Source organism: Arachis hypogaea, chromosome 1 (assembly GCF_003086295.3).
Source record: "Arachis hypogaea cultivar Tifrunner chromosome 1, arahy.Tifrunner.gnm2.J5K5, whole genome shotgun sequence".
NCBI classification, from domain to species: domain Eukaryota; kingdom Viridiplantae; phylum Streptophyta; class Magnoliopsida; order Fabales; family Fabaceae; genus Arachis; species Arachis hypogaea.
The window spans coordinates 29,786,083-29,858,171 of NC_092036.1; the positions used below are offsets into that span (position 1 = coordinate 29,786,083).

Below are 72,089 nucleotides of genomic sequence, written 5' to 3' on the forward strand. Positions count from 1 at the left end.
AGTCAATTTTTTGAGAAAGCAAGCTACTTTTAGTCAAATTAACAATTGGTTGTATTTGGTTTAACCTTGAAAAGAAGAAAAGTACGACTAACATGTAAAAATATATGTTATTTTTAATTTAATAATTAAATATTAATTTTTATTATACAATTGATTCATAAAATTTATTTAAATATTTAAACTAAATAATAAAATAATTATTTAAATTAATATTTTTTTTGTGAATTCTTACTTAAAAATGAATTTGAAAAATATAATTCAAATAATATTTATTTTATTACAATTTATTTTAATATAAAATTGTCAAATATAAATCACGTTAACACCAATTCACTTTTAATCAAAATTAATTTTATGAAAATTCTCATTTACAAATATTAATCCAAACACACACTTAGAATCACAAATATCAAAATCGGCAATATAACAATACATAGACAAACCAAATTGACGATTCAGATGAAAAGAATAAATTACAGGATCATATACTTTAGTCAAACTAGTGTATCCCCATGCGATGCGCAGATGGTGCTACGCAGTATATTTTATCTTTTTCTACATATATACACTTATGTTTAATAAAATTAATACTGAATTATAGTGCAAAACTTAATAAATTTTTTGGGATATAATAATATTAAATAAATTTTATGATTTGCTTATTGTGTAAAATAATGTGTGACGTGATATTACACATAATAATCTAATTAAACATAAAAATTTATTAATGATTAATTATTCCTACTTACAATTTTATATACATGTTTATTATTACTAAAGATTTAGTTACATTTTAATGACTATTTATTTATTAATTTTGTATGCGATTTGTTTTATAAGAATCTTGTTTGAATAATAATATGCTTAAATGAATACTCATTTTAAGATCTTAGTTCCTAAAATGTTGTTGGAAGGATTTAATTAATGGATATAGATATTATAATATTAATGTTTGTTTAGTTGTGCAAGATGGATGTAAATTTTGTATAGAAGGTATAAAATGCTTTCTTATAAAGAAGTTCAACTTTTTGGCTAGCCCAAAAAGAGTAACACTAGGCCATTAAATTTGAATTTATGAAGATAGTATTATATATTAATTATGAATTGGTTGAACCCACCTACTTCACTTATTCAAAAACCGTTGGCTCATAAAAAGGTTCATCTTCATCTAAGTGGTAAGGAAAACACCAAAAAAATGGAAAAGTTTTTTCATAACCATTTTTCAACTACTTCTTAATAGCTTCATATATGCGCAGGTAAGGTAATCTGATGAATATTTATACATGTTTATATTTGTTTCCATTCAAAGTTTGAAACAATAAAATATGTAATTGACAATTGTTGGTTGGTTTGTGAAATGAGCAGGTGATGAAGTGAAATCATGTTGTAATGGAATAATCAACTGGATGAAAATGACAATAATTTCTTCATTACTTGACTGGCTCCTTGTACAGAGTAGTATGTACAAACCTCTCACTAAATCTATTTATTGAGCACAATAACAGTTGAGTTCCTGGAAGTAGAACTTGGTTTTGATTTGTTTTTTTTATTGTAATTAGGAAACAAAAACTGTGAAAACTGTACATTTTCTCCATGGAGATTATTTTGGTAACCACCAAGTTTGGGTAATAACATAATCATCGCATATCTTTTCCTTTCTACCAATGTTAATTTTATATTTTGTTAAAACAGAGTTAGATAATTGATTTAAGTTGTTGTTTTGTCTTGTAGTTGTTACAAATTGGCGCTTGGTTGTGATTCGGATTTAGAAAATTCCATTAATACTGAAATTGTTGATGATGGGTGTGATATAATATTTTTAATTATAAGTGGTCTATTCAATGGTAACGAGACTTCTTCCATACTTTAGTTACTTGCTTACTCATTCATGTTTAACCAAAAATATCATGATATCTAACTATGTTGTATGCAAAATGTTAAATGAAGATTAATACATATGAAATGGAAATGAATTTGGGTGGATATAATGCTGCTTAGAGATGTTAATTATGTTTATATATAATTGGTTTACATGAAGAATTAGTAGAATCTTTTATAGTTTGTAGTTGTTCCATTAGATGAAATATCACATAGAAGATTTATGTTACAAATGAATTCTATGTTGGGAAAGGGTTGCTCAAGTAAAACTAAATATATCATAATAATTAAATTATGCTAATTAAATGCATATTTAATCTGGTCTAAAAATAAGCTGAAAAAAATTGTCATGTAATATGTAGTGGTTTCTATTCTTCTATAGTCTTCTTATTTTTTATTGTAAGTGTGATTTACCATTTTTGAAGAAATATGACTGAAAAAAATGTGTATTTTTTTACTGGTGTATGAAAAATATTTTTTCGTATAAAAGAAAAGGCATAAATAATAGAAACTTGTAATAAAAATATAAATCTCTTTGCGAAATTGAAAACAAAACACTGAATTGGCACCAAAAGTGTGAATGCTATAAATTTTGTTGATAGAAAATGTGGGCTATAATAGGAGAAAATCCTAACACGTGTTGTAGCTTTTGGCTAGCAAATCCGTTTCAGAAAAAAATATTAAACTGAGTTTAAAAGAAATCAGAATGTTCCATTGAGAATTAGATATTTTGAAAGTTAATCTTGACTTTAAAATTAATGGGATTGTCTTATCTGGTAGTAATACATGAAGAGCATATTTTGTAAATAAGTTTTGTTCCCCCGATTGGCTTATAATAAAAATTTAGCCGCTTTTTGAAATGATAGCTTTTTCTTACTGTATGGCCAAACATTAAAACAAATGTGCTATCATAGATTCTTCAAAAATAATTAAGCAATATAATCCGCAAGACACATGTTATAAATTAAAAAAAGCTAAACGTTGTAAATTTCCTATTGCATATAAACTTGAATGAGTAGATAAGAACATGTGCCTAACACATTGTGCATCATCTATAAATTACCTTGTATGTGTAATCATTGCTGGAGCACTTTGATGATTCAGACTGAATTTCTATTTTGAAATAAAGTTGTACAACTGTCTGTCTGAAAAAATAAATTGACTTCAATGAGTGTTTAAATGAAGCATTTATAATCTTAAAAAGCTAGAGTTAATTTATGAGAGTTAGGGTTAAAATTTTCAATCTTCTAAGCAATAAGTTGTTGCGTAAAAGTAATTTACAAAATAAACAAAAAATTTCACTATAGTTTGTATTAACCACGAAACATAAAAAATGGCATTAAAACATGAAAAAGTTGTAAATATACATGTATACTGGGTTAGTCTTACCTCTGTGTCTTATGTGAAATAACTTTAGCTTAAATTCCTAAACACCTCCTTGTATACCACATTGTCTATTTTCCTCCTCATGTTCATCATGACAAATCAGAATCTTGAGACCTCTCCTATGAATGACCCTTGAAAGTGCAACATAAAGTTGGCCATGCGTAAACACAGATTTTTTTAGAATCAACCCTACATTTGACAATAATTGACTTTGGCTCTTGTTGACTGACATTGCATAAGATACCATTATTGGAAACTGTCTGCGTTGAAATCTGAATGGTATTCTATGATCGAATGGAGTGAGGGTCATCCGTGGTATGAATACCTTATCACCATTCCCACTGCCTAAAAAGCTTCTTGCTTCAACAATGTGTCTTCCAAGTTTAGAAACTACCAACTGTGTGCCATTACATAGTCCAGCTAAGTGGTCTATGTTAATTCATGGTTGGAAACACCTGAACATCTAATGCTATTTAGAAACTCGGGTATATGAACTGATGCTAATAAGTCATTGTGCGCTTCTAATTGACATGCGGTGTCTGAACTATAATAAGTTTTAGAATCTTCACTGTTCAAACTCATCATGAAGCTAATGATTTCATCAACCATATGTAGAGTTGGTGCAAGTATAGCTCTTTCCTTCAAATGTGATACACAATTTACCCCTAGAAATATTTCCGGGTATGTTGCCTTGCAGATGGATACTATAAGGTCATCCCATTAATCAATGAGAATATCATCAGGAATTCTTATCTTGTCTATCCCATCAATAAGATCACCACACTGACCATCTCCAATTGACAAAATCTGATCAATAAATTGTTTTACCTCATTATTCCTTTCATCAAAAGTGTCCACCCGCAGCTGCATGTTCTGTGTTAGTGACAACAACTTGCAACTATCCCAAATATATGAAGAATTGATTGTTGCATTGACAATATCTTGCTTGCTGTTCTTGGGTATGACAGGTAGTATTGTGGAAAATCCTCGCCAAATACAACAGTCTTGCCTCCAAAAGGTTGTTGAAGACTATTAGCATTTTTGAATCTTAAGATCTCTCTCATTGTTCTATTAAGTGTTTCGATGCAAAATCTGTTGACCATTGGAGCTTCATCCCATATAATAAGCTTACATCGAATTATCAACTCTACCAAAGGGCTGTTCTGATTAATGCTACATGTTGAAAAATATTCAAAGTTAATAGAGATTGCAAAACGCGAGTATGCTGTCCTTCCACCAGGGAGCAAGAGAGATGCAACCATCAAGACAATTCGATCTTTAGATCTAATTGTAGCAGCTAATATTTTCCAAACAAATGTCTTTCCTGTACCGCCATATCCATATAGTAAAAACACACCACCATCACCACTATTGGCAGCTGCTAATATTTGTTTATACACTCGCTTCTGCTCATTTGTTAGCTTTTGTAACAAATCTGCATGCTCTACTACCAATTGTCGCCTATCATAACGAAACTCGTCACAAATAAGCCTATTGACACTATTGGACATCAATTGTTGATAACACATGTCAATGTTAGGGAATGGCATAGAAGGGATGTCTCTTAGGCTCTTATTGTATCCCTTTAATAAGTTCTCAATTTCAATAAGAGTCAAGTCTCTTATTTCTGTCTCTGTCATATGTAAATCTGAGGTATTAAAACAAAATTTCATTAGTCACACATATAAATGTTAGAGCACAACTACAATATTCAAATTTTAATTTTTGATAAATAACAAATATGAAAAGGCAATTGATAAGAATGTAAAATTACTTATTACATATATGGCCATGTAAAAACTAAAGATTTGAATACCTGTGCTCCCATGATAATTCTAATTGGCTTAATGTGGGTTTAAAATCTACATATCTGAGATATAAAAAATTAAACATATAACAATCTTATACTAAAAATCATACCTTATATATAAGTCTAATTCAAATATATGGAATTGCTGTGAATATATGTATTAGTTATGAATCATTTGAAATTATGAGGCTAATTATATTTATATTCATACTATTATATTAGTGAACCATCCCACTCTAGTTCCAAAGCAATACTTCATATATCAGTGTAACCAATCAACGACTATTTTATATAGATGTATATAATAATAGTTTTTTTCCATGTGATTCTAATTGGATAGTAGTGTTCTCATCCACACTTATATATCAATATAACCTTTTGAAAATATATATCAATTGCAAACTTGGACACATAATAAAGAGTCGTAGAATGAAAATTGGTTTACTCCATGCTAATTAGATTGTATTTGACCAACATGCTATTACCTCAATTCAGTGTATCATGTGCCTATAATCTGTGTTCTATAGCTGATATTTTGCTAAATCTATTTTATACAGCAAATCTGATCACAACATTGGAAATGATACAATTTTCTTACTAAAGTGATGCAATTAATGATGGTTATTGAAAAGAAAGTGACATCATATAATTCTACAGTTATACTAACAAAAGGTATGAAAAAAAAACCCATGTTTATTTATAAAACTACATGACATGTTTGAATGCTATAATGAATTTGACATGCTTTTAAAGGAGACACCTGTTAATGGGAATAATGTCACTTTCTATTCATTTTAGTACAGATATGGTCATAAACAAAATTTCACCCTAAATAATAAACCTATATTTGAATCTTACGAAATTTAGTTTAGAACATCACCTAGATTGAGTCATTATACTAATCCTTTATATGGTGTTAATTACAAATCTCATTAGATGCGAAAAGTTATATTAAACCATTATACTAAAAATACTAAATTTTTTCATAATATCAAAGAAAACAAACCAATAAACTAATAAAGTTTGTGGTAGTCAGTAATTACCTTGATTGTCAAGTAACCTCCTTTGTTTAATTAAGATATTATCCAAAAGTAATTTTCATGTGTTTTCCCACATGTTCCAGTCTAGTTATGGTGTTTGAAAACAACAGTGTTGCAAACAGTTTCCTGAGATATTGACCCGACCCCCAGATACTTGCTTCCTCAACAGCATCGATATATTCCTTGTCATCATCTAGAATACCTTGTAAATAACATGCATCTCTAAATGTAGGGTATAGAATACCGTCAATAGTTCTAATATCCTCAGAGCTGGTTGGGCTTCTCACAAAATTTAGGAGTAATTGAACATAGTATATTTTTCCTGATCCTAGAGGCACAAAGAATATCCGTCCAATAACTGAATGAGACTTGCGTGGGAACCATTTCCTTGGCAGTGGCTTCCACACAAAATGGATGGGAATTCTGATTATGTCAAACTCTGAGCCTCACTGTACTTCTTGTTTGTCTTGAACCATCCAAGAAACATAGATTCCTTCACAGAAGCCTTCTTAACAACATCTTTTAGATTTTCATGATCTTGAAAAATAACAGGTTGCTCACCTGGCAAGTGGAACCCCAAACGTACCATAGAAGGGTCTCTAAAGTGGATTCTGTACCCAAATATTCTCCAAGGTGCTTCACATAGAGATATATATCTACAGTCATAATACATGCTAACTTCATCACACTCATCATTCTCTACATCGGTTGTGCTACTGTTGTAAAACGAAGCAGTTGCTCGATCGTTTCCTTTATTAACATACTTGAATAAGTATTTGATTGATCTTGATTAGTTGCACCATTCAACGTTAATGTGTGCCCCATATCTCAAAAGAAGTTTTTTATTGTGTGGGACAACATAACGATTGTCAAGTTCAACCCCACATTTGCTAATTGTCTTTCCATCATCTCTTCGCCTGTAAATAGGATATCCATCATCGTCAATAGTAGTGTTGTTGACAAATTTTTTAGGAAAGTGTCTAATGCACTTTCCATTCTCCATGCACGGTGAGTCTTTCTTGATGCTCCTACATGAACCGTACATCATGTTTTTTTCTACAACTTCATAGTATAGTGGATCTCTATCCTTATCTGTTATTTCAGCACTTATGATTTGATCAATATCATCTGCAGCTGGATACTTGTCATCTCTATGTAAGAAGACCAAGATGTATGCTTGGGGTAGACCATGCTTCTGGTATTCGATAGTATAGACAACTGAAACAATTAAACAAATTTAGTTCACAGAATAACCTTGAAAGTATGAAGTAATTTGATAAAATGAAGGAGCATGTGGTTTTTAGATTATTCATCGGTCCCCGGTCCAAATTTTGTGCGTAATATAATTCTTATACAATGTTCTCAAGGTGAGTAGTTGAGTTGACCATAAATAATTAAAATTAAAAACCATATCACATTGTACCGGGGGAAATAAGACAATACAATCCTTAAGTAAACATCAAAATATATTTCAGATTACAAATAATTTTACCTGCAACGACCCTTCTAAATATATTGTTCTCTCTGATGTCTTGGATTAGACGATCCAATTTGACCTTAAAGGTTTGACATACCATATCAGGACGGTCTTCAGCATTTAGATCCCTATTCTTTAGAAAATTAAACTCAGGCCACTTAGGATTGCAAGTAAAGGTTAAGAAAAGCTCTGGGTATCCAACAACCCTACAAATTGTCATAGTATCTTGATAGTTTAGTATGATATATCATGGCCCTCCAGTGAAACATGACGAAAGTATGATACGTTTACCCCTTGATGAAGGTGTTGTTTCACCCATCAATACAACTTCACTTATTCCATTGTACATCTCACACCTAAATTTATCCTTGTCTAATCAAATGTATGTTAGTCTAGCAGACTCAACCACAGAATATCCATCCACCAAAAATTATTGGAATAATCTTTTTGAATACAGTAATGGAGAACCATCAGCTAACCTTTCCTGTATCCTAAATGCAAAAAAGTCCTTCATCGTTACATCTTCGTGGCCCTTGGTCGAGTTAGTACGTCTTTTGATAAGAGGTATATGCTCCTTGAAACTGTTCTTCCCATAAGAAAACAACAAAGGATACTGCAATCTAAGTAGGAAGGATTAAGCTGATTTATTCTCTGAAGTCTTCCACTTCGAGTCTCGACAACAATATCTCTATCTGTTTCTTCGAGATCAAAGTCACCCACAATCAATGCTGCCACCTCGTTTGTTGATGGTAGGTTATACCTTCTACCATCGTTTCCTCACTTTCCCAACGATCTAAGCTTCACTGCCGATGTGGCATCACCTCGTTTGTGAAGTGTATATTTTATACTGTTAATTTGAAAATATATATAATATTGTTATAGGTTATTGGCATTTTTAAATTGGTTTTTACATTTTTTTATCCAAACAATTTGCATATACGGACATTGAAAGAATGATACATAAATATACCCTAATGCAAGTAGGATACATCATATACATATTTATTATATAATTCACTTATTTTTATACGTCACATTCTTTCTTTTTAAAGATCACCTAAAATTGAAAGTCAGATACATGAGGTTGATGTTTATTTTAAGATGAAACTACCATGTGTAACTTTGAACCTCTATTATTTCTACTACCAATTTTTGCAGAATATGTTAAAATTAGTTGTGGAATAATAGTTTAAATATGAGTGGATAATCTTTAATTAAATATTACTTGTTAAACTTTGTAATAGATAGATCGATCCACACATGAGATCTGAATGATGACTTGATTTAAAAATGAGAAATAACAATAACATAAAACAAAGTAGCTTAGTACTAATAAACTTACACACATTTGAATGAACTATACAACAAATTAGAAAGGAACATACAACTCTAACACTTAAACAACATAAGACAACTAAAGACACACTCCATACAATGGGGATACCCATCTGGCTTTACTAACAACTAATGCCTAATGACTCTAAAGACGTTAATGTAAACCATGATTCTATGCACTAAACCATAAACTAACAACTTAAGATCTAGATACTACAACACAATCAGCATACTATTTAACTACTCCAGCCTTGACAAATCATCACACCATATAAAGACTGTTTGCGTGAAGCGTGGCTGAGTTTACGGACACATGATCCTCCCAGCTCTGGTGCAATAAATGCTTCCTCCTTACAAAGTGGTTCCTCATTTTTGAAAACAAGATGTCTGTCTTTTTAGCATCATTTGCAAACATTGTCCTAAATTCCATAACCAAAATAATGTCCTTCTCAAGGAACATGGTGGGATTGTAAGGAATGCCAAGACCTGAAATCCTAAGCTTCCTTTCCCACCAAAGCTGATTCTGGGAATCTCTCTTAATAGGCCATACTAACACGGTTTTATTATATTCAACTTTTTCAGTTTATATAAATCCAACATCGTCGTAAAAGTGCGTGAGTGCATGGTCTATGGACTTCGCCTCAATTGTGACTTCGGTTTGATAGAACATCCGTTGTTGTAGTGAGAACACTACTATCACTGAAGAATCAGTGAAGTTAAGACCATTCCATCCAATCCAATATACAAATTCATTGACCACAATTGATTTGGGGCCTAGTTTCTGAACCTAGGTCTAAGCAATCCCAGAATGAGTCCAATCATTGTCATTTGAACTATAGAGACTCCATGATATATTAGTATCTGAGTAGTGTTTCTTGTATATATGAACAATGCAATATTCTATTGAATGGTTCAGGAATCCAAATGCATAAAGAGAAACTACATGGCAACAGTGCTGTCTTACCTCATTAGAAACATTATGAAATTGTTGAATTAATGGATTACAAATTAGGAGACTAGAATCCAATCCTTCTTGAGAGAACCGTATACAGAGCACACCGTGGCGAGAACTAATAATCGAGTGCCAACCAAATTAATTTATCACAATCGAAATGTTTAGAGGGATCTGCTGAGGACAATCGATATTGGTTCTTGTAAACCATATGAAATTTTCTTCCATAGATGGAAGACCAACTTCAATAATTACATTCCTATTCTTGTCTTTGTTCTCGAACCAATTCTGCTTGGCAAACATTAGGATAGAAAGCCTACCATTCCACGTCTTATTTAAGCATCTATATTTTTCTACCGTCTTTAGATCACTCTTGGTAAATATCTTCAAAAGTATGTCCTGACCGAGATAAGGTAGTTGTGCTTTCTTCGTTGTTGCACCTTCCATTGTAGACAAACAGCTTAAAATTCTGGTTGACATGTTATTAGGTAATGGTTGGGTTGTTGGTACTTTGATAATATCCATGTTTGCGATGTGTTATCGGTGGTGATTAATCAAGGAATAGCCGATGTGTATGTTCACATTTGAAAGGGGTGAGTTAACGAGCAATAGTTTGTAAAGTACTCATTTTTTATATTACTACTATATAATAAAATATTCTTGTTAACACATTCCTTGGGTCACACATGATATAGTTTTGACAAAGAATTTGTTTTTCAATACATAATTTATTTGATTTTTTTCATAATACTTTTTCTCTCACCTACCTGTCTTTCATTACAGTTTCCAAATTTTCCTGAATTGTATATCTTCTTGGTCAGTTTTTTCACTTTGTTAAAATAAGCTTTATAAACAATACATCTATTATTTTTTAGATATATATATATATATATATATATATTCAGATAACTTAATTTATTGAATCTTACTAAAAGTAATAAATGTGTGTTCCCTTTTATTTAGTTCGAAATCGATGACACTTCTTTTTAACTTATTTAGTATAATTCCCATGTGCTGACAAAAACTATTGTTGTAATAGAAAAATGTGTATTCTTATACTTTATTAGCATTCATTAGTCAAAATATCCACTTTCATAACTATAGTAATTCCAAAGGCATTAATTCTCTGCTTTTAAATTTCACCGTCTGGGATCGAAAAAAATAATAAATAATTCTATTGTTTAGCACCAATATGATAACCTTGATAACTACATCTCTTTTTGTAGACTCTTTTAGTATAGATTTTGTTTGTAAGAAAACAAAGGCTATCATTCCAACTTCACTTAAGAAATACTTGAGACTCTCACCCTAATGATATTTTTTTAGGGAGGCTCATTGTATTTTTCTAGTATAAATATGTTGTATATATTTTATAAACTATTCATAAAAGGTTGTTATCTTTCTAACTTTCTTTGACTTGCTGAAAAACTTCCCTTATTCTAATTTTTTATTCAACTAAAGTTATTTCCTCTAATGCTTTACCAAAGCTACAAAAAATATGTCAACATGAATCATAAAACATCCTATCAATATTTGTGATTTAATAACTACATTCAACTATACACCTCAACATAATAAATTATTTAGTACTTTACTTGGTTTGTGCCACTACACCTGCTTAGTTTAGGCCTACTAAAAAATTTATATTCAACAATCGAGATGATATTTTTGACAAAATTTTGAAACAATTTTGTTAGTAATTTTTCTTAGTTTATATTTAAGAATCATGAATCAGCAAGTTACTCTATTCATTTATATTTATTAGTGAGGTCATACCCAAACTATACGAAAATTAGGTTCAGTATTCACCAACTTGACTTTATCGTAATTTCTTAAAAATTACTTGTAGATTAAGTTCTGCAGCATCAGACATCACCTATATTGAACAGTCCTTACGCAGCCTGCTCTACTTTCTGATTTATTAATCTCTCTATCTTTATATGTTATCCCTTAGTTGATTCTAAATTCATGGGAGCATTGAGTGATGGATGTTTTGAAGAACTTTCTTCTATCAGGCAGAACACCATACAAATAGAGCCTCGTTTAGTCTTTCGCCTATAGTATAAATTTCTTAATTATCATCATATGTGTCCCTCCAATATTGACAATGTGATCAGAGCACTTTATTCCCATATTAGTAAGCTCTAACCCAAACTTCTTAAAAAATGGTTTAGTATCCACAATGTTATCTTTATCCTAGTTTCTTGAAAACTGGTTTAATATCACCTTCTGCAACATTGAGCCACACAATTCTGACAACTTCTTATGCAGTCTGGTCTAAATTTTGAATTATTACTGGTAATATGATATGTCTGGCATCCCTTAAAATCTCAAACCTTGTGAAAGCATTGATTGATAGCCAGTTTGGAGAAATTTCTTTTGTCAGTCTGAACACCATACAGATAGAATTTAAATTGGTGTTGTACCTATACTCTTAATCCCTTCTTATTATGATATATGTTCTATGAATATTTACCATTTGATTAGAGTGTTTATTTGTGAAGTTAATTTGATATCTTTGTTGGAAACATAGAAATTTTTCTCCATTCTTTTAAAGAAGTAATATCAAATAATGCTTTTTCATGAAATGTTTTACCATGAATAAGAACCTGACTGAACACTCATTATAGAACTTGTTTCATTTGTCAAAATATTTTGATATCTTTGTTGAAAACATGAAAATCTTCTTCAATTTATAATCTTTTCTCTTTAAAAATATATTTTTCATAAAGTGCTTTACCAAAACTATGTTAAATTTTGTTGAATCATTGTTCTTGATTTTTTTCATTATATCTTTTTTATATGTTTGTATTTTAGTTTGAAACTATTTATTTGGGGACACTCATTAATAAAAAGAAACCAAGTAAATTTGGGTAAGAAGAGCACAATAATTTTGCACGTTGAGTGTTTAACATAATACTTGCTGACCAATATAACTACATCGACCAAAATTATCTTGGTTATAATCACCTAGTTTTGATAAAATCCTCCACCAGATATTAAAAATCATAAATGTCCATTGTTAACACTATTTCTTGCTTTCTATATTGGTCAACTCTAACCCAAACTTCATAAACAAATGGTTTTAGTATCCACAATATTATCTTTATCCTAGTTTCTTGAAAACTGGTTTAATATCACCTTTTACATCACTGAGTCACACAATTCTGACCACTCATTATGCAGTATGATCTAAATTCTGACTTATTACTGATAATATGATATGTATGGCATTCCTTAAAAACCTTAAAACCTGTGAAAGCATTGACTGATTGCTAGTTTGGAAAAAATTTTTCTGTGAGTCTGAACAGCATACAAATAGAGCTTGGATTGGTGTTGTACCTAGACTCTGAATGTAGGGTATAGAATAAGACTTCATGATTTGTTTACTTCAGACACCAATGATTTTCTTAATTCATTACTTGTAATGAGTTAGAACCTTTAGCATGGTAAGTGTGTAGCATAAGACTTCATGACCAATAAAACTACAAATTTATATAATGGTAGGACCTTAAATGCCTACTTTTGATAAAATCTCCTATTAAGCTCGTTTCTTGATAGATGTATTAGTGAGATGTAGCCCAAACTGGATGGAAAATCAAATTTAGTACACATGAGCTTATTTGTATCCTAATTTCTTTAAATCTGTTTTAAGATTACCTTATGCAGCATAGATCTATACATTAGCAGCCTGTTCTAAATTTTGAATTATTACTCATAGTATCATTAGTATGACATGGTTAAATTACTTTTTATTTCATCAAGGCTTTGATAATGTAACCTCCATTATAATAACACGCTAATAACTTTCTTCACTATTTAGGCATACTTATCTCCAACATTGATAATCTGAGCAGGTTACTTTATTTCTTATGTCCCGAATAATTAGACTTGACACACTTTTTGCTAAGTTGTTCAGATTTGGCACTACATCCAATATTGACAATGTGATCATGTGTACTTTATTTCCTCTCTCAACAAAAATTGGACTTGACACTCTTCATGCAAAGTATTTCAACTTTTTCCAACTTACTGTATTCATTCACTGTCATTAAGTTTTGGAATACCACATGAGACTTAAACAATTAATAATAAAAAGCATTTGTGAGTTTTTCCATGATTTTCTTTGTTGTTGTCAACAGTTAATAATCAAATCCAACTCCATGAGTTTTAGCTATCTAGTTTTAATTAGATAAAAAAAAACTTAAAACAATTAGCTCATGGTTGAAATTTGGAAGTGCTATTATGTATTTTTTCTGATATATCGAATTTATGAAGGATTTTTCTAAATGTCACCATCTAATTTATTCTCTTATCCTATTTATTCTTCTCCAATTACATCTTTATCTTATTAAAAATATAAATTTTAAGATTTGGGACTAAATATCAACTCATAGCGAACTCATAACTAAAGTGCATATTATTTAACTGTCAAATAATAGATCAAATCAATAACTTAAATACATATTCATTAAATTTAACTCAATGTGCATTATTCAATTGTGGCATTTGATTTTTAGTTCACGCCTTTTTCTAATTGTTTAAGTATATATATTGGAGGATGTTTTATTATAGTTCACAAAACACTGATTATAATATATAGTATCATACTCTGCTCATCACCGAACTGCATATAGTTTACAAAACACATATTCTAATATATAGTATTATACTCTGCTCATCACGAAACTTCTACTCTAGACAGAAATTTCAGTTCTATAAAGAGGGTTTAAGATATATGTCATAACAACAAGGCAAATTAGCTACTACTAACAAAGTTGTCTAATTTTATTAAACATCAGAATCACTAAGCTGAGATTTCAGCTTCTTCGTCCCCTTGCTCCTGAGCCTATTAGTAGAGTTTTGTCCTTCCTCCTCAATCAGGTTAATATTGATGTTGCCAATTTTTACACCGCTGGTAGTTCTCTTAGCTGGTGTTTTGAACTTGAGGTTGGAAACACTTTCCTCAGTAAAATCCTTCACCTAGAAAAAATTATATAAAGACCCACCACACTAAAAAATATGCGTACAGAAGATAATGCACATTTTCTTTATCATATGCAGATATAATCACATTATCAAGTGTTTAGATAACTGACCATAGTAAGATGAGTATCAGTATCACTCGTAAGATTGACCACAATGTCCAAAATGTCAACCAAGTTGCTGTAGTCATGGTCCTAAGAATAGACAAATCCTATTAAAAATTAGATAACATATTAAAGATTTACCAAAGTAAGAACAACAATGTGTGTGGGAACATGTAATTTGAGATAATTACATCTTCATTAGCAACCAATTTATTGGGAAAGCTCTTTGATGTTTTTCATGATAATATCCTCATCGTCACAAATTTTCATCACTGTGTACATTGGATCATACTGCTTTATATTGCTAGACTTCACATTTAGTTTAAATAACACTCGTTTATCCATCATATTGTCCAGTAATTGTGGGTAATCATCTTCTCCAACTCCCTGACCAAGTACATAGATCAAAACAACTATTTCAGTGTTCTGGTTCCTAAATACGCAACATAATTAAGTGTAATTTTAAAGGAATGTGAGTTTATGAACTCAAATTTTACTTATATTGTCACAAATAATCTTATTCACTGTCTTTTCACACAACTGTATGGTCTCTCTATCCCACAGGAGTAGTGACGTGCTCCCTATTCCATCGTGCACTGTTATCTCTAATTTGTACCTAAGAGCCGTTGTTTCGTGTGTGTCCCCACTTGTCACATTCATATCTGTTTTCAATGGGTGTTTCAACTTTTTTAAAGCACCTTTTGCAAGATTTGTTAAACCAATCATCCTTTCCCGCATTGATGGATACAATTGTCCCTAATATCCATATGGGACCTTCCTACAATGATGTGAAAATAATATAGGATATGAGTCATCAATGATTTTGAATAGGAATGGTTTTTATCAATTTACAACAGTGTTATGCATCAGTATCAAAATTTATTGTGTAAAATTTAGCCACATTAGACCTCCATAGAATTGAGAGCTTCCTCTATTGTCTTGATAGCCACACTTCCATGTTTTAACTCATCTAAGGCAGACCAAGCATTAGGAGATGACACCTGGCTGATCCTGGTTGGATTTGATGCAGCAGGACTACTTAACCTACAATCATTAATGGTCACAAAATGTTAGATAAAATTAAAGTGTTTACCTTTTTCCTAAATCAAAACATATAGAAGATCTACAACACTAATTTGCTCTTGAATTGGATGACTTCTATTAATTCGGGATTAATATGGACCTTCGAAATTTCAAAGTTGTTTTGCACCGATGTTTTCCCATTCCACCTTGTTGCCTTAAAATATTACAGCACAACAATAAGTGGTTCAGCTCTCTCCTCTTCAAGGTGCAGTAGGAGATGGTCAATCAACTCATCAAACAAACTGCAATTGATCCTGTTGTTTCTGAGTATCAAGGATAAGGTTCTATTACCATAACTTGTCAAGAAAACAATTTTAACTTAAACCTTTAAATATGTATATAATACATACTCGAGGTCTTGAAGGATGATAACCAATCGCTTAGTCTCCTTTCCTTTGCTAGTGATCAAGTCCCTAGGATCTTCCTTACCAACAACCTCTCCGATCAAATCTACACTTGTTAATAATGGTATTAGCTTTTGTGGAACATAAACCCAAACTTTTTTAAATGCATAATCTACCCTATAAGTATATATGATACTCACCAAATATTTCAGAATCTGGTAATTTGTCAGCAGTTAGAAAATTCACATAGGACTTAAGACAGAAAGTCTTAAGGGGAAAGCTTGGCTTCTTAACATGATTGACCAAAGTCCTCTGGGAGAATGTCAATACTATCCTACTCACACCATTCTTCTCCTTATACTTGTGGTTGAACACAATAAAATTAGTCATTGTGTACATCTGAAACTCAAGAATGGCACCATGCCATTTTTTACCAACCCCCAAGAAATAGTGCAATAGATTCTACCACCCTGTTTTAGCATTACAAACAGATTTGGAAATAAGTAATGTATTTTTTCTATTTCATGTATCACACTACTATAAAAATATCAACAATAAATAGAAAAAATACATATTTCAGTGTGAGAATGATACCTTTGCATCTTGGAGAATCATTTCAATTGACCCAATTTCTTTCTCATTGTATTTGCTTGGAACCTCCCATATCTTAACAATATACACTTTGAAATGCCATTGAAGCTTTTTTGGAGTCACATTAGTTAGTAAATCAAATTTCTCTTCCCATTTTTTAGGTTCTGCATGAAGTTGATGGGAAGAAAGTGATAAGGAGATATAACTTTTATAAAATGCTTATTACCTAGGGCGTAGGACTAGCTATTTAAATAGTATCCTAAAAAATTTGATGTGCCATTTTTTTTATAAAATATTTACTTTGAATAATTTAAATAGATTATACTCATTTTGCTTGTAAAATATTTATTGTCCAAACACATGACTTTATTACTTGTTTTCTCTTGCTGTCATTTGGCAACTAAAGAAATATGCACTTATCAAACAAAGAAACATGCACTAGTTGCTTATTATATATTAATAGATGAGAGGGAACATGTACAAAAGTTATACACTTATCAAACGAAGAAATATGCACTAGTTGCTTATTATATATTAATAGATGAGAGAAAACATGATTGGATACCCAAAAAGGGGTTTCATTTTATGAAGTGAAGAATTACTATTAAATTAAATTAATAGTTTTACTAAATTTTTATTTAGGTTTAACTAAATATTTTTTCGCATATCAAAAATATCTATAATTAAGAACCTAATTAGATATTTGATCACATGTTTTTTGAAAAAAATATTTTATTAATTTTAATATTTTTAATATGAAAAAGACTTAATTACAAAATTAAAAGCAGTATATGGATCCAATTTAAAAAAATATAGAGACCTAATTATAAATTTGATAAAATTATAGGAATCAATAGAATAATTAAAATTATAATTAACAAAAGAAGATGCAACAAAAAGAAAAAATAATCATAAATTAAAGAAAGTCATGAAATTTTAATAAGTTACAAATTTAAAAAATAAAACGAAACAGATGATGCTATTAAAAATAAGGAAAACATGAAAAAAAGGAAAGAAAGAAAAAAAAGTTTCCCTTTCCAATAAATTATAATCACAAAAAGTTCTTAATATTTAATAAAAAATAACATTTTCAAATATAAGAATTACATAGATAAAATACAGAACATCATTAATCAAGTAGTCGAGATAAATAATAAGTTAACGGTTTTCAATTTATAAGCATAATACATAACATTATGTAAAAAAAATTAATAAAACTAATGTGATAAAAATTCGATCTAAGTATACACAAAAATATTGATTGTAGAAAAATCCTTTATGGAACCAAAAATACTTTACTTCTCAAATAAAACAATTATATTCACATAAAATAAATCAACAAAGTTGTCTGTTAGAAAAAAAAATTATAATAACCTGTTACAATATAAATTAAGCACCTAGATATTCTAACGGACAAAAAATAAGTGTAACAACAATGACTAAAATACTGAGATTTATACTACCATTAGTGTAAAGTAAGACAAAATACCCTAAACTATAAAGAGAGGAAATAAACGAAAGAGAAAAACATAATTCACCTAAATAAAGAGAAAAACTAATTTTTTATTTTATATTGGTATTAATAATTTATGTATTAATTAAATATTCTCCTTATCTTTCATGAGTATTGTTCAAGTCTGATAAAATAAAATTTTGCTTTCATTGTAGTACTTCCTTTTATTCAATACCAAAATCTCAATACAACCCTTAGCATAATTTAGATAATTACAAATCTTATTATAATGAAATTACATAACATAATTAGCAAAAATATAAATGTCAAAAACACTAATTAATAAAACAAAAATTCTTTGTTGAAGAATTATAAAAAAACTACATGATAATAAAAAAAACTTAAAATTGATAAATAATATCTCAATAAATTTTGTCTCAATATATAAAATTCATGCAGTTCTATAAATTGAATAAAAGAAAAAAATTTTGAAACTCTTCCCTAATTTTTAGTGCAACTTTTGTGCAACCAGAAGTAATAACAATAACTTTTAGAATCACACCCTATATTTATAAAAAAAAATCACTCGTAAATCACAATTTAATAAATATTAATAACATGTCAAAATTTCTTCTAAACTAATAGTAATCATTGATGCCAATAACATTAGCAATGACAGTTAAAGCAAATAAATCTGTCAAATGAAAAAATAAAAATAAGAATATAAATTCCATAATCACCAAAATTTCAAAGCCCAAATCTCAATTGTTGAATTCTAAACTTTACGTCGCTAAACTAATCACCGCTAACACTAATAAGACTTGCTTCTTAGTATATTTAATTAATTATATACTTTAATAGTAAAAAAATTAACATTATAAAAGAAATAAGAGGAAGAACAGTCTAATAAAAAGAAAAAATTGTTAAGATGCAAAGTGTCCAACAATTTATAATAAATATAGATTAAGATCCACGAGACAAATATTTGGAAGTTGTAGGCAAAACAATTATTACAGGAGAACCAAGAATTGTAAATTAACGATAGATTCAAACACGCTTTTCAACTACTGCTAAAAAATGAAGTATTGAAAATTAAAGATAGATTGAAACATAATTTTCCACTACTACTTAAAAATAGAACTTTCGAATCTCTGAAGAGAGTAACATCATACTACAGGGTTAGAACTCAAAACACACACAACAATAGTTAAATTTCGGTAGAACTCTAACTATTTTCTTTTCCAATGCATCCTTCGTCTAGAAAAAAAAAAGATGATCCGATAAATATTTCAGATAAATATGAAAATCTATAAAGAAAAAAGAAAAAAATTAAAAGATTCGAATCAATCAGTCACCATATTGCAAAATATAAATATTCTAAGTGCATAATAATCAAGTCCAAAATTGAACAAAGAAATTTATCATCTGTCAACAATAATACTCATCTTACAGTAACAGCAACAACAATACCACACTCAGAACATATTAAAAAAACTTTCAGTAAAGAATGAATAAATCAAGAACAAAGAACTCAACCAATACTAATTATATACATAGTTTATTCTTAAAAAAATTTGTTAAAAGATATCATTAAATCTCCGATGCCCCAACTATCTTCTCAGTGGTTATTTACACATACTATACTATTAAAACTCATAATTAAGCATAATAATCATATTTAATTTTCATTATTTACACGGTAGCTTAAAGGTATTGATCTATTGTAATATTATTAGCCTATTTAAAAAAATCAAGAAAAACCAAGAACATCCCAAAAAAATTGATAAATAGCGAAATAACTCACCAACAGTATCCCAAAAACGAAAACTCATGTGATCACATAATATGCAATCTTACTTGTGATATGCAACATTATATCATATGGGGACTTATCGCAACAGCTGCAACATACATATCAAGCTTCCTAATGGCAATGCCAGTTCCATGAACTCCAAGACCTCCAAGTCCCGGAAATATGCTCCCATCAGTAACAACAATCATAAAAACCTGAAAAGAACATAAAAAGAGATGTCTGAATTTCATAATCAAATGGTTTTGTTTGTTGTCCCGGGACATTGCTCATATTTAAGAAATTTGAAATGTTCCAATGAAAGAAGAAAATTGAGCAAACGTATTCAGTTCAACATGATAAGCAAGGGATAGAAATTTTACCATACAATTTAAAAAATCTTAAAACATGTGTACCATCATTAATCGGTTATCATTAATCTATCTTACTTCTTAACGTATCACAGCACATAGCAGAAACCAAAGAAAACAGACCAAATAATTTCAACCAACAATCCCCTGATTTCTATGAAACATGCTAACATTTGGTTCTTTCATGATAAATTTTTTTTTGAAGGAAAATGAGCTCAACACATTAAGTGAAGCATACAGGAAACATAAAATACAATTTTGTAACTCCTATGTTATCTGACATAGCCATCAACAACACGAGTTACCTTTTGCACCACTCTCTAAAGCAATAAAACGTCTTAGCAACACAATTTACCACTTCCGCTATCTTGTTTTGAAAAATAACCTCATTTCTACACAACTAGATGTTCCTTATAACTTCCACTAACCATATTTTTTGCACATCTTTTATCAAATTCATCGTCCTCCAGCTCTCAAAATTCAAGTTACTTAACTGAAAGAAAGTATCAGTTAAAGTATTTTTTTCATTCAGACGCTGGGCCTTCTTCTACGAAAAAGTTATGTCTTGCAGAAAAGTCACTGTTAATTACAAACTGCACAAAGAATTTAATTTGTAGCAAATACTGCTATTTTTTAAGTAATGGTCGAGTACCTTACTGGATTTGATATATCATTATGTGCCTTCTATAATCACCAAGCATTTGTTTTGGGTAGCATAAATAGAATCTCCAGCAATTTCTGCATATGAATCTTTCTAAAACGCAAAATGGAGAAAACTCCATCATAAAAAAGCAAAAAGAATATCACAACCACATGCACAAATCCAGGTACAAATCGATGCACAAAATTTTCGTGGTTCAACCAACAAAGCAAAAAATATTGGAAAATCACGAATGTTTCATGGCAAATATATTTAAATCCAATTTAAAAGGAGTTTCCAGAAAAAATAAAAACCCAAAACTATAAAGTCATAAACTCATACCCCTAAAACCTAGACCTAAACCATACATTTTAAATACCTAAATACTAAAGTCATAAGTTTATATAAATTTAAAAAGACGAACTTTAATTCCAATAAAATAATTAAAAAGAAAAACTAAAAGAAAATTTTAACGAATTAATTCACGACTTATAAATTATACAAATGAGTAAAGTATTGTTTTTGTCCCCCAACGTTTAGGGTAAGTCCTATAATTATTCCTAATGTTTTATTAGTCCTATTTTTGTCCCCAACGTTCCAAAATTGATTCAATGTTAGCCTTCCGTTAACTCCACTGACGGAACACTAACGTGGCTGCCTACGTGGATGCGAGACGTTAGTAACCCCAAACGTGTGTATTGACACGAGATTTTCTTCACGCGTAATGTTTTCTTTTACCATACGAAATGCTTGCATTTAGAGGAGAGGAAGAAAAACGAAACACTTCACACTCCACCCACACTTCCTGAACCCTATCAATTATTTCTCCTTTGTTCTTCGCGCTCGATTACAAAGGAAGAAGACGGATTGAAGCGAGTTCGTGCTTTGGTGTTCCCTACACACGAGAGCTTTGCCCCGTCTTGGTGGTACTGAAAACTTTGAAACAGCACAGAGTGAAAATGTATGTGCAATCTATGTTTTATTTTTGTTTGAAGGGAATAGTTCATTCAAGTAAAGATGTTAATGCATAGGATTTTTGCGATTGTAATATTGTTGCTGTTAGGGTTTGGGGTTGTTGATGTAAGTAGAATCTTTTGATTTACACTTTCTGCTCTGCACATTGATTACCGTTGTTTTATGGTGTTTGAAATTTGTAATAGGAAAAGTAGCGGAAGAGATGAGTTATTTTAGTGTTAAAATTTATCACCAAGGGAGGTTTCGGCTTGAAGGAGGTTGTGTTAGGTATTTGGGTGGGGAGACGTCCATTGTAGACTATTGTGATGAGGATGAATGGCGTTTGATTGAGGTGTATGAAATAGTGAGTAGACGGGGATATTTGAAAAAGGATATCGCTGCGATGTGGTATAAAGCTGTGAATGCTGGGTTAGATGAAGGATTGACCATGCTTAAAATCAACAAAGATGCAATGAATATGGCAAGAATTGGGGTAAAGGATGATATAGTTGAAGACAAGTGAAGTGGGAGAAGTTGTGCAACCTGGGCAAATTACTGCTCCTGTTGAAAAAGGTGATCAAGCTGGGCCTAGCCCAATTATTGTGTATGAAGGCCCTGGTGTTGGGCTTGGGCCAAAGACAGCTACTGATGGGCCTACTGAAGTGGAAGAGGTTGGGTTTATGAGTGAGGGATCATGTGAGGTTGTTAGGAGTTCTGATGCTGTTAAAGAAGAGGAGGAGGGGAGTGAGACATCTGAAGATAATGACTATGAACCCAGGGGAGTGAAAGTTCATGGACTTCTGACTCAATTGCTGGGAATGCATCAATTTACAGTCTTGGTAGTCTTGATTTAGGTAACAGTGATGATGAGAGGGAAGGAGCTGAAGGTTTAGTTGATGTGAACATCACAGAAGAAAGGGAAAAAGAGTCTACACCCAATCAGTCTCATGGTCAATCTTCACAACCAGCTGCACGAAATCTTGGAAAAGAAAAAATTGTAGGGGGATTTGGTGATGAGGATGCAGGTCATAATAGTGAGGATTTCCTAGATATTCCATTTAGTGATGATGAGAATGACACGGAAAAGAGGTATCCGATTCATAGGCCGTTGAAGAACATGAGTGAATACACTTGGGAGGTGGAAACTTTGTATGTGTCAAGAGAGGAGTTCAAAGACTGTGCCACTGCATATGCTGTCAGTAGTGGCAAGGGTCTGAGATTCACAAAGGTGGATCTCAAGAGGGTTAAAGTGGAATGTGTGGAGGGTTGTGAGTGGTACGCATATTGTGGAAAGATGAAGCATGAGCGAAGTTGGCAGTTGAAGAGTTGCAACAACAAGCACAATTGCTCTAGGGAATTGAAGATTGGAATCATGCATGCAAAGTGGATGAGTAAAGTTTTTTTGAACAAAATTATTGAGAACCCGAAGATTAAGTTAACCACACTAATGAGGAAAGCATACACAAAGTGAAATGTGGAGTTGACCAAATCTAAAGCCTCCAGGGTCAGACAGTTTGCTCTGGATGAGTTGCAGGGGACATATGTAGAGCAGTATAGAAAGTTGTATGACTACTGTCATGAGTTGCTGAAAACCAACCCTGGGTCATCAGTACATTTGAAAGTCCAGAGACCACCTGAGTTTGCTTCTGAACGACCAGTGTCAGGGGTAGATTTAAGACCCAGGTTTGAGAGGATCTATGTGATGTTGGATGCTTGTAGGAGGAGTTTTATGGCTTGTAGGCCAATGATTGGGTTGGACGGCTATTTTCTGAAAACACCTTTTGGAGGTTGGCTCCTGACTGCAATGGGTTGGGACCCAAACGATCAAATCCTGCCGATAGCATATGCAGATGTGGAAGCTGAAACCAAGGACTTATGGACATGGTTTCTCCAGCATCTATGTGATGACTTGGGAGTTGACAAAATCAGGACCTGCACCTTCATGTCTGACCAACAGAAGGTACATGTCTTTTTCTTTGAACCTTAATGTACAAGTGTTGTAGTTAGCATTTAACAACCTATGCTCATCCTTTTTGTATTCAAAACAGGGTTTGGTGCCAACTTTTGAAGAGCTTCTGCCTGGGGTTGACCACAGGTTTTGTGTTAGACATCTGTATGCAAATTTCAAGAAGAGATATCCAGGAATCCAGTTGAAGCTAATGATGTGGAATGCTTGATAAACCGCTATTTTATGGTTTATCTTGTGCTTAATTCAATAGATTTTACCCATTATTCTCATACTTATTCATATAAATCGCATGTTTTACATTCTCCTTCCTAATTTTGTGCTATGATTGAAAACATGCTTCTTTGGCCTTAAATTTGCTATTTTTAACCCTCTCTTATTACCATTCGATGCCGTGATATGTTTGTTGAGTGTTTTCAGGGTTTATAGGGCAGGAATGGCTTAGAGGATGGAAAGGAAGCATGCAAAAGTTGAAAGAATACAAGAAATTGAAGGAATTGCAAAGCTGTCAAACCTGACCTCTTTGTATTAAATCGATCATAACTTGAGCTACAGAGGTCCGAATGAGGAGGTTCCAGTTGCGTTGGAACGCTAACATCTGAGGCTTCGAAATGATATACAATTTGCCATAGTTTCCTTGCTGTTAGGCGACGTGTACGCGTGACAGTGCCACGTGCTGCACGTATCAGAAATCGCTGGGGGCGATTTCTTGGCTGTTTTTGGCCCAGTTTCAAGCGCGAAAAGACAGATTAGAGGCTGTAGAGTGGAGCAGAATAGGAGGCATTCAATCATTCATTCGCTTCTCATTTTCACACATTAGGGTTTGAGATGTAGTTTTCTACAGAGATACGCTCTCTCCTCTCTCTAGGTTTTAGGTTTTTAGGTTTAGTCTTTCTCAATTTCAGATTTCTATTATGCTTTAATTTAGTTCTTCTTCTACTTTTATTTATTATAGTATTTTAGTTCATCTATTCCTCTTGTTGATTTCTCTATTTTTCCAATTTAGTTTATGAATTCTCCATGTTAGATTCAATTTTCTTATTAATGCAAGTTGAGGTATTTTATATTTATCGCTTCTTCCTTCATTTTTTTTTCATTGATGTTTGCAATTGGTTGTTTAGATTTAATATTCTCTTATTAATTTTCTATGCTTTGTATTTTATACCTTCCAAGTGTTTGATAAAATGCTTGGGAGGATTTTAAATGAGCTTTTTATATTCTTGACTTGGATTGATTAGTTAAGACTATAGAGTCATCAAATTCTCTTGTTGAAGGGTAATTGAAAATAGCTGATTGGCTTAGGCTTCACTAAATCTAGTCTTTGATTAGGACTTGTGAAGCTAAGTTGATTTTTCTCACTTGACTTACCTTCATTGTAGAGGTTAACTAAGTGAAAGCAAAATACAATTACCATCACAATTGATGATGATAACGAGGACATGACTTCTAATTCTCAATCCTAGTTAAGAGTTTTCTTAGTTATTAATTAATTTTCTTGCCATATTACTTTCTTGTTTCTTATTACAAAACCCAAAAAAAATACTTTTCTATAACCAATAATAACCATACTTCCCTGCAATTCCTTGAGAGACGACCCGAGGTTTAATACTTCGGTTAATTTTATTGGGTTTGCTTAAGTGACAAACAAATTAAATTTGATTGAGGTTTAATTGTCGGTTTAGAACTATACTTGCAACGTAATTTTATTGAGAAAATCTTTACCGACATTTTTCCCCCATCAATTTTTGGCGCCGTTGACGGGAAATTGCAAACGTGTACCTTATTATTGGTTATTGTAAATATTTGTTTTTTGCTTGTTTGTTAGTTTTTGCTAGTTTTAGGACTTTGTTACTTATTTTTATTAGTTCTTATTTTTATTTGCTACTATGAATTCTCACCCCTTTGGCTACGAGTGTGGTTACAATTATGTTGTAGCGGATAGAGGCTACAATGAGAATATGCATCAAGGATGGGAGAATCAAATATGGGAGGAGCCACAAGAATTTGATCAACCCTCTTGGCAAAAACCTCCACCAACATACTATGACCAAGAGTCATTCCAAGAGGCATACCAAGATAATGGCTATGGTGAGCATCCTTTTGATTACCAACAAGCCCTACCATATGCCTATGAACCCCCTCCTCAACATAATTTTGAACCACCATACTCACAAGTCTCTTACCACCAAACACCCCCATATGACCCTAATCCTTACCCACCATACCAAGAACCTTACGAGCCATACTTAGAACCATTCCAAAATTATACAAGAGGGAAGCTCCATCATTGAAGACAACTCTACACTAAGTGACATCAAGGAGGAGTTTGATTTTGTATTAGAGCAAGTGGAGAAAGCCGAAATTATCAAAGAAGAGGAAGTGGTTGAAGACTTAGGAGATGCAGAACCTCCATGGGAAACTCGAGTCATAGAGCCTCCTTCAAGACGTTTGAATTTGATGTTGAGGAGGGTGTACAAATTCCAAGGCATATCATGGTTGAAGACTTTGAAGAGGTTGATCAAGAGATGGAGATTAAAGAAGAAGAGGCACAACCTCCTATGCCCTTGGTAAGCAATGAAGAAGAGATTGAATTGGAAGAAAGCTACCAAAAGGAAGAGGTTGAAATTGAAGAAGCTTGCAAAGAGGTGGAAGTTATCAAGAAAGAACTCAAGGGAGTGGAGGTTAAAATCACCCTGCCAAAGTTGTTGGAGACCCCTCCCCCTAAGTCACCATCATCCTTCACAACATTCAAGTGGATAAAATTCATATCACTTAGCTTTTTCATTCCACTTGAATATGATTTGCTTGAGACAGATGGCCAACTTATGAATATTTGTGGTTGGAAGCAACAACTGAAGCTCATTATGGTTGGACCATCAAGGTTGAATTGTAAAGGTTGGATTCATGCTACATTGAATGGGTCTAGGATGTCGTTTGAAGGCTTCATTGGGAATTCATCTTGCTTACCACCTAAGTGGAGAAATGATTATCAACAAGAAGACGGGTGTAAAAGCAAGGTTTTGGACTCTGGAATTCATTCTAACAATCAACACTCTTGGGGCTTTGTCACTTGCTTTAACTTGCTTGAAGGATTTATGCGCTTAGTTTGGGATTCCTGAGGCTATTGGAATTGCAAACATTGGTGGAGATTCCTGGACGAGTTCAACAACAAGCCACCATGACAAGGAGCTGCCTAAATGTCCAACTTAACGACTTTAACTAAAAGTGCTAGGTAGGAGACAACGCACCAGAGTATACTGTTCCTTTTCTATAGTTATTTATTTATTTATTTATTTATTTATTTGCTTATCCTTGTTTCATTACATGTGTGTGATCCTTTTTCAATTCTGCATATTTTCCTAAAATAAAAAAATTATTTTTGCACTTGACACGTAAGCGTCAATGACGCGCACGCATCGCATGGGGGTTTGCTCTTAATTAAAAATGGACAGAGAGTTACGCTGGAACCGCGCGAGAGGGGTGCCTGGCGCACAAGCCACCCCACGCGTACGCGTCACCTGCATTTTTTTAACATCCACGCGTAAGCTTCGATGACGCGTACGCGTGGTATGAAAAACGGCGTTTTTGGTAAATTGAACAGAGAGTTCGGCTGCCACTGTGCTGAAATCGCGCGTTTAGCACGCGAGTAGTCACGCGTACGCATGACCGACGCTCATGCGTCATTGTTCACTTTTGGCCATCCACACGTACGCGTGGACAACACTTACACGTCGCATGGCTGTTTTTGTTTTCACGCGCACGCGTGACCTGCGCGCGCTCGCCGCATCCTATTTTTCATTCTTCTCCCTTTATATCTCCTTTTTTATTCTTTCTTCTCCCTTTCTTACTTCCTTCTTCTTCATTTCTTTAACTTCTCATCCTTATTCTCTCTCATTCTCTTTTACTTAATTCATTTGCATATTTTCATTCATTACATTTTAACTTTGTGCATGTCTATATTTTCTTTTCTAAGTTTATTATTTTTCCATTGGTGTTAAATGCTCTTATTCAATTGTTGCATCTTCCTGGCATTATTTTGGTGCTTAGTGACTTGTTTTACACTGTTGGGTGATATTATTTAGATGTCAATGTTAATATTTTATGACCCACTCTCTTTCCCTCATTGTTGCAATTCTTGCACTATTAATATGCCCTTTACTTCTATTGCTTTCTCACTTGCATGTTGTAGCTACCATGTAGTTGAGAACCTCGTATTTTTTGGCCTTAACCCACCCATATTTTATTTATTTTCATATCTTTGTTTGTTTGTTATTCTTCTTCTTTTTCCTCTTCTTTCAGGATGGCCACCAAGAAGGGAAACGGAACACTTCTAAATGGGTGACAAACAAGTCCCGCCGAACACTCTTTGAGGAAAGCTCATCATATGTAGCAACCCGTCTACTTGCACATCTTTGCATACACCGAGGACGGTACAATCTTTAAGTGTGGGGAGGTCAATACCAATCTCCGTGATTTAGTTACTTTCCTGTCTCAACACCAATGTTTAATTTTCTTTGTTAAATTAGTTGTTGCATTGGCATGTTTGATTGCATGCTTGTTAGATTTCGTGCATACTTTACCACTACTTGGTTGAAGTGATATCTTCTTTTTCAAGAAACTTTTTAGAGTATTTCACTAATTTAAATCAAATTTTTGTTAAACTTGTTTGAAGATTCTTAATTTGGAACATGGTTTTAGAGCTCGAACACACACAACCAGTGAGATTTTGAGCCTATTTGATTGGTTACATTTTATCAACCAATATTTTGTTTTGGTGTGTGTTGTTCTCTCTAAAATTGTGATCTTTGTCTTGCTTGAGTCTATATTTCCATTGTTTGATGTATGCATGCACTTATATGATTGAGGCCTTTGTTCACTATAGCTCACATACCTATATAGCCTTAACCTTTTTATTATCCTTTACAAACTAAAGTTGAGCCTATTTTACCATCTTTATTCTCTACTTTAGCTCATCATTAACTCTAAGTGTAAAACAATAATGTCCTTAATTTGAATCCTTGTTTAGCTTAGACTAGTGAGAATGCTCATGATTTAAGTGTGGGGAAGTTGGATTTGAAAACATTTGGTTTGAGAATTGGGTGTTGTGTATTCTTAAGAAAATATGAACAAGAATGTTAAGCACATCTTTATGCATGCAATACCTTAATCATATGCATTGAGAAAGACAAAGGAAAAAAATAAAAAAAAAAAGAAAAATAAAAGAAAGAGAAAAAGAAAAGAAAAAAGAGCAAATAATAAAAGGGGACAAAATTTCCCAAAGTAAATGGTGATAGCAATGCATATGCACTGTACTCAAAATTGGAATGCATGAATATGTGGTAAACACAGTTAATGGGTAGTTAGATGAAGAGCAAGCCTTAGAAAGCAAGATTAGTAGAGAATTGAGAGAATCGAACATTAAACACCTGAGCGATTAGAGTGTATACACTTTCGGTGAGGGTTCAATGCTCGATTCTTTGTTCCCGGCTTTCATGAGCTATCTTTTTCTTGCAAGTCTATTTGTACTTCATTTTTTTTATTTGAATTAGTGAAATCCAGTTCATATTTGTTCTTGAAAGGTTTATCTATTTTTAACTAAGTAGGTAAAAGCATTTTGTATTTAGTTGCAATCATATAGATAGTTTGTATTTCATAAATTCTACCATTCCTCTTCACTCTTTTGGTTCTCTTGAGCTTAGCATGAGGACATGCTAATGTTTAAGTGTGGGGAGATTGATAAACCACATTTTTAGGGTTTATCTTGTGCTTAATTTAGTGGATTTTACCCTTTATTCTCACACTTATTCATATAATTCGCATGTTTTACATTTTCCTTCCCAAAGTTGTGCTATAATTGAAAACATGCTTCTTTGGCCTTAAATTTGCTAATTTTAATTCTCTCTTATTACCATTCGATGCCGTGATATGTGTGTTAAGTGAGGTTTTCTAGGGCATGAATGGCTTAGAGAATGGAAAGGAAGCATGTAAAAGTGGAAGGAACACAAGAAATTGAAGAAATTGCTAAGCTGTCAATCCTGACCTTTCCATACTAAATCGACCATAACTTGAGCTACAGAGGTCCGAATGAGCCGGTTTCAGTTGCGTTGGAAAGCTAACATCCATGGCTTCAAAATGATATATAATTTGCTATAGTTGCCATGCATTTAGGTGACGCGCACGCGTGGATTACGTGTACGCGTGACCTCGCAAAAGTTTAGCGACGCATACGCGTGACAGAGCCACGTGCTGCACGTATCAGAAAACGCTAGGGGAGATTTCTGGGCTGCTTTGGACCCAATTTTACGCCCAAAAATACAGATTAGAGGCTGCAGAGTGGGGAAATCATTCATTCAATTCTCATTATTCACTTTACACATTAGTTAGGTTTTAGATGTAGTTCTCTAGAGAGAGAGTCTTAGGTCTTAGTTTTAGGTTTTAGGTCTTAGTTTTATTCCTTTTCAATTTCTGAATTCTATCTTATTTCAATTTAGTTTCTCTTCTACTTTTAATTGTTCTAGCATTCTAGTTTATTTATTTTCCTTGTTGATGACTTTATGTTGCCAATTTAGTTTATGAATTCTCATGTTAGATTTGATTTTCCTTTTAATGCAATTTGAGGTATTTCACGTTTATTGCTTCTTCTATTATTTGTTATCATTGATTTCGCAATTGTTGGTTTTAGTATTTATATTCTCTTGTTGCTTTTCCATGATTTTATTTTGTACCTTCCAATTGTTTGATAGAATGCTTGGTTGGATTTTAAATTAGCTTTTTATGTTCTTAGTTTAGATTGAGTAATCAGAGACTCTTGAATTGTCAAAGTCTCTTGTTGGTTGGTGATTGAAACTAGCTAGTTGGCTTGAGCTTCACTAACTCTAGTATTTGATTAGGACTTATGAACTCAAGTTGATTTTCTCACTTGACTTACCTTCAATTGTTAGAGGTTAACTAAGTGATAGCAAAGGGTAATTACCATCACAAGTGACTATGATAATAGGGTTAGGAATTCTAATTATCAATCCTTGCTAGGACTTTTCTTAATTGTTAGTTTACATAAAAAACCAAAAAAAGATACTTTTCCATAACCAATAGTAACATACCTCCCTGCAATTCCTTGAGAGACGACCCGAGGTTTAATACTTCGGTTATTTTTATTGGGTTTGCTTTAGTGACAAACAAATTAAATTTGATTGAGGTTTAATTATCGGTTTAGATCTATACTTACAACGCGATTATTTTTGTGAAATTCTTTACCGATGACTTTTCCCCCATCAATGCTGCCAAGGCAACTTATCTTCAAGAATGGGAAAGGAGAATGAGTGAGATACAGAAGGTGGATCAAGGAGCATACAACTATCTAATGGAGATTCCAACAAAGTACTGGTGTCGTCACAGGTTTGAGTGTAGACCTAGGTATGACACTTTAGTGAACAATATGTGTGAAGTTTTTAATTCTGTTCTGGTTGAGGCTAGGGAGAAGCCAATAGTAACTATGTTAGAGGATATCTGGGTTTACATAATGAAACGTTGTGCTAACAATAGGGACAGAATAGTGCTTTACAACAGAGATGTGTTACCCCGAATTAGAATTAAGGTAGAAAAACAGGCAAAACTAAGTGGGAATTGGGTGAGTGTGTATGCTGGACGTGATAGATATGGAGTGGTTAGCATCCAGAGGGGGAAGGAAAAAATTGTGGTTGATCTTAGGCATCACGAGTGTTCATGTAGGAAGTTTCAACTGTCTGGAATTCATTGTGCACATGCAATGACTTGTATAAGAAAAATGTGCTTCAACGTGGATACCTATGTTACTGACTACTACAAAAAGGCTGCATACATCTCCTGCTACCAACATGTTGTCTTCCCTGTTAATGGACCCAACCTTTGGAACAGAACTCAATTCGAGGATGTGTTGCCTCCCATTTATAGAAAACCCATTGGGAGGCCAAAGAAGAAGAGGGCACGAGGTGCTGATGAGCAAGCTACTAGGACTGGACTATCTCGTGAAGGACAACAACAAAAGTGTTCTTATTGTTTGTGCTCTGGTCATAACAAAAGGAGTTATCCAAAGAAGCGCAAAGTAACTCGAAACCCTATTGTAACAATATGTTATTAATTATTTATTCTTGTACTTACTTGTGTCTTTAGTTGTTTTGGTCATTGAATTATCTCCCCATCTGTTTTGTGTGCAGGTTAACAATGTTGCTACTTCTACTTCAAAGGGGAGGTCATGGAAAGGGGTCAGAAAAAGTTTCAGACTCTCTACCAAGACAGCTTCCGGTAAGGCTACTGAGAGTGAAAGTAGGAAGCAAAAGGGCAACAACAACAAACCACCCTCACACCCAAAGAGAAAGCCAGCTGTCAGCTCCCAACAATCACAAGCTGCTTCGAAAAAGACCAAAGTGGATCATTTACAGACTGCTTCTGCACCAGCCCCAACAACTCCAACGGTTCTGCCGAGCCCAATGAAAAGGGTGAGCCAGTCCCAGCTCATGTTCATGGCCAGGACTCCACCAAGAGCATGGAAGAATGTGGAATGACTTTCTGTGACTTGTTACAACTTTTGTATTTTGCATTTTGTATCGGCCTAAAAACTATGGTTGTTGGTTTCACTTTTTCTATTTGGTTTTGTTGCTGCTACTTCAAAAATACTGTTTAGCATCTAGGTTGATTTATATTTCCAGTTCTTAGACATCTACATGAAATATATGTTGGTTAAGTTCTGAACTATTGCCTATCTATGCCATATGGTTGAGGTTAATTCTTTATGTTTGCTCTGGGTCACTGTTTTATTTAATCATTTCTGCTGATAGTTACCTCACTGTTTGTACCATGAGAATGTAAATTGAACACATAAAATTGGGTAACAATGAATTTTCATTCAAAATCATTCAATCAACAGGTTACATTACACCCTAAAATACAGACAACATATTGCTAACACATTACACTAGCCACTATGTTGTGCAGCCTTATTGCAAAAAAAAATCTCCCATTTCTTGTCAATGAAGACTAAGCCAAATCAAGAACTTATACTTTTCAGGAATATGCAGTCGTCATACCCACAACCAATTATCATGCTCATTCCAGTTAAACTTTCTTTTGGCTAGCCAACTGTACCCACTCCTAGCTTAGTAGAGTCTAGAAGATGCCACACCCCCCCCCCCACGACCAACCCGAACTCTCTCCAGCATTCAAATCCGGATTATAAGCATTCAAACGCTGTTTGACATCTTCTGGAATGATAGAGAAAATATCATGGAGATTCCATTGAACATCTTTCCAAACGTCTCTAATAGTTAAATCAGAGTCAGATATATGTACAAAAGGGACATCTTGAGCAATTGGGCCCTCAATACTCCAATTGTCAAACCAAAAAGATTGATTAAGTGACTCAATGCACCAAGAGAAGGCATCCTTAAGAGCACCAAAAGCCTTTGAGATACTCTTCCAAACATGAGAAGCGTTGCAAATGATAGGACCATCTAAAACTCCCTCATTCTTCAGATACTTCGCCCTCAATAGAGCAACCCAAGGCTTGTCCTGACAATGGAAAAGTTGCCAAACCAATTTACCAAGTAAAGATATATTAACACACGCAGGATCTCTAACACCCAGGCCACCAAATTTCTTTGGAGTGATCACGGTCCTCCAATTAACAAGAGAAAGACCTCTACCATCAACTTGACCCTTCCAAAAGAACTGTCTCTCATCATAGAAGACAATTTATCGCAAACCCAATTTGGAAAAAAAGATACCTGCATATGATAGACAGGAATGGATGCTGCAACAGAATTGATCAGGCAAAGTCTCCCTGCTGAATTTAAAAGCCTTCCTTTCCAGTTAGCTAATCTTCCCTTCACCTTTTCAATAACCGAATGAAAAGAAGCTCTACTGGTACGAAAATGATTAAGGTTAACTCCAAGATATCTTCCTAAGTCCAAAGCAAAACATATTGAAGAAACACTAGTAAAAATATCTCTTATACGAGCAGTCACATTTTTAGAACAAAAAGCTTTAGACTTTTCAAGATTCACTTTCATGCCAGATGCCTTGCAAAAAATGTTAAGAGAATGCATGACCATTTGGACCTGACTCTTTGTAGCCTGACAAAAAAGTAAGAGATCATCTGCAAACATCAAACGAGAAAATTTTGGGCCACCCCTAGTGACAAAAACTGGTTTCCACACACCCTCGACCACCTTATGAGATATATAGCAAGCAAGTATTTCCATACAAAGCACAAATAAGTAAGGAGACATTGGATCGCCCTGTCTAAGCCCCTTCTAGGAGCAAAACTATCCAATCTATTCCCTATCTACATAATAGAAAGAGATGATGCACGGACACAATTCATAATCAAATTAACAATGATGATAGGAAAACCAAAAGCAATGAGAGTACTCTTCAAAAACCTACAATCCACCCTATCATAAGCTTTTTCAAGATCAATTTTAAAAGCAAGAGTACCTTTCTTGAATTTTGTGTGCTTCATGAAATTCAAAATTTCTTGGGCCATAATAATATTATCAGGAGCACCACTACCCGGAATAAAACCTCCATGCAAAGGACTAACAATATCTGGAAGAAAAGGCCGAAGTCGGTTAGTCAATACTTTGGTGATAATTTTATAAATAACATTACACAAGCTAATAGGCCTGAAATCCTTCATAAAGGTAGGGTTATCAATTTTAGGAATAAGCACAATCAAAGTTTCCATGATGCTAGGATTTAAGTACTCTCCCAAGAAAGTGCTCTGGACAATATTCCAAATCTCAGTGCCTACTATATCCTAGTATTCTTTAGAAAAATAAGCTTGAAAGCCATCTGGACCAGGAGCCTTAAAAGGGCTCATACTGAATACTGCTGACTTGACTTCCGCAAAAGAGACATGGTCAATTAACCTAGCACAAGCCTCGATGCTTAGAGTGGGCATCGGAACATCCCCTAAACAATTAACCTCAACCTCTTCCGTTGTACCAAAGAGATTCTTGTAAAAAGAGAGGACTTCTTCCTGGAGAATATCTGGATCAGTAGACCAAGACCCATCTCTAACATATAATCCATGTACTCTATTATGATTTCTACGCACAAAAGTCTGAAGATGAAAGAATTTAGTGTTTCTATTCCCATACTTGACCCACTACTTCCTAGATTTCTGGTACCAAAAAAGTTTCTCTTGCAATAAAAGCCTATTGTAATCTTCCCTCAGTTCAGCTTCTTTAATTCTCAGAGATAACACATCGGTAACCTCCAAACGCCGTTGAATCTGATCAATCTGATATTCCAGCTTACTTTTTCGTACAAAAATATTTCTAAAAATCTTTGAGTTGAAGTCCAAAGAAGCCTGTTGAACCATCTTAAACCTTTCAGTAATGCCTCCAAACTCTTGATTCCAAGCCTTACTAATAACATGTTTATAAGAAAGATGTGTTGCCCACGCAGCTTGGAACATAAAAGGACAAGAACCTTTCACTCTGGGGCCACCATGACAACGAACTAAAATAGGACAATGATCAGAATGAAGCCTGCTAAGAATTTCAGAATAATCCTCAGGAAACATTGTCATCCATGCCTCTTTAACTAGAGCTCTATCTAACTTTTTAGCCAAGTTCCTGCCAGCCTGAACTGCTCTATACCAAGTATACCTCCTACCAGTCACTTTAAGATCAAAGAGCTCACAGTCATCTAGAGTAGCAGCTAATAGACTAGCTCTGTGAGAAGAAAAATAAGCACTTGTACTTTCGTCTGGCGCCACAATCTCATTAAAATCACCAACGGCCATCCACGGTCCAGTATGGCCTGAATTAATAGAACGCAAATGATCCCAAAGCATAATTCTTTTCTCGAATTAAGGACTCCCATACACTGCACTACAAAGCCAAACTAAGTTGCCTACACTCACTTTCACTGTGATACATTGGTCAATTTGGTCAATAACCACACAAGAAGCATTAGTAATAGAAGATAGAAACCAAATGCCACCCCTGTATCCTACTGCTTCCTCAATACCAATACAATGAAAACCCAACTTATCCCAAAAATTCTTCAAATTATTAAACATAGTATGATTCTTAAAGAGAAAGAAGAAAGATGGTTTATATATTCTCACCAAATTTTTGCAATGCACATGGGCCATCTTGTTAGACGCACCCTTCACATTCTGGGCTATGATATTGAAACTATCCATAAAAAACAGTAAAAAGGGAGCTCCAATAACAAACTCGAGACTCAACGTGATGTCCCTGTCTTCGACGATTCCACCTTTAATGGACTCTCAAGTTGCAGCACAATTTTCTCCGTCGAAACTTGCGCCACACCCGCCGTCGATACTCCATCCTTTTCTACTGGTGAATTCTGCAAAGAGGTTGGGCGAGGACGCTTTCGCACAGTGCCATGTGTTGTCTCACCTTGCTGCTGATGGTGAACATTGTGCCGCGTCCCCGAAAAAGCCACACTAACCGGTTTTCCAATATTGATGCCCCTGCTTAATTTTACTTTGGATCCAGTAGCATGTGTTGTACGTTGGTGATTAGGCCTTGTCCAAGTATTGGCCTTGTTAGGAGTCTTCTTTGCTTTTGGTTGGACCAGATAGGTGCTAGGAGAAGGCTTTTGACCCATTTTATACTTTCCTTTCCTAATCACTTGAGTCCAGTCTTCCAAATCCTTATATTGTACATAGTCTACATGAATAGCATACAAATCACTCTCCACCAAATTTGGGACAGCAAGATTTACAGTCTCATCTCCAAGATTCTTGCCAAAATTAAAACTTGCCTTTTCCACATGTACTGGATTTTTTGAATTTGAACTTTCTGGCTGCTTTGCTACATCGCCGACCACCTTGGTATTAGTTTCTCCTCGCGCATTGCTGTCAGTCTTGCACACCTTCAACAAGAATCTTATTAGTCACTGGCAATCCTAAATCTATCTGAACACAGGCTCGAGCATATCATCCTCTTTCAGCTAATTTTGTTGCCAAATCAACCTTGATGGGAATGCCAACTATAGCCGCAACACGGAGCATTGCATCTTCTTGGTAGCACCAAATTGGTAATCCAAAAATTCTAATCCACACTAAAGTTGCTCCAAAGTAGTTTTCACTTTATCTAAACTCTTGATCCCAATGCTTCATTGCCACATAATTTTCCTCAATCATCCATGGGCCTCCTAAGAGAACCTTTTCTCGCTCCTCAGCCACATCAAACCTCACAAGAAAGTAGTCAAACCCTACGTCTAATAAATCAAAACCTCCCTTAATCCACCATACCGTTCAGAGTTTATAAGACAATGCAGTGTAGCTATAATGTTTACCTAACACCTTAATCACTATAGCATCCTTATATGATTTTGCCAAACAATTTTTAGCTTCTTGAGTAAACGTGACACTCGGTGGCAAGAGATCTCCTTGCTTCCCAAAAACTACCGCAATGTTATCTCCCGAAAAAGTTTCAACGAGTGAAAAAGCTTTAACAATCTTAGAACCCACAACTTTGTCCCTGAATGAAACCTTCAAAGGTTTAGAGACCCCTCCCGAAGTATGATCCTCCTTTTTCCCTTATACAAGCCCTCCCCCGCTCTCCCGAAGTATTGTAAAATGTAAATTTAGTTATCTACTATTCACATTTAAAGAAAACAAAAAAAAACAAAAAATAAAAGAACCCAATTAGGCAAGTTTTATCATTCTCAGTACTAACTAAGCAAGCTTCTGCCAATGAGTCTTAGCTCACACGGCATTCCGCCTCCTCCTCATCTCAAAGATCCAAGTTCAACTCCTACCAACTGCAACTGAGAAGAAAAAATTGGTAAGTATATGAGAAGTGTGTGGATGTATGTTGTGCCTAGGATTGAGAGTTGTCCAATCCATTTGAAGTATTAGAACTGAGGAGACACCATTTTTTGTGCCACGAGAGAACTTACCTTTTTATTAAGCTTTTGGTCCGAGTTATGAGTTATGACAGGTTTTCTCTGAAGGCCCAGTTTGAGGAACTAGAGCTAAGGATCTTAATGGGATGTCACAAAAATATCTATCTCCTGTGACCCAAGAGAAAACCCAGAATTTTTTGGATTAACCGTTTAGATAAGGTACTAAGAATATAACATCAACATTCCAAACCCCTCACTCACTTCCCTTCTTCAATGGCTGCGCCACTCTCTTCAATCACTGATATCCTCTTCACGGACACCAAGAGAACAAGATTCACCACCAACACAAATACCAACACCGCCACCACCAACTCTAACCCTAACCCTCTGAAGCCAAAAACACTTAGAAAAAAATTCCCCATTTACTGCACCACTTCAAAATCCACCCCAGAAGCTGCTTCCACAACTACCAAGAAGAACCCTTCTTTGTCTGAACAACTCACTCCTCTCGCCAACAAAACCTTATCAACCTCCATTGGAATCCAACCCAATGTTCTTTCGAAGCCAAAGTCAACGTGGGTCAACCCCACAAAACCCAAACGCTCGGTGCTCTCGCACCAGAGGCAGAAGCGCGCCCCTTACTCCTACACTCCTCAGCTCAGAGATTTTCAACTCTTTGCGCAAAAGATCAATGAATGTGGCAATTCTGATGATGAGTTCTCTGATATGGTGAAGGAAATCCCGCACACACTTACTAGAGAAAACGCGCTTTTGGTGCTTAATAGCTTGAAGCCATGGCCGAAGACCCACATGTTCTTGCATTGGATGCGGACCCAGAATTTGATTCCCATGGAAACAATCTTCTACAATGTCACAATGAAGTCTTTGAGGTTTGGGAGACAGTTTCAGCTGATTGAAGAACTTGCACACCAGATGTTTGATGATGGTATTGAGTTAGATAACATTACTTACTCTACAATCATTTCATGTGCAAAGAAGTGCAATCTTTTTGATAAGGCCGTGTACTGGTTTGAGAGAATGTACAAGACCGGTTTGATGCCGGATGAGGTAACTTACTCTGCTATATTGGATGTTTATGCTAAGTTAGGGAAGGTGCAAGAGGTGATAAACTTGTATGAGAGAGGGAGAGCAACTGGGTGGAAGCCGGACCCAATAACATTCTCTGTGTTGGGGAAGATGTTTGGTGAGGCCGGGGACTATGATGGCATTAGGTATGTTTTGCAAGAGATGAAGTCTATTGGGGTTCAGCCAAATCTGGTTGTGTACAACACCTTGTTGGAGGCAATGGGGAAGGCCGGGAAGCCGGGTTTTGCTAGGAGCCTTTTTGAGGAAATGATTGAGTCGGGGGTAGAACCGAACGAGAAGACGCTAACTGCTGTTATTAAGATATATGGTAAGGCTAGGTGGTCTAGAGATGCTTTGGAGTTGTGGGAGAGGATGAAGGAAAATGGCTGGCCTATGGATTTCATTCTGTATAATACGCTGTTGAACATGTGCGCGGATGTTGGGTTGGTGGAGGAGGCCGAGACTCTCTTCAAGGACATGAAACAGTCCGAGCATACTAAACCTGATAGCTATAGTTACACAGCAATGCTCAACATATATGGGAGTGAGGGAGATGTCGATAGCGCAATGGAGTTGTTTGAAGAGATGTCAAGGTTGGGGATCCAACTCAACGTGATGGGGTGTACCTGCTTGATTCAGTGCTTAGGGAAGGCTATGGAGTTTGATGATCTGGTCAGAGTTTTTGATGTTGCTATTGAGAGGGGAGTTAAGCCTGATGATAGGCTATGCGGTTCCTTGCTATCTGTTTTGTCTCTGTCTCAGGGTAGCAAGGACGACGAGGAAAAGGTCCTTTCTTGTTTGCGTAAAGCTAACCCGAAATTGGTTGCCTTTATTCAGTTGATTGTAGATGAAGAAACTAGATTCGAGGCTGTCAAGGAAGAGTTCAAGGTGATAATGAGCAATGCTTCGGTTGAAGTTCGAAGACCCTTCTGTAACTGCTTGATTGACATATGTAGAAACAAAGATCTACAAGAGAGAGCACATGAGCTACTCTACCTGGGAACCTTGTTTGGATTATACCCTGGTTTACACAACAAAACCAATAGCGAATGGTGTTTAGATGTTCGATCATTGTCGGTTGGCGCAGCTCTAACTGCACTCGAAGAGTGGATGTGGACACTCACCAAAATCGTTCAGCGGGAGGAGGCACTTCCAGAGTTTTTCCTAGCACAAACTGGTACCGGTGTTCATAAGTTCGCGCAAGGACTGAACATTTCTTTTGCATCTCATTTGAAGAAACTAGCTGCTCCATTTAATCCAAGTGAGGAAAAAGCTGGTTGTTTTGTTGCAACTAGAGAGGATTTGATCTATTGGGTTAGGTCAAAGTTTTCATCAGCAGCTGTTGCAACATAGACTGTGGAGAGGATCAAGTGGCATTCAACTTTCTCTATCGCTGATACATAACAATGATACTTTGCAAGTATATTTTTATTACTTGAAATGTGGAGAGTGAAGTTGGAGGGGATGGCATGTAACTCCTCTCTGTTTATTTAATGATAAAAACCCGTAAATGTAGTCTTCTTTTTTCCTTTTTTGCAATCTTTATTACATTCTAATTCAGTGAAAAATAAAGTTATAGGAAGAGGATTTACTGCACAATTCGTTCAAATAAAGCCCCAGCTTATATCATTTTGTAGTATAATTTGATTATTTATTTGGAGTCACATTGGTTTCCTCTCCACAGAAAAATCGGAATTTCAAAGCAATACTGAACTTTCCAATGCAAAATTTCATTTTTTTAATAGGGTAAAAATTCAGGTACAGTCAATTTTATGTGAAGTTGATAATTGAGAATCGTTAGATGAAAATTTAGTCAAATGAATCAAATCATTTAACCGCTTTCAATTATCAAATTCACTTGAAGTTGACTGCGTCTGAATTTTTACCTTTTAAATACTAGTTTAGTGTTTATTCAAACATGCACTTAGAAAAAAAAAGATGAATGTATTATACAAACTCTCCCCCCGATTTAGTGTTTATTCAAACATGCACTTAAAAAAAAGATGAATGTAATCCACTAAAAATTTCTTAAGAATTAATTTGAATTATTACTCTTCGTTTATTTTTTTTATGATTTTTTCAATAAAAAATTAGAAACTAAATTTATTAAGGATTAAATTATATATATTTATTCTTTTATTTTAGAGTTTAGACTGATTTAAGACAATCTCTTTACAATAAAAAACAGACCGACTTAATTCTTGTGAAAGAAATAAGTGACAGCAATTAATGTCCGGTTGTCCAAAGTCCGAAAGGGTTATTTCAATTCAGCAAGTTATATGCACTGAATTATGAGCAGACTGATTTGATTTAGAGATCTCTAAGAAAAATATTTAATCCACTGTGGTGAAATCCACCCTCAGTTACAGAGATGCTCAACTTCAACCAGTACATTTGTATCCCCACGAATGTACACCCTTAGCTCTGCCGAAGAGAAAAGAAGAAAAAGAAAAATAAATAGAAAGGGCCTTCCTTATGCAAAATTTCTATCATTTTTCATCTCTATAACTACTAAAGAACAGGGGATTATAGAGAATAGACTCTTGCAATGGACAAGGAAACAGTTTGAAAGGCTTTACAGATTTTCTTTTTTTTCTTTTTTTTCTGAAGTCCAAAGCGCATTTGCAACGCTCATTCCTAGCTCATCAAATTGCATTCAGCTTCTTTAATTCCAGATAGAGCTCTAGTTGAAGATTCTTGCCAACAACATCCGAGAATTCCTCAATTTGATAACGTTTTTGTGACTGGAAAGCAACCAGGATCCATGAAAAATGGATCAGCTATGTACTTCTGTCCCGGCTTTGAGGCAAAGCGAATGGAAAGTGACCATCACATGTCATAAGAGCCAACATCAACTTGAAGGTGGCAACTCACAGATACCTCCCAGAGGATTTCCAGATTCTTCCTTCAAGTGATATCACCATGACAGTGACATCATCATGGTATTTCCTCCTATCTCCATGTGGGATATCAAGCAACTCATGAAAACCCATGCCTGCAAAATAAGTCCAAAATAAACATCTAGACGTGCATTTTATATATAAACATGATAGAAAAATCAGCTTATAAATGAAATCAACATATTGAAGGAAGCACTTTTTCTTGTTTGCCTGATTTTTCATGTTACCTGCATTCCCAGGGAAGTTGAGAAAGGGAAAAACAGCGTTCTGGCATCAAAGATAATAATCACATAAATTTTGTTCAAACACAAGAGCCAAAACTACAAAAACAAAAGCAGACAGACGCAAAAGTTGGGTATTGACTACAATAGTACTTTTTGAAATAGACCTGATGAATAATTCAGAGGTCCACAGGAGTGGTAAGAATAAAATATAAGAACATTAAGGACTGTAGACTTATAAAAGATGGGAAATATACAGTAGTTGCTGCATAAAACTGCAGAGTATCAAATCAGTGGACCAGAAGGGAGCATAATGTAAAATAGAGGCTTATTTAATATAGACGATCCAGCATTCTTGCGGAGCAGCAGACTTTGGGGGTGTCTTTTTGTTGTTTTGGGGGGGTTAATTAAGTATAAAGCTCCCAACGGCAAATGCATAAAATATTTCCAACTTGTAAGTCTCAACATGTATACCATGTAAGCTTTAGTACACTATCACAACCAACACGGAGTGCTTTTGGTTCTTATATAAATAGGGTGTTTATAAAAACAAGGATCTAATTACTATTCTCTCCGCTTATGCCGTACAAACTTTACATGACTAAGTAGATTGCAGAAGAAGAAAGATACACAAGGGCAGAAGACTTGCTTACCAGCCTTCTTTGCTGCACGGAGAAGCAGCTCTTCAATTAAATGTTGAGCAGGATCTCCTTCTGGAAACTTTTCCATGAAGCTCTCCACTTGAGAAACAACTTCTTCATTGTTTAGATATTGATATAACCCATCAGATGAGAGAATCAAGAACTGATCTCTAGGGCATAATCTATGGTGACGTAGCGAAGGAGAGCAGGATATATATGGAGCAGTGCCAATATACTCGTTCCGAAACATTTCTAACACCGCATCATTCAGCTTTGGCTACAAAAAATGCAAACCATCCCTGATGTGAGTATACATTTGTGCAAGATATTAAACAGGAGGCATAACAATCAAGCTTCTAAATTATTGTGCAGAGAGAGCAGCATAAGTAGTAACATGCACATGACATATTATGCCAAGTTGGGCCATCTTAAACAACAAATCACAAAGACCAGGGCAAGGGGAAATTCAAGAATTTTATGTTGGTTCTTCAAGTACAATATTAACATACAGATAAGCAGTATATTCAAAATACATGAAAATCAATAATTGGACACTTGTGAGCAAAAAGTACCAAGTTGTACTTGCCAAGAAACCCTTTATAGAGAAACAACATTGTATATAATACACTGCCATAAAGAAAGAAATTTTTTTTTCAAGGAACTAATGCTTCCAATGTCAGCATCTTCTACTAAAACTGACCTTACCACTCACCAGATTATTTTCAAGTAAAAGTGCAATGCAATTTGCAACCGTGAAGTCTAATGTTTGAATGTGTAGCTTACATCATATACACTAGAGCATCTTAAGGAAACACTTTTCAACAAGCATGAATTCATATGACAAGTTTCAATTCCACAGGTTTGCAATTTCACCCTTCAATTTTTGGTTCTGGTCATATTTCTAATCATCTCATTTTACTTTTATAAATGAAACTAAACTTACATGCCAAAATTTCAACTTACATATGTGAAAGTACCTACATGCCAAAAATTCACATTAGAAACAGGATTGTAAAAAATAATTTTCCTTTCCATTAATATAAAAAGATCACACAACCTATTTATAAGCATATAAGAAATGTCCACAGCTTCGTGCATCCATTTAAATACTTGTATACTAGCATTTATTTTATCGAAATGCATTCCATTAATATAGAAGATTTTGAAAGACACCTGTTTCAAAAATCCTGCCCCAAATGCTCTGGTGACCTTGAGACGACCTTTTACTCTATCATTGACTATGCATTGCGCATCATCAGGGTGCTCATTTTTAATTCTATTGACTTCCTGCAAAAGAATAGGCTCCACTGTTTAGAAAGCTGATGCAATCTGAACAAAAGAGGAAACACAACTAAAAACTGCAACAATGAAACAGGAACATTTCTAATTTTTCATAATTTCCATAATTAAAACAAGAAGCATACTAAACATTATCACCATGATCCACATTCCACCCTCTTGAAATTACTCAAAAATGTTACCAAATCTGGAACTTCATTACAACTTATACACATCAGAATGGTGAATTTAGTGAATTTTAAGAGTCATTGAAGCTTTAAAATTATGTAATGGAAGAAACCATTTCATCTCAAGTTCAAACAAAATTAAACTTACTTCTTTAATGCAGGTGCTGTGGTCAGTTGACAGCTGCAATGCTGCCAACCTCATTTCCGGAGCAGGATCCTCGTTCCCCAACTTGCCTGTGCTTTCACCTGCCGAGGACTCCTCAACAATACTCTCCGTGCTCTTGAATCTGGATCCTGTACAAGCAGCAGCGCCCTCTTTGGGCTCATAATGAGCAACAATAGCGCGGCTATCCCCAACGTTCATCACATACACATCCTCATCCCTCATCAGAGAAACCAACAAACACGAACCCATCAAAGCAAGTTCTGGATTCGTATCCAGAAGCTTATCAGTCATATCCAAATATGCCAGCTCGGTCACCTCGAGCGCACGAGATAATGCCCTCAAAACAAGATCATGGTCCACCGGGCCAACCTTCCTCCTCCTCCCACCACTGCGGCCTCCACCGGAAGAAAACTTCTCCTCAGCTGGGTTCTCTGCCTCTGTTTCCACCTTCTCATCCTTCCCTTCCGCACCAAAGCTCCACGGCAGCAGCCTCCTACCTTGACCCTCTTTATGCTTGGACAACCCATGCTTCAATTTCGACAACAGCAGCCACCTTCTGCTAACAGCGGAGCCAGCATTGGCATTGTTAACACTGAGAGCATCATCCACGGAAAACGCAAACCTATCGGAACCAGAAAGGTCAAGGCCGTCTTCAGGGTCCTCAGCAAGAAATTCCCACAGCCTACGCCTCCTGCTTTCCGTTCCCTCCACCTGAAACGTTACCTTCTTAACAGCCGCAGTCGCCGAGTGAGAGATCGAGTCTTCAATGGCATCTCCCTCACTGTTTTTCACCTCAGCAGCAACTTCAGCAGCGGGAATATTGTCCTTTCTGCCCTCTGCTTCTTCAGCTTCCCAGAACAGACCCTGAAGTTCGTTGTGGACGGCACGGTAGAGATGTCCCATCAGGAACTCCGGCGCGTCGGGGCCGTTGAAACCGTCGTAAATCCCAACGAACAACCAACCTTGCTCCTCCGACACCACCACGTGCACCCTGTCCTCGCCAGCCTTCCCCAGCGCCCACTGCACATTGCTCTCCTCTCTCGCCACGTCATCCGCCCCAACCGTCGCCGGCTTCCCCTCGCAAGCCTGAACTTCCTTCCTCCCGACGAAGTTCAGCACCGGCACCACCCACGGCCGCTTCTTCTCTGGCACACCCCTCTGAAACGCCTTCCTGAATCCGGACACGCCATTCTTCCTCTTTTTCCTCACGTACACCCCTCCCAGCGGGGCCGAGAACGGGACTCCGGCGGCGGTGGCGGCGCCGGAATTAAGCGGCCCGGAGAGCGCACCGCTCTCGATTGGTCCCGAGAGGAAGAACCCTCCTCCCCTCTCGAATGTTCCAGAAGGCTCTCCACTGCGAGGAACCGGCTGGAGCGGTAGCGCGCTAAAGGACGACGTACTCTCGAAACCGTTGACAACGGTCCCTCCTCCTAATCCAGCTGCTCTGTTACCGGAACAGTCGGCGGCCTCTTCTTCTAACTGAATAACTGTCTTGGGAACGGAGCTGTTGGCACTAACGGAGGCTCCCGAAATGGCCTTGAAAGCAGTTTCGGGTGGGTCGGGCCGGGTTCTGTGGATCGGGTCGTGAGTTGGAGAGAAACGGAGTGAGGCAGAGGGGGAAACGAAGCGATCGGAGTGTGTTGGCGAGAGGAATCGGTTGGAGGATCTGACATAGCAGAAGGAATGGCCGAGAGTTTCGTCAAGCGGTTCGGTGGCGGCGAAGATCACGTCGTTGTCGAGGTCCGGTTGGTTCGGCGCCGGTTCGAGGCAGGAACACAAGGTAGAGACTCCACTTCCCATCACATTTGAGTTGCGCCACCGTTTTGTGTTGCTCTCTCTCTTGATTTCTTGTCTTGTCTAGTGCTTTCCTTTTTTGGTGGCTGGTTTTGTGTTTGGGTGGGGGGAAAATCAGGAGGATTTTCCGGCTGAGAGAGAGAGGGAGAGAGGGAAAAGACCCCAACTCCCCTAACTCTAATCCAAAACTAGTAAGAGGAACGGTCCAAGAAAAACAAAAAGGAAGCTGAGTGAGAGAGTGGGAAAGTGAAGAAAAGAATACAAAACCAAGAAAATATGAGTATAGAGGGAAGAAGAAAATAAAGGTCCCCGGGTTGTGTTTTTCTTTTCTTCATATATTTCATTTATGTAATATATACAGATATGGATTTAGCTAAAATTAAAATATTATAAGTATTTAAACAGGGCTTTTATTTTCTTGTTACATAGTGCTTTATAATTTTTTATTCATAAAATCATCTTATACTTATGGATTTTGATAATAAATATTTTGAATCATGTAAGTAAGAATTTTTATTTTTGAGTTATTTTTTAAACATTAGCATTGGTAATAAGATTTAGTAGCTTATTTAAGTTAACTACTTAACATTAGCACTTAAAAACTTGATAATTTGTATCAGTTTCGAGACCTTTTGTTTCATTTAGTATGTGTATTAGTAATAATGTTTTTGACAGTTTGAGACGGAGAAAATGCAGGGGAGAAAGAGAGAAGGGAAGGGGGACAAGAGTGTTTTTGTGTGAGTTGAAATTTGAAGGAGATTTGTCCCTTTTGTGGCGTTTTCAAATGTTTTTTCTTTTCATTATGATTGTGGTCTGGTACGAAGGATATTGAGTATTGAGTATTGACACGGATAATATTGAATATTATAAGATCCGAGATATATTGACACGTTATTTTTTAAATTTTGTTTATATATTTATAAAAGAAAAATTTTAGGAATCCCTTAATAAATTCGCATAATAGTCATTCAACATTTCAGCTATAAACAAAATATAAAAGATACATATTAGTCACTTAATAAAATATTTACGAATTTTATAAATATATTATAAAAATATTTTAATATTTTATTACGATTAATGTAAAAGTTATTTTTTTTATTAGCTTTAGTCTCCTTTATTATATATGAAAATGTTAGACAATTTTTTATATTTATAATGTATATTACTTTTAAACTTATTTTAAAAATATAAATAAAAAATAAAGTTAGCATGCAACACATAATCATATTTAGGGATGACAATAGAGTTTTATAGCATATCTTCTTTTAGTAAAATATTTTTTATTTTTATTTTATTATAGTGTTTAAAAAAATATTGTCTAACTGTTAAAATAGGTTAAAAAATTAATTTTAAATTTAAAAATATAACTTAAAAAATTTTAAATATTTTAAAGTTAATATAAAAAATAATTTAGATAAAAGCTAAGCACTAAATAAAAGATATTGTAGAATTGATTTTTTATTTTTATTATGAATCTTTGTTTATTTTTTTCGTAGAAAAGACGGATATTTGTGGGTATCTATGAATATTAAATTTTAAAAAAAATTTAAAAATTATTATAATTATAATAAAATCTAATATAATTCAACCAAATGTATCAAATTAAAACATAATTTTAATACACATTTAACATAATTTACATACATACAAAATTTGTAACATATAAATTAAAATAAAATAAAATAAAAAACTTAATGTTAGGAATAAATTAGGATTATATATGTGTGTGTGAATGTTGAATACTAATACAACTATATTATGGTATTATATTATTCTGACATTTTCTTAAAAATTAAAATGCGACATTAAACTAAAGGCCTAATAGTTAAAAAATATTATTAAAATTAAAATAACTTTTTTTATTATTATGTGTGTGTATGTGATGGATTTTAGTATAATTATACTATAGTAATTATAATATTTTAAAAAGTGTTACTAAAATTAAAATATTTTTTATTACTAAATAATTATATGTGTACGTAAATTTTTTTTTTGCAGGGATTTCTTAACTCTCTCTTGGTCCCACTATCACGGATAATCTCTACAAATACCCATGGTTGCGAGTTTTTTTGTCCTAAATTATTTTTGGTTGTGTATGTATATTGGTGAGGGGTGACACTTTTATTTTTAATATTCGAGAAGAAGGTGTATTTTATTAAATTATGAAGACAAGAGGTATATCATAAAATTGTGGAAGAAAAATAAAAAAATCGAAAGGTCAAATTTAAAAAATTACAAATTTAAAAGTCAGATTTGTGTTTATATATTTTTTATTTTTTAAAATTATAAATATGAGAGTCAACCTTTAAATTTGTGTTTATGATTCTTTTTTTGAAAGTCAAATTTATATATTGATAAAATTTTATTATGACCCTCATATTTTTTATCTCTACATTAAAAAAAAGTACTTAACTTATCCATACTAATGAATAACATATCATATTTATCCATTTCAAAAAAAATTAACCGTTTGGTGAAGTATTTTTAAAAAATGATGTATATCAAAAATATCTATCATATATATATTATTTTAATTTTTAATGTATATTTTAATATATACTTTATACAAATAATTAATTGAATAATTAATTTTATATATATAAATAATATAATTAAAATATTTTTATTTTTTATTAAGCTATATATATATATATATATAACACATAAATAAATATCATCTTGAGAAACAGATTTAAAGAGAATAAGTAGTGATGTTGACTCCTCCAAAATTTTGAAGTATATATTAGATATGTGGTTGATAAAATAAAAAATATTTAATGATTTTATATATAATTATTTTTAATAATGTGATGGATTTAAGTTTTAATTATTTTTTCATTAATATTTTTATTTAATTAATTTAATATTATACACTTCAATTTATATATTTTAAATTAATTTCTATATATACTTATCTCTATAGAAATAATGACTTATAACATTATATTTTAATAATTATATTATTTATTTTAGATATTCTTTTTTTATAAAAAATTCTAATTCTTTCTAAATTTATATTATTTGAAAAAAAAATTTATCTGATTTTTTTATAATAACTTATTTCGATTATAGTTTTATTTTAAAAATTATATTTTGTATTATACTGAGATAATTAATAATTTATAATTTATTTTTAAGTTTTTAAATATTTTATAAGAATTAATTTTATTTAAAAAAATAGGTAAAACTTCTTAACTAAACATACTATAAAAGTACTAATAATTTTATAGAGTATTATTAATATTATTATGTTTATTTTATATAATTCACATGTCAAAAATAAAAATATTAAAAAAATTATATATTTTTTATATATATTGATAAACATTAAAAGAATTCAGCAGTCACATAAAAAAATAATACAAAAAATATTACAAAAAATAATTAAAAATCTATATAAAATTTAGCTTTCGATAATAAAGCAATAATAACTATATTCAATAGAATAGTTTTTAAAATTTAAAATATAATAAAAAATATAAATATAAATACAAATTATATATATATATATATATATATATATATATATATATATATATATATATATATATATATATATATATATATATATATATATATACTTCATCCTTTTCTACTTATTTTATCTCCTTTATTTAAATATTAGTTTATTAATGAGAAATGAAACTAATTATTATTACCTTATTTTTCTAAAAAAAACACTTAGAACAAACCCAAGTACAGTATATTTTAGTCAAAAAAAGTTATACATGTAAATTTTATCATTGAATAAAAGTAATATGCAATAGTTAATATTTTTATTGTAGAACCACATGTATTTTTCTATGATAAATCTAGAGAACAAATAAAATGTAACTAATAATTAGAAAACACAAATTTTGATGTGTAGTTTTGGGATTTTTTTTACGTAGCTATTATTGAATTTTTCGATGTACGAGTTTTTTTTTTATGTATTATTGGCTGATGTTTTGTTCGTCTAGGAAAATCGATTTCTCTATTGGAGGATTTTTTCTAACAAAAAGAATTTATATTAAACTAAGAAATACTACACAACCATCAATAATATGATATTGGGAGGAGTTAAGTATGTGAAATTATATGAAAATTATTTTTTTTGGTAAATTTTACCCAATTTTCTTTTCAATAAAAGGTGAGTTATTCTTTGAAATAAATTTAATAGTTAGTGGATAAAATAAATTATATCAAGATATTTAATATTAATTCTTAATTTAACTTAAGTTTTGACAATTAAATTAATAAATTTTAATAAAATTACCTGAACTTGGCATACTTACAAAATTACACAATTCTTATATCAACTTCATTAACAACTATAGAATTTACTCTTACTCAATTAATATTTTTTTGTTATTTTAAATTTGTAATTTGCTCTTTGATTTTTCTTTTTATTTGTTCTTTTTAATTTTTTAGTTTATTTTTTGTATCGTTAGATCTAATTAATATATGTGTAATTTTAATAAAATAAAAACATTATAAAATAAGATCTTTTTCTAACTCTTATAATTTACAAAAAAAATTTATTATATTCATTTAATTTAATTAATTATCAAATTTTAAATTAAATTAAGAATTAATATTAACTATAATGATATAATTTATTTTATTTAATAATTATTGAATATATCATAAAAAATTGTTGGGAATAAGTAGTATGACCACAATCCAATCAATCATGTGTCAAATAATTTGTTATTATTGTTATATTAAAATGTTAATATGATAAGGTTCTTGATTAAATTTAGAGATTTATCATTGTGATAGTGATCACAATATTGAGAGATGAATCTTTTATAATTTAATCTAAATTGTTCTTGGTCATAGGATTATTAAAAAAAGGACATTAATAATACGAAAAGATCAATATATATATAATGGTCTTCATTGGATGAAGATTAATAGATCTCATTTATTAAATTATATATATAGATGGTGCATATAGAGATATGACCATTGAACTGACTCACTTTGAGAATTTCTAATGGTTATAATTACCATATATTTGTCAATAGGATATTCTCAAAATGAACATAGTAATAGAGTTTTCTTTGACCTGCGGCTGCCATAGCAATTAACAATGTATTTATTATACTTTGATTCCGGACACCTAATACCTTAGGGTGCTAGTTGAATGGATATTGGATATAATTTAAATACTTGTAGAATTAATGATTAGTCAATAAAGAATCCGTCAACTCTTGGTAAAAAGTTTGAGCTCTATAATTATAATGACTGAGATGAATAAAACCTTGGCCAAGGGGATTGAATGAATGAAGAAATGAGTTTCTTAAGTCATTCACAGTTCATTATAATAATGGTAACAAGTTAAAGTTTGACAATTAAACCATACTCTAAGGGTTAACTAAAAACTGAAAAGATGGAAGGAATTATACTTTGTTCTTCTATGGTTCTTAGTAAAAATATATTAATTCATACTATCGGGTCGTTGAGGAGTGTTGCTAGACGCCAACCTTGATTAGTAAATTTAGTATGACTAACTTACTACTCGCTTAGTATTGAACCTATGGGGTCACACACTAACGAGTGTTCTAATCTTTGCTGTAGAATTATTTAATTATTATTTTGATTTGATCAAATAAATAATTATATTAATTTAAATAGAATATTATTATATTTTTACTAGCACCAAGAATATAATAATAGTATGATAATTGAGAATACTAAATGAGATTTGAGAATAATTAGTTATTCTATTTCTAAATTTAGATGTGATCCTAACTGATTCTGTTTTCAAATTGAGTTATGATATGATTCATAAATTTAAAAAATTCAGATTTAGAATTTTAAAATATGATTTAAATTTGAATTGAGATTCAAATTTAAAATCAATAACAAATCTCATACTATATATATGTATGCCAAGAGTAGAGGAACACAACGGAGACGAGAATAGAATAGAAGAGTTTTATTCCTTTACCTCTATACACATAAATGTATGTGAGCCTAATTCTTAGAGAAGAATTTTATGGCGTGCAAAAAGTTACAAGAGGTTTCTCATTTTAGATCAGATGTCTATTGGTCAAGGAGTTGATAGCAAAGATTGGTCTCGGTGTGGATACACATAGCCCCTTCGTACTATCGAAGGAGAAAGTGATTTTTACTAGCATACACAGGTATTTAGATTTGATCTATATATTATTAGGTGGATTCTATAGTGTCTTTTATTATTGTACCTAAATTGCTTAAATTGCCTAACTTACTTTTATAGGTAAAAAATAAAATATATAAAGTAAAAGTAAAATAATTAAAGTTTATTAAATATTATTTATTTACCTTTTTTAGTAAGTTAGGTATTATAACTTAAGCACCATAGCATTCATCATATTATATTGAAATAAAATTTAAGTACAAAATAGATCTTTAAAATTATCTTATTTTTCTTCTACTGCGTGATATGAACAATATGGTAATCCTTACAAAATAACTTACTTTTTATTTAAAAAAAAGATCGGATAGAATTCAATTTTTTTTTTTTTATAGCATCCATACTTATCAAGATTATTGTCTTGAAGATCGCTTTAATTTAGACTCAGCATTGCAGCACAGGTTAGTTGAAAATATACAACTTAGATATATGTCAATTTGTCATTTACATCACAAGGTCATTAGAGAAACTAAAAATAAACCTAATTCAAACTTCAATTTCCATATTCTTACGTCAAATTCTCAACCGTGAGGGGAATAATAAATAATATTTGGTACATGCTATGGTGCCTATATACATTTGTCTAACTTATTAAAAAGAGACAAAAAATAAATATTTAAATTAAAAATATAAAATATTTTCTCTCTTTGGTCTATTCCTTTATTTTAATGAAGAGTTTCCGAACAATCAACAATGTAATAAATTTTATAATGCAAAATGAATATAATACAAAGTCATTCTAGATATTTGATCGAAGTCATTGACCTATTGAATTTCTAGACATGTGAAAGCGTAGAATGAAAATTTTAATTGACTACTTCCCACCCTGCAGACCAATATAAAATATTTTAGGTTGTCCTTATTTGACGTGTTGAATTTAAAAAAATTTGACTATTTCTCATTTACCTTTGTTGTTGGATCTTAATTATTCATTCTTCTTAGGTTAGTCTTTTTTTTCTACATTTTGTTAAATGAAATTGCGTCATTCATTGCTTGAATTAAACAAATAATGATGATGTTAGAAGCAGAGCACGATTTTGCATAGCCATCGTTGATGGAGTCTTAGCATGCAATAGTCTCATAGTTCTAGACTTAAAATATTAATAAGGGCTGATAATTTGCTTATCAAAATATAATTGTACTACTAATATTAAAATAAACTATAGATAAATATTATAACGTTGAGATTTACGCTGAATTTGGTAGTAGTTTTAATAATTAATAATCATTTAAAAATATTGTCATTATTAAAAAAGAAAATTTTCTGAAATAAATTAAAAAATTATTTATTTTTCAAAACAAATAATTTTACCTTTAATTTTTGAAATACGTTTTTTTAGTTTGAATCAAGTTTGTCCACACAACGACAAACTTTTTATTTTTATAAATTTCATCTACTACATCAGCAAACTTCATTATTTTTATAGAAAAATGTTATTTGTACACAAAAATTAGTCACTAAAATTAGCCACAAATATATTTATGTATAAATATATGTGTGATTTAATTTATTTTTAATGTATATTTGTATTCTAACATGTATTTTATACTGATAACTGATTTTAAGTAGCTGATTTTAGTGTATAGGCAGCATAATCTAATTTTATATGATAGATAAGATTATATATTATTTTATAAGATTGATAGAAATGCTTAAAATTTATGATTTTTAAAATAAGCTTTCTATATTTTTAATTTTTAATACCTTATAAAATGCCTTCGATTTCCATGGAGTATTTTATATATTTTTTATCGTTGTCAATTTTTCATCATTTTTCTGAAAAAAAAAAAAGTGGTATCATTATCTTAAGCATTTAGTGCTAAATTATTTGGGTTGAAATAAATCAAATAATAGACTACACGCAGTTTGATTTGAACCGGTAAATTTGAATATGATATTATACTAAGATTTAAAAGCTAGGACTATAATGCATTATTATCGGTTTCCTTCATTAGAAATATCCAAATGTCACTTCACCTTGATTGCTTGAGCAACATGTTGGATTTTTTTTTTCCTTTGTGAGGCCTAAGCCTAACATTTTGGGGGTGTGTTCTTATACCCTAGTGTCACAATCCTAATTCAGTTTTTGAGGTTTTTTGAGAGAGAGAGAATAGCCACCAAGTGAGAGAGAAAAGGGAAAAACAGAATTTCCGTTTTTACCCAAAGCAGTAAATTTCAAATGGCAGTTTTTCAGTTGTTCACCGTTGGATCGGCTTAAAATTTAAACTGCGTATTCTTATCATCTTCTTCTTCATTCTGATCGGTGGAGATGTTGATTGGAGGTTTTTAGTAGGAGAAATTGGTTTCGCAAGAGAGAAATTAGGTTTCCCGTTTTTACACAGAGCAGAAATTTTGGAACGGCAGTTTCTCATTCTTTCACCGTTGGATCGATGTGAAATTTGAACTGTAAATTCTTCACATCTTGTTCTTCATTCTGAACGGTGAAGATTTTAATTGAAGGTCTGCAGAGGGAGAAATTGGCTTCGACATCAGCTCTGTTTTTTGGGTATATTTCATTTTCTTGGCTATTATTTGTGAGCTTTGGTGCATTGATGTTTTGGCTGGTTATATGCACGTTTTTGTGCTTTATTTGAGACTCTCTTGTACCTCATTTGATTATAGTAGAGCTATTTTATTGGTCTGAACGACCCGTGGTTTTTACCTCTCACATTGAGGGAGTTTTCCACGTTAAAATCTTGGTGTGTTCTTGTTATTGCTTTACTTGCTATATTTGCTTGTTATAGTTACTGCCATATTGTGTTATGAGTGCTTCCATATTATTTTTATGTTGGACATTATTGTCATTTCCGCTGCTAAGCTCTTTCACAACAGGCCACAAACCTTATTCTTGTTCAAGACACTACTTGTTCAATTTCAAGTTTTTAACATTAAGCACAGGAAAAAACCATGAATCCTTTTTGAAAAGCATGCATCATAAGTTGTAATTTTTTTTCCTTTTTTGTTTACTTCTCTATTATCTGCTCTGTCTTCGGATTTTATACATAAATTAGATGGTATATAATATTAGAGTAAAGTGACACATCTAATTCTTTTTATAAATCGAATTCAACCAAATTAAATAATAAAATTTTGAATAATATTAATTATAACTAATTTTATTATGTTCAATTTAATTAAATTTGATTAAAAAAACTTAAATGTATGATATTATTATATAATATTACTGTCAAACTTTTTGTCAGATTGTCAAACAACAAAAGTTTCGACAAAAACATATTAAAGTTAGATTTTCTGTATTTGATACTAATACTATTAATATTATGGTCAAATTAGTCCAACGGTAAATAACATCAAGGATTATGAATTTATAAAGTATTATAATAAGATCTTTCCATAGTATATTTGACATATACAATCTATTTTTTAAAAAAATAAATTAATTATTTATCAACAAATTTATCCTATTATAAATTCGACAATAATGTTTATGACTAATTTAAAATTTTTTAACTAAATATACTAAATAACCAATATCCTATTATCAAAATTCATATTTAAATCACTATTAAACATAATAGAAAATAAATAATATTTTTTATCAAAATAATAAATTAAAGTATCAATAATACAAAAAAATGTATAAAATTTATAAAATGTCAAATTATAATTACAGAGAACTAAATGATACACACAAAAAAAATTAAAAAATTTCTCATAATCATCTACATCATCCTGTCCGTCTCTAGTGATGGCAATTAGTACTGTGAAGCAGGTACCCTTTTTTTAATATCCCATTTCCGTTTAAAAAAATGGACCTCGTCTCCGCTCCATCTCCATCATGGATCTCTATTTAAATATTTAATTGTACTCGCGAAAAAAGTTAATATGAGCAAGCATCCATGGATACCCTGTTAAATTTTTTAAAAAAAAATTGTAATACAAAATCATAATATAGGAGCCCAATACAATCTAATAAAAACTAACATAATATAACATAATTTAACATAATCCAACATACATATTAAAAAATAAATAAAAATTAATAATTTTAACATATAAAATAACATAATTCACCTTAGTAAGATAGGATATTTTATTAAATTCTACTTCTTCACTGAGATTTAGTGGGTCCCAAAAGAGTGGATACCTCTATCCCCGTCTCCATCTCCATTATTCGCAAGAATGGTCCTTGTCCCCATAGAAATTTTGTGAATCCCCATTTACCTTTGTATCACAAGTAATTCATGTGGGTACCCACTTCCACAGGCTTTTTTGCCATCCTTATTTGTCTGTCTAGCAGTGTTGCCACTAGCGCATATTTGCTCGTAGAAAACTGTAATATCCTACCTCATCTTACATATCTACTCCTTGTCCTGTAAGATCTCGCCACAAGCTCCTCATCTAAGCAAGCAAGGAGATCTTGGATCCACTTCTCATAAAGATGTAGGTGTTGCGCTAATCATGTAGGCTCTGTTGAGGTTGTGGACCTACTCATACAAATTGACAACCATCTCCTGAGAAGTAGAGGTGTGCTGGTGGTTGATGTCAAAAGGTTCCAGCAAAGAGTGTTGAAAAAGGAGGATCCTTTACCATAAACACAATTCTTGTATGGCTTGTCTAAAACGTCGAGCCATACTATATTTAGATCCACTTGCACAGTACTGTTCGACTTGTGCTCTTCCTCTCCACTCAACTAGGATTGTTGGACCCTAGCCTCCAGGTTGTGTGTGAACTTATCCTAGTACATAAAAAAGAATGTTATAAAATAAAGACAAGTATTGTTCTTTATCTAATCATAGTGAACATACATTTAAAATAAGTCATAATTAAATTTGTAATAAAAGATAAAACTTAAATTTTAACTGAATGAAAAGGTTATCATTTTTCTCTTGGTGCTAGCAATGGTAGCTAAACCTCCCACAGTGCAAGGAGGCATCATTGATTGATGTCTTGTTTGTCTTATTTGTGGCATAGCGGTGCCTGAGACTACGGTCATTGTTCCAGTACTGTCTCAACTCTCATTTTAAGTGGGTCTGTAACTACTGAGATGCACTACAAGAAAAACGTTGAATACCATCGGATTTATTATCAGATTTAGCATTGCACGTTAGTATTGGCTTTACCGACGGATTTCTTGACGGTTTAGTTGTCAAATTCATCAGGTTAAATCAGTACTGGTGAATTTTCATTTCTGATGGTAAATTTGCTGGTGATAATTGGTGGAAAATAGAAAAAAATGGGCGCGAAATGTAGCGTGAAATTTACCAGCGGATTTATCTTGCGGTAAACCCAATTAATAGAATGCTACATTTCAGTGACCCGCAATACTTTACCGTCAGATTTATCTGCCAGTAAATCCGATGGTAACGAGCTTTAAAATTCGAAACACGAACCTTCTCCCCCTTCATTTCGAATTCTCCTCTCTCTCTCTCTTTCTAACCTCTCTTCTCCCACTCTATCTCTAACCCTCTCCTCCCCCTGCCGCTCCATCAATCCTGCCCCTACTGGCAATGCCTCTGCAACCTCCTTTCGCCGCCTCCTCTCCCCCTCACCTAAACCAGCTCCTTCTTTCATTCTTTCCCCTTTGCAACCCAAAGTCAGCCGCAACTCCTTCTCTCCCTCTCTGTCGCTACAACTGCATCTCCCTCCCCTGAGTTCTTCTTCCTCTGTTCGAAGCTCAAGTTCCATGATCACTCTTTTTTTGTTTAAGTTAATTTAGGATTTAGTTATATGTTAATTTTTAGTTAGTAAGTGAAATTGGTTATCATTATTTTTTGATGGTTAGATGATTTAGATTAGGATTAGAATTTTTTTATTAGAATTGCTGTTAGTTTATATATAGTTCAACATGTTATGTTTCTTGAATTTGAATTTGAATTTGTTTGGATCGAATTGATTGATTTTCTGCTTAATTTTTGCAATGTGTTACTGATTGTTGTGTCTTTGATGCTAATTCGTATGAATTGATGTTAAAGGAATACTTGGTTGTGCTATTTCTCATTGTTTGATGCTTTTATACGCCAAGTACTCCATTATATGCCTCTATATCTAATTTGTGTTTTAGTTGATAATTAGTATTATCCTCAAGTTAGATTTAATTTTTAGTTTTAGTTAGAGGATTTAAGTTGTTAAGATAGGTTAGATTTAAAGTATTAGGTTGTACTAATTTACTATGTCGCTGTAAGTGCATTATTTGTAGGATTATTCTAATTCATATGTATAGTTATTGAAGAAATCATTTATTTCAAGGCAACCATTAACACTCATTTTTTAAATTTTGGTAAAATTTAACTTAATTCTCTATATTCAAATAAATGTATAATGATTAACGTTACATGTAATAACATTCTTTGAGATTTAAATATCAATATATATGATGCCTTTATAAATATATACACAATAGTATAAACAAGTTAATATATTCTGTTAGAAATATTGTGAATTTAATTGAGTTTTGCATGACTAATGTTGTAGATTGAAGTTAGTTGGATTTGTGGAAACCGTAAAGGTGGATATATGTCCAATTTTAAGGGAGGTTATGTCAAAATTTTTTTGAAATAATATAAACGTTGAAGGATTTGTGTTGTATATATGCTTATTAGTGCTAATTGGTATTCTCTTTGCAGACATGACGATAAGTAGCAGAAATGTCATGAATCGGTCTCGTGATCGTAGTAGAGGAAGGGTTTCCACTGGTACCCCAGGAATTTCTCAGTCATCGCCCTCTACTCCGACTACTCTGTCGATCCCTATGACGTCACAGGTGGGTCTACCAGACCAACAATTTATCATCGTCCCAAAATCAAACTACGTGCCTCTTTCTAGTACGCCCACTCTAACTCTGGTGCACGAAATTGTGATCATCAATGGCGCCATCAACATGGTACGCACAATTGCAATCTCAACTCTTTATCACAACTTCGCACAACTAACCAGCAAGTGCACTGGGTCGTCCAAGTAATAAACCTTACGCGAGTAAGGGTCGATCCCACGGAGATTGTTGGTATGAAGCAAGCTATGGTCATCTTGTAAATCTCAGTCAGGCAGACTCAAATGGTTATGGAGGATAACATAAAACATAAAGTAAAGATAGAGATACTTATGCAATTCATTGGTGAGAATTTCAGATAAGCATATGGAGGTGCTTTGTCCCTTCTGTCTCTCTGCTTTCCTACTGTCTTCATCCAATCCTTCTTACTCCTTTCCATGGCAAGCTGTATGTAGGGTTTCACCATTGTCAATGGCTACCTCCCATCCTCTCAGTGAAAATTTTCAACGCACTCTGTCACAACACGGCTATTCAGCTGTCGGTTCTCGATCATTTCAGAATAGAATCCAGTGATTCTTTTGCGTCTGTCACTAACGCCCCACAATCGCGAGTTTGAAACTCGTCACAGTCATTCAATCCTTGAATCCTACTCAGAATACCACAGACAAGGTTTAGACCTTTCGGATTCTCTTGAATGCCGCCATCAATTCTAGCTTATACCACGAAGATTCCGATTAAGGGATCTAAGAGATAAACATTCAAGCCTTGTTTGCTTGTAGAACGGAAGTGGTTGTCAGGCACGCATTCATAAGTAAGAATGATGATGAGCGTCACATAATCATCACATTCCTCAAGTTCTTGAGTGCGAATGAATATCTTGGAACAAGAATAAGCTGAATTGAATAGAAGAACAATAATAATTGCATTAATACTCGAGGTACAGCAGAGCTCCACACCTTAATCTATGGTGTGTAGAAACTCCACCGTTGAAAATACATAAGAACAAGGTCTAGGCATGGCCGAATGACCAGCCTCCCAAAGAGGGTTCAATCATAAAAACATGATCAAAAGATTCAAGTGATCAAAAGACTTATAATACAATAGCAAAAGGTCCTATTTGTAGAGAACTAGTAGTTAGGGTTTACAGAGATGAGTTAATGACATAAAAATCTACTTCCGGGCCCACTTGGTGTGTGCTTGGGCTGAGCATTGAAGTATTTTCGTGTAGAGACTCTTCTTGGAGTTAAACACCAGCTTTTGTGCCAGTTTGGGCGTTTAACTCCCATTCTTGTGCCAGTTCCGGCATTTTACGCCAGAATTCTTGAGCTGACGTGGAACGCCTGTTTGGGCCATCAAATCTCGGGAAAAGTATGAACTATTATACATTGCTGGAAAGCCCAAGATGTCTACTTTCCAACGCAGTTGAGAGTGCACCAATTGGGCTTCTGTAGCTCCAGAAAATCCACTTCGAGTGCAGAGAGGTCAGAATCCAACAGCATCTACAGTCCTTTTCAGCCTCTGAATCAGATTTTTGCTCAAGTCCCTCAATTTCAGCCAGAAAATACCTGAAATCACAGAAAAACACACAAACTCATAGTAAAGTCCAAAAAAGTGAATTTTAACTAAAAACTAATAAAAATATAATAAAAACTAACTAAAACATACTAAAAACAATGCCAAAAAGCGTATAAATTATCCGCTCATCAAACTCCAACAACAGATATCGCAGTGGGTGATTCCTCTAATGCGTCTCAGCCAGATGCCCTTCCACCACTGCCCATCATATGGATGAGGATTTGACCTGATAGCATGCAGCTATGAGTACTATTTTAATGTCTTTTATTCATAATCTATTTTGAATTTGTTAAGTTTTATATGTTTTTATGTGTCTTTACTAATATTAAGTTTTTCATTGATAGGTTTGTACCAAACAATAATGCATGTACACAGGAGATCTCCAATGTGATTAAGTCTATGTACGACAACCCATGGCCGAGCTACACGAAGATCCCTGCTAAAAGCAGATAACGATAGTTTCAGAAGTAGGCGGTAAGAACTCAATGTTGTTGAACTAATTGTATTTTAACTGTATCCTATTTCGACTAACTAATGTTGTTGGATTACTTTGTGCAGGAGAAATTTATATGCAATAGGGAACATGATATCTTGATCAGGAAGATTTACGACCACCGGATAGCTAGGCGATTTTAGCATATGATGCAGGACGTTCATGAGGGGGCGACCACCTCACAATTTAGCTCCGTCCAGATATTAAAAAGGTATGGACGTCCATTTTAGTACTGATACAGGGTTCAACCATCGCTGTCTGATGAACAGAACTAACGGGGCTTCTCCGAGGTCGTCGAAGTATACCGGTGGGTCGGCGGCTTTCATAAAGATGAAGAGCAAGCTAGTATGTAGTTTGCTAATCTTTGTTAATTATTACTTAAATTAATTATTGCTTGATTTATTTTATTAATTGATTTCAATATCTGTAGTCTAAGTCGCCAGAGCGTGAGATGACATTGGCAGAGATCTTCAAGTATACCCATACGTTGAAGGCCAACAAGGAGAGATTTGCTGATGAGTGGTCTGGGGCTCATTATGTAAGTTTCAATTAATTCTAAATTTGAAATCTATTCGGTTTAAAGTCAATTAACTGTCATTCTAATCACAACGTGTGTTACACTGGAGGACTACACGCAGAGATTGGAAGTTGCAACCTAGCAATCTCAGCCTTGTGGGGACGACTCTGGCTCTGATGCCTTAGTCGTTGATCCTAATAAGGTTTAACGCGTGACTGGTAATGAAAAAAATTACTTCTTTTATTAATAACTATCGGCAAGTGCACCGAGTCGTATCAAGTAATAAAACTCACAAGAGTGAGGTCGATCCCACGAGGATTAACGGATTAAACAAGCAATAGTTGATTAATTATTCTAGTTAGACGATTCAATTTTGAGTGATAAGCAAACAAGAAATGTAAATAATATGAAATTAAATGAAAGTAATAAAGTGCAAGGAAAGTAAATGATAAGAAATTAAAGTGCTAAAAATTAAAGTACAAGAATGTAAATTGCAAAGAATGGAAAGTACAAGAAAGTAAAGTGCAAGAAAGTAAATGACTAGAAAGTAAAACCAAGTGAAGCATTTCTACAAACACTTGGAAGGCACAAATGTGCAAAAGTAAATAAAGCCATAAATGTGCATAAGTAAATGACAAGAATTAAAGACAAAAAGTAAATAACAAGGATTAAGAATGAAATTAACATTGGAATTAAGAGATATTGCATTCTTAGGATCAATAGTTTTCATCTCCTTTTTAATCATGCAACTCATTGACCTCTTAGCAGTCATGAGTGATTGAGTCCCAATTTCTTAGTAACTCAATCTCTCTAATCTTGATCAATAGCCAATTCCTTGGTCTAATTGCTCATGAGAAGAGATGAAGAATGGTCCCTAATTATACCACACACTTTCCTAGACCCAAAGAATAGATAGATTAAATGTCACAATATCCCATCCATATCCAAATCTACTCAAGTGTGAGAAGGATTTTCAAGCATGATTTCATGTTTCTTCTTCCAAGGTTCCCATGAAACCCAAATTGCATTCAATCTCTTTTCCAAGATAATTGAATGCTAGCATGAAAAACGAAAATCTTTCAAGTAAATCAAAAAGAGATGAAGAGAAGAAGAAGAATAAAAACAAATTAATTCATCAAATAGCAATAGAGCTCTCTTTTCCAATGTTGGAAATTAGAAACTCATAACTAAATATTTACAAAAGTGTATATGAAAGAAATAGAAGAAGAGAAGAGAATGAGAGTGAAAGGGGAGTGAAGTCACCTCCACCCCTCCATGGTGTATGTAAAATGATGAATCTAAGGTCCTATTTATAAGCTACCTAAATTACAAATTCAAATGAAATTACAATCAAATGCAAATTTTCTAATTACTTCTAGATGATTCTTGTGGCCTTGATTGATTGTTAATTGTGGCTTGACTTGGACTTGTGAAATTTTAATTCTCTTCATGGAGGCTTGAAACATTGAAGAATAAATGAAGAAATTTGAGTATTAGAAAGTGGCCCAATGTGGAGTGTTATTGAGGTGGCACTTTGGTGGTAATTTGGGCTTTGGCAATCTTACACGTTGAAAGATTGATCTGCTCTGTCCCTAAAATGAATGCCCACTATGTATCATTGGAAAGCTGTGAATCTCATCTTTCTAAAGCCACTGGAAGTATGTCAATTGGACCTCTCTAGCCCAAGTTATGATCTTTTGAAGGTGAAGAGGTCAGTCTGGCAAAGTGCGGGATTTATTTTACGCTGAAATTGTAAAGCTAAATGAATAGCAATTTGTACCCTCAAATCCAGTGTCACTATAGAGTGTTATATATGGTTGGAAAACTCTGGACGTCTACTTTCCAATGGCACTGATATCACCTCATTTGGAGCTTTGTAACTTGAGTTATTCTTGTTAGAGTGTGAAGAGATTAGGGTTGCAAATCCTCTTTGCTTCTCTTTGCATTTGTTTCCAACTATTTTGCCACCTTGGGAGTGTGCTTCCTCTATTAGTGTTTTTATTGTTTTTTTTTCCACTATTTTCTACAAAATTCATCAAATCAAAAGATCAAACCAATATACAACTTAAGCACAACAAATATTCAATAATTGGGCATTATAAACTAATTTTTTATATGAAAAAGCATAGAAAAACATAACATGATGCGCAGTCATCAGAGACTGCCTCTGAACCCTACAAGAATCGCATCTACGGGTTGAGGTCGTTCTTCGCTAGCAGCTTCCGCACCTCCACATTAGCAGCTTCATCTGTCTCTGCCTCTGCCACCAACTCTGCCGGTCCCAAGGAAGTTATCGATTTGACGGAGGAGGTGTAGAAGCCGACACAGGAGCTACACTAACGAGCTCAGCAGTCTGAGCATAGGTACAACGAGCTTATTGCACGCGTGGGAGACACCATTTCCATTAGGTCGGAGCTAACGGAAAAGTTGGAGCGGCTAGAGCGTTTGTGAGACCAGATGGCGGTGTACAATGCGCAGATGTGCAATGAAGGTAGCGGTGCAGCTGATACCAGTAGCGGCGTTGCTGGTAAGACACCGATATCAGCACCTAGTCCGCCGCCTCAAGTATTTTACTTCTTTAACTTTTTATTATATTCAGACCCTTAATATTTAATAGAATCATTAGTTGATTTTTGGTATTTAGAATTTGTGTCCTAATTTTGTAAATAAAAATTTTAATTTGACTAGTAATTGTGCAAAAAAAATTATATACTGTCGAAATTATCGGTGGAATAATCTGATAGTAAATGAATGCCACAAAATATAATATGACACTAAAGTTACATAGGAAAAATTCAACAGTAACCAATTCCTTATTTTCATCGTATTAATTACAAAATTCGACGCAAAATCTGTCGATAATTAACGTCGCACGAAATAATCTACCAATAAACATTTTTCAACGTCGTTTATACTGTCAAATACATTCTGATTATACACCAATTATCAGTAAATTTATTTGATAAATTCCCCGATAAATCTAATGATACTTGAAGTGTTTTTTTGTAGTAGTGCCTCTTCCTTCTTGTTGTGTACTGCTAAAACCGTCAATCAATGCGATAGTCGATTATCTTCAGTATGCATAGTGTGCCACTGCCCACTTGAAGTCCTTTAACACAAGAAAACAAAAAACATTAATAATGACTTCAAAGCGGATATTTATTTATTTAATAATCCAAATTGAAAGCGATCATATAATGTAATTGTTTCTTTCCCTTATCGAATCATTAGTGATTAGTATCTAAGCTCATGGGGAATCTTCCCATATCTGGGATATGCTGTGTTATATATTAGCTCAATGTCCTCCATTGTTGCTTGAGTGGCACTAATATTAGAAGGCAGAAAATTATATGTGCGTGTGTATATAAATATGACAAAATTAGTAAACACATTCGAATGACAATAATATGAATTTATATAATTTTTCATTGAAGACTAAATATAATAATACTTATTCGTTGAGATCGTCTAGCTCGATCGTACGTCTGGTACCCTCTGCGGATGCATGTAGAGTTGGTATAGGAGGTGCAAGAGGCTAATCTAGTGTCGATAGAGCTGGACCCACATAGAGTGGGTTAGGGATCTTTGGAAACGTTTGCCTCTTGTGAAGCAAGTACAGATGATGTGCTAGGGGTGATCGAGGTAGATGTAGGTACGACGACTTCAACCACTACCCCGGGAACCACCTATTCATGCCATCTTTACCTCATTGAAATAAGAAATAACTAATATAATTATTAATTAGAAGCATCTACCTACCAAAGTAAACAAAAACAATACTCAAGTTTATTCTCCCTGGTCGTTATCTTTATGGTACATCTACAAATAATATCTTAGAATCATCGTACCACAAATTTTAAACAACTTAAGTATTAACAAAATCAAAAATTAAATTTTTTTATAAAATTTTAGTAGAATTTTTTCTTAAATTAGAGGCCTTCACCAGATTATATCCTCATTTCTTTTCAAATTAAATAATTTCAATAACAATATAAGCATCAGGGACATCAAAAATTTAAATTTTTTTTAAAATTTTGACAGAATTTTTTCTTTAAATTACAGGCCATCACCAAATAATATTATCGCTTCTTCCCAAATTAAATAATTTCAATAACAACATAAATTCAGTGACATTTAAAACTTTTTGAAAAAATTTCGACAAATTTTTTTAAAGCAAATGCTTTCACCAAACAACATTATTAATTTTCACAAAATAAATAATTACAATAACAATTTCAAATAAGTAAATATTTAATTCTAATAATTTTATTGCACATCCTTTTATTATTCTACAATTTTATGCAAATAAAAAGTCTAGAAGGGTCACTCGACATCTTTCTTCGACTTTCGTTCTACAAATCAATACTAAGAAAATTAAGACCAACATAAAGGTTAAAAAAATTAAATCTAGTCTCAACTCCAAATTACAAATATATAAGATAATTGTACAAACAGTCCACGAAATAAACTCCAATCGAGCTAAAAAAATAAAAACAACACAATCCTAATAAAATAAAAATTAAAGAAATGTGGCCACATTAAAGGAATGCTCAATCTAAAAAACGCTTCAAGGTTGAAGCATTAGTTGTGGTCATCAAAGAGACAAATTTTAAAATAAAAATGATCTAATCTATTTTGAATAAATATATAACTTCCCCACTTTATTAAATTAATTTAATTAACCTAATTTCGAAACTAATCTATCCTAATTAATTAATCTAAATTAACCTCACTAACCTAATTATTCTAATTCACCTAAATAAACCTAATTAACCTAGATCAATTCATCCAGTTTTCTAAAAATTAACTAATCTAAACAGAAAACCTAAAGACTATAAAAACACAAATTTATAAAACTAAATTCAAAAATAAAAAATTACTCAAATTATATATATAAATCAAATTTAGCAAATTGAGACTTAAGGTTTGAATAAACAAAATCAGTGGCAGCATGTACCTACTTGCGAATTTGAGTCGAGTAGGATGTGGGTTGAATCTTAATCCTATTCGACTAATCTACACCTTATATATGTATATATTATAAAAATGTTATAAGTAGATGTTGAACCAAAAATCTTAGTGTAAAAGATTATTACCATTGAGCCAAGATCTTCAATTGATAATTTAACATTTTTGTTTATATAAAAACTAATTTTATTTTAGTGATATAACATTATATCACAACATTTTATTTTTGTTTGGGTTATTAATTTAAGCAAATACTTTTATATAAAATTAAACATTGATAGTTATGTTGTGTTATGGAATGATTGTGTTGTTTGTGGAGTGATTGTGTTGTTTATATTGAATTTTTAATTTACATGCACATTAAATTATATAATAATATTGCATATTTATTAAAATCTACGAGTAAGACTAGATACTCGCGTGTAGGGTTAGGGTTGGATTGTTTTCAACTTGAGAACAGAATAGAGTTAAATTTTAGTAATAAATTCAACCTACAAATAAGATTAGGATTGGGTTTAAACCCTATTCTACCCTATCCATTGTTACCCTTATTTGATAGAAGTGGATGAGTGGAGGTGGGGAAGGTGACATCCCTTTTTGGACAACAGTAAAATGGTACGGTGAAAGAGGTCCTAAAGGGCAGGGTTGCATCTCGTGCGTAAGGTGTGGCTGGAGGGGCGACAACGTTTTAGAGCGGCAGTGTTGGAGCGACACTTAGGTGGTTGGAAAAGCAACTGAAAGAGAAGGGTGGCTGGCATTGAGAGAGGATGGGGGGTGGATGTTGTTTTCAGGAGTGGAAGAGGGTGGGAGGAAGATGGTTTCGCATTAGGTTTGAATTTCCATCGAATTTTTTATCGATTTTTTCAGACAATAAAAAAACTCCTTTTAGTAAAATAGTACATTTCATTCACGTTCCTTACGTTCGAATACAATAATAGTTTGCCCATTTAAATGAGATTCGTGCCAAATGTTTATGATGAATTTAGCATTGGAAAACAGAATCTGACATAATACAAAATATTTTATTATAATTTATAGTAAATAAATTTTATTTCATTAATAATCATAAAATATATAAAAACTTAAATTAATTTTTTAACAAGTTAATGTCTTTTATATTATATGATAAAATATTAAAGATAAATAAAATTTATTACAATGCTAATAAATATTATTATTATTATTTGAATCAATCAAATAATTATTACTATCACCACACACGTTGTTGAAAGGTATTTTTGTCAAATAGACTGAAATATATATTTTATAAATAAATGAGATGGGATTATCATTTAGATATCTCACTAGAGGAGAAAAAATTTTTCACCTTTTCTTAAATTTGTTTATTTTTCTATAGTCACCATTTTAGAAGTTAAAATCATACATCTACTTTAAATTATAGTATCTAGTTATTCGAGGTACTATTAGAGTACTATTAGACTACCACAATGTTAGAAACATAGGAACGCATTTTAAATTTATCAACCTTTTAGCTCAAATTGGTTTAAGAATTTTTTGCTTTTGATTGTGTTTAATCTCCATATTTGAACATTTCGAGTGTTGCTGGTTTCTGTTTTGATTTTAATTTTCGTTTATATTTTTGCAAAAAAAAAAATTGAAAATATTAAGAATATAATTTCAAAAGTGCTATATGCATATTAAAAAGCATCCACTAAATTAATTATTATATAATTGTGTATATATACATATATTGTTTAACTCATTTTCAATATGTATTTTATATTTCAACATCCATTTTATACCAATAGTTATAATAGGAGTTATAGTATATAAGATTTGAATATTTAGCACTCAGGTGACTAAAATTTTCAGTCTCATGAGTTCGTTATAACTACCTATCAGTTCTGGAAGCTTCTGGTAGTTTAATTTTCTGTTTTGCTATAAATAGCAGTTTAAATTAATTCTGTAACTAACTTTTCATTCATTACCAAATTAGTTCAATGCTCTCTCTCTCTCTCTCTCTCTCTCTCTCTCTCTCTCTCTCTCTCTCTCTCTCTCTCTCTCTCTCTCTCTCTCTCTCTCTCTCTCTCTCTCTCTCTCTCTCTCTCTCTCTCTCTCTCTCTCTCTCTCTCTCTCTCTCTCTCTCTCTCTTAGTAGAACCTTGCTTCTCATCTTTCTTGTTTTCCTATCCCTTTTCTTCATCTAAGAATGATACATTTCATGGTATCAGAGTTTATGGTGTTACATCTTTCATAAAATCGCAAGTCAAAACACAAATATCTGAAGTTAACTGAAGTACAATCACGATATGGCACAAGAATTTGTTGCGACACTGATTTCAATGAAGCAAGATGAAAACAACTATCTTCAGTGGAAAGATCAAGCAATTTCAATAATAGAAGGAAATGACATGATAAATCATGTTACAGGAGAAGGAATACTTGAACAGTACACAGTTTCAGAAAATGTGATGCACATTTTCGCAAACTACTATTTGCAAGTGTACTGAGTCGTATCAAGTAATACCACGGGAGACGGTTATCGTTCTCATGAGAATTAACGGATTAAGCAAGCAATGATCAATTGATTAATCTAGTTAGGCAATCAAAATTTAGGGTTTTAAAGATCTTTAGCATAAAATAGTGAATTAAATAAAAGCAAGCAGTAAATGCTTAAGAAAGTAATATGATTAAAAGTGTTAAGGTTTCAGAGATGTTGAACTTTAGGAAGAATACTTTTCACTCTCTACTTTAATCATGCAAGATGTATCTATGATAAATCTTAAGTAATCAAATCCCAATCCTTGGTAATTCAATTTCTCTTAATTTAATAAACTACCAATTTCTTGATTAATTGATTATGAAAAGAGGTGAAATACGCTCGCTAATTTAAAAATTGCACAATTCTCAAGAATTAACTCTAGTTGATTCGATGTCACTTATCAAGTCTAGTTTCATAACTTAAAGAATTGTGAGAAAGAGTTTTCAAGCTTAATTCCAAAAACCAAGTTTTTGAGGATGACAATTAGAATTCAATTTAGATTAGAACTATTTTCCAATATATTTAAATCCTATTGATGAAGAATGAAAACTCTTTCTTGAGAAAACATCAATGCATTAATCAAAAATAGAAGAGTTATAACATTAGTCCATTAGAATCAACAGAGCTCCTAACCTTAACTAAGGAGATTAATGACTCATGCTAAGCTTCAAAATCAAAATCAATGTATGAAAAACTGGCAAAAAGGTCCTCTGTCAAAGTTTTAAGAACCTTTTATACTAACTCCTAAAACAAAACCTAAAAATCAAATTCAAATTAAAATCTAACAAAATCAAATCATATCTTTCGCAATTAACCTTCAACTTTCCTTGTGATTCAGATCCAAAGCTTAGTGATACAATTCTTTCAGCAAGCAGTGTGGGCTTGGAGTGATAATTAGTTTGCTTGTGGGCTTTTGGGCTTTGGGCATGTAGAAACGGCACGCCCTTGTTGATTGGCGTGTGACACGCCACAAAATGCTCAATGCTTGAAGTGTTTACCCTGGCGTGTGACACGCTCTCCTCTTGGCATGTTGCACGCCACCATGAACCTTCATCTAGGGATGCCTTCCTTGGACGTGTGGCACGCCCAACCTTGGTGTGTTGCACGCCTTTTTATGTTTTAAAGTTCCTTGAATTTGAGTCTCTGAAAAGTTGGCCCTGTGTGCAACACCCTTGCAGTGGCGTGTGGCATGCTAGCTTTTGATTTGGTCTTGGATTGCTTCTTCTTCGGGCGTGTGGCATGCCCTCTTGCTGGTGTGTTGCACGCCACCTTCAATATTAGTCTTGGGGAGCTAGTCGAAGCCGTGTGGCACGCCTTTGCCTTGGCGTGTTGCACGCCACCCCCAATCATCAATCCTGGGATGCGCTCCCTTTGGCGTGGGGCACGCCCCTTTCTCTTTCTCCTAGAGGGTGCTTTTCTTGTTGTCCCTCTTTGCTCATGTTTTGCTTTTCTTTTGCTATTATCCACCTACATTTATCAAAAAATCAAAGCACTCAAAGTACCAATTGAATAATATATAAAAGAACATAATTATCAAGCAAAAGTCATCAATTCTCTCTAAGAAATACCAAAGAAAAGTACTTAAGATGCTCATGCATAAAATGCAATAGATGTGGCGATAAATCCAAAATACCAGTAGTGGAAAAGGCAAGATGCTCTTCTAAAATTGTGGTTGTTAGCTTCGATGAGCACACTATTTACAACTAGAATGGTTGGTTACACATACACGTATCAGGTTTGGAAAAGGCTAGAAGATTATTTTTCTTCTCAGATTAAAGCAAAGGTGATGCAATTGAAAAAGAGATTGAGCATTGTTCAAATAGATGCTCTGTAACTGAGTATGTTCTATCAATTAAAAGCCCAATTGATCCACTAGCCTCTGCAGGAAAATTGCCAAAACAAAGTGATCACGTTAATGCAATTTTGCACGGGTTAACTGAACAATATAGCTCATTGTTTACCTCAGTGTTAGCTATATCTCAAAGTATAATAGTTGGAGAATTAGAAGCATTGTTGTTAGCACATGAAAGCATGACAACCAGGTTTAGAATACCAGATTCCTTCATTCAAGGTAATATAGCAAATGTAGCTCAATGCAATTATTTTAGTCAGAATCAGCAGTTTAGTCAGACTTAAAATCAACAGTTTGACCTGAGTCAACAAGCAAGAGGAAGCTTTAGAAGCAGTTTTAAAGAAAGAGATGGCAGGCCATTTAGAGGAGGTAGAGGTGCATTCAATGGAGGAAGATCTATGTAAGAACAAACTACTAGTGCATATTACAATAATAGTGGAAGAGGACAATTTAGCGATAAAGGCAGAATGAGCAATTCAAGAAACTACATGGATGAGAGACCTCAATGTCAGGTCTATTATAAGATAGGAAACACTGCTAAAATATGTTGGTACAAATATAGTGAAGATCAATATGAAGAGGGTTATGGAGGAGGCGAATACAACAACAGTAATCAAGCATTCAAATGGTTCAACTGAATGCCAACTTCAGCAATGTTCTGGCAACTTATTCAAGAGTGCAAGATCCAAATTGCCATCCTGACTTTGGAGCTATACATCACATGACACATGATGAGAAGAATTTGACTGAAAGGGAGGAGTGTTGTGGAAATGAACAAGTTGTGATTGGCAATGGAATAGGTTCGCAAATCAATCTTGTTGGTAAATTGTGTTAAAACTAATTTTAGCTCTAGATTACCATTATTATTAAATAAATTTTTGCATGTGTCATAAAGAACTTGACAAGTGTATATCAGTTCTGTTGTGACAATCGAGTTTTCTTTGAATTTCATGCGGACAGGTGCTACATAAAGACAGAGGAGAACA

At 33.2% G+C, this 72,089-nt stretch overlaps 4 protein-coding genes across 5 annotated transcripts; 1 reads left to right on the forward strand and 3 right to left on the reverse strand.

Moving 5' to 3' along the window:
• Positions 1–3,984: 3,984 nt before the first annotated feature.
• LOC140181453 (uncharacterized) lies at positions 3,985–8,105 on the reverse strand. The gene is made up of 7 exons (XM_072225051.1): positions 8,047–8,105; positions 7,607–7,797; positions 6,979–7,332; positions 6,553–6,864; positions 6,269–6,442; positions 4,231–4,912; positions 3,985–4,162 (listed from the first exon to the last, which is right to left on the reverse strand). Exons 1-7 carry the CDS (start codon positions 8,103–8,105, stop codon positions 3,985–3,987), a joined length of 1,950 nt encoding a protein of 649 aa, XP_072081152.1.
• Positions 8,106–34,951: 26,846 nt separating this feature from the next.
• LOC114927769 (uncharacterized) lies at positions 34,952–35,944 on the reverse strand. Its single transcript, XM_029298716.1, has 2 exons — positions 35,307–35,944; positions 34,952–35,243 (listed from the first exon to the last, which is right to left on the reverse strand). The coding sequence occupies exons 1-2, from the start codon at positions 35,942–35,944 to the stop codon at positions 34,952–34,954; spliced, it is 930 nt and encodes a 309-aa protein (XP_029154549.1).
• Positions 35,945–38,007: 2,063 nt separating this feature from the next.
• LOC112801163 (pentatricopeptide repeat-containing protein At5g46580, chloroplastic) lies at positions 38,008–40,740 on the forward strand. Its single transcript, XM_025843743.3, has one exon. The coding sequence runs from the start codon at positions 38,299–38,301 to the stop codon at positions 40,462–40,464; it is 2,166 nt and encodes a 721-aa protein (XP_025699528.1). The 5' UTR covers positions 38,008–38,298; the 3' UTR covers positions 40,465–40,740.
• Positions 40,741–41,400: 660 nt separating this feature from the next.
• LOC112801172 (protein phosphatase 2C 29) lies at positions 41,401–47,067 on the reverse strand. Of its 2 annotated transcripts, XM_025843762.3 has the most exons (5): positions 44,488–47,067; positions 44,047–44,160; positions 42,886–43,150; positions 42,239–42,278; positions 41,401–42,106 (listed from the first exon to the last, which is right to left on the reverse strand). In XM_025843762.3, the coding sequence occupies exons 1-5, from the start codon at positions 46,303–46,305 to the stop codon at positions 42,091–42,093; spliced, it is 2,253 nt and encodes a 750-aa protein (XP_025699547.1). In that variant the 5' UTR covers positions 46,306–47,067; the 3' UTR covers positions 41,401–42,090. The 2 variants fall into 2 exon arrangements, with proteins under 2 accessions (XP_025699547.1, XP_025699539.1); XM_025843754.3 differs by lacking the exon at positions 42,239–42,278.
• Between the last annotated feature and the right edge of the window lie 25,022 nt (positions 47,068–72,089).

Excerpts from the sequence above, each read along its gene's own strand:
- LOC140181453 (XM_072225051.1), bottom strand. The coding sequence starts at position 8,105 with ATGAAGGACTTTTTTGCATTTAGGATACAGGAAAGGTTAGCTGATGGT. Across the intron at positions 6,865-6,978 it reads TGGGGTTGAACTTGACAATC|GAAACGATCGAGCAACTGCT; the intron begins GTTATGTTGTCC and ends ATGTTAATAAAG. Across the intron at positions 4,163-4,230 it reads GATTTTCCACAATACTACCT|TTGCAAGTTGTTGTCACTAA; the intron begins GTCATACCCAAG and ends TATTTGGGATAG.
- LOC114927769 (XM_029298716.1), bottom strand. The coding sequence starts at position 35,944 with ATGGCCGTTGGTGATTTTAATGAGATTGTGGCGCCAGACGAAAGTACA. Across the intron at positions 35,244-35,306 it reads TGGTACCAGAAATCTAGGAA|AAATCATAATAGAGTACATG; the intron begins GTAGTGGGTCAA and ends TTTTGTGCGTAG.
- LOC112801163 (XM_025843743.3), top strand. The coding sequence starts at position 38,299 with ATGGCTGCGCCACTCTCTTCAATCACTGATATCCTCTTCACGGACACC.
- LOC112801172 (XM_025843754.3), bottom strand. The coding sequence starts at position 46,305 with ATGGGAAGTGGAGTCTCTACCTTGTGTTCCTGCCTCGAACCGGCGCCG. Across the intron at positions 44,161-44,487 it reads ACAGCACCTGCATTAAAGAA|GAAGTCAATAGAATTAAAAA; the intron begins GTAAGTTTAATT and ends ATTCTTTTGCAG. Across the intron at positions 42,107-42,885 it reads CCGTGCAGCAAAGAAGGCTG|GCATGGGTTTTCATGAGTTG; the intron begins GTAAGCAAGTCT and ends CTTATTTTGCAG.